Source organism: Ptychodera flava, chromosome 2, assembly GCF_041260155.1.
Source record: "Ptychodera flava strain L36383 chromosome 2, AS_Pfla_20210202, whole genome shotgun sequence".
Taxonomy (NCBI): domain Eukaryota; kingdom Metazoa; phylum Hemichordata; class Enteropneusta; family Ptychoderidae; genus Ptychodera; species Ptychodera flava.
This window is the reverse complement of record NC_091929.1, coordinates 18275453-18347541: the sequence shown is the minus strand read 5'-3', so window position 1 is coordinate 18347541 and position 72089 is coordinate 18275453. Positions and strand designations below refer to the sequence as shown.

Here is a 72089-nt window from a genome sequence, read left to right as displayed (position 1 = left end):
TATGCAAGCAACAGGCATTTCGTTATTTTTTTCAAGTCAAATTACACACCCACCCTTGCAAGAAATTTCCTGCAACTCTGAGCCATGTCCGTTGCAAGAAATTTCTTGCATGGATGGGTGTGTCAATTGCAAGAAATTTCTTGCATGGGTGGGTGTGCCATCGCAAGAAATTTCTTGCAAAGGACACACCTATCCTATGCAAAAAATTTCTTACAAGGGACACACCCATCAAGCAAGAAATTTCTAGCAAAGGACACACCTATCCATGCAAGAAATTTCTTACAAGGGACACACCCACCCATGCAAGAATTTTCTCACAAGGGACACATCCACCCATGCAAGAAATTTCGTGCAAGGGACACACCCACCCATGCAAGAAATTTCTTAAAAGGGACACATCCACCCATGCAAGAAATTTCTAGCAAGGGACACACCCACCCATGCAAGAAATTTCTTACAAGGGACACACCCACTCATGCAAGAAATTTCTTGCAAGGAACACACCCATCAATGCAAGAAATTTCTTGCAGGGGACACACCCACCATGCAAGAAATTTCTAGCAAGGGACACACCCACCCATGTACGAATTTCTTACAAGGGACACACCCACCCATGCAAGAAATTTCTTGCAAGGAACACACCCATCTAGCAAGAAATTTCTTGCAGGGGACACACCTATCCATGCAAGAAATTTCCTGCAAGAGACACACCCACCTGTGCAAGAAATTTCTTGCAAGGGACACACCCATCCATGCAAGAAATTTCTTGCAAAGGACACACCTATCCATGCAAGAAATTTCTTGCAAGGGACACACCCACCCATTCAGGAAGTTTCTTGCATGGATGGGTATGTCCCTCCATAGCAGGAAATGTTTTGTCCATGTCTGAAGGCAAAAGCGGTTTTCCTAATTGTACGTTCACTTCATATTCACGAACTGTGAAGAATATTAATAAGTACAAACATCAATCAAATTGTTAGTATACAGAGTAATTAACAGAAGTGACACAAACATGTAATTTGTTAACAGCAATTATTTCAAATGTTTATTCATAAAAATTTACTGAAGTTTAAAAATACCGTCAATATTATTCACAAAAATTACGTGTCTAAAATTGTAACAATAACAGTGTGTCACTCTCATTTTTAAGATGGGTTGAAATACTATATCTGTACCTTGAAAGCTTCATATGCACATATTTAATGAGTAAACTAAAAAATACCGCAATTATACGGTGTCGCTCACATTTTATCAGAACTGGTACATACCAAAGATCAACCAGAAAAATAAGAATGACAAAAGCAAGTAAGGACTGCAACTTAGGTACTGGAGGTCATCTTTAGGAACATGCATATCAACTTCTATAGCAATAGGACAAGCAGATCCTACATACATAAGCAAATGTTAAGAAAAAATTAGCCAGAGCAGCTTGACAAAAAGAAAAGGTGGGAGAGGGGGGGAAAAAGAGTAGGAAAAAATATAAAAGGGATCTTTTAAAAAGGAATGCTACCTCATCAATCTTCTATCCCCTACCCCCTCCTGTATATCAAATGTTCCACCCCTTGGTTGACCATGTTTACATAAGACCAGCTGGCAGTATATTTACAACTTTGGGGATGTTTTAATTAATGCTATGAGTGCTATTATTCAAATGTAAACAGCACTTAAATCAGTTACAGATAGTGAAATTCCTTCCACTGTGGGGGGATTATGACATCTAGAATTATCCTGGATCCAAATTTCTCATCAGTTCTTAAGTTTCTTACATGCAAAAGTTGCAAAAATTGGTTCGCAATGAAAAAATTTACCTCAGCTCTGTTTTCAGGATCAAATTTTACTACAAATTGATATTAAACATGACAAAATTATGTTCACAGCCTTCGAAACTGTCTCACAACAAATCCTTGGTTGGTGTAGGTCATTTAAGGTCACAAAAGAAAATTACCTAAAATATAAATATTTGGGGTTTCCCAACACTTTGAGCAGAAAATTTATCTAATAACATCCCTCGGGACTTTTGTACCAAATTACAAAGCTATCAGACAAGTAATTTTGAGAACAAGTTTTCTTGACCAAATATGACAAAATTGTCTTAAAAATACAAATTTGTATATTTCAGGACAATTTCCATATATCTTACTATTGTCATCCCTGGACATCTGTACACCAAATGTAAAAGCCGTCTGTCCAGGGGCTTTAAAATGAAAATATTTTTACGATTTTTTGACCAAAAATAACAAAAATTGCCCCAAAACAGTAATATTTCCAATTTTGTCGTAATTTCAACAATAAGAAGGGTAACACCCTTGCAAACATCCAATCCAAATTTGAGAGCAATTGGGCTAGCGGTTTCAGAGAAGAAGAAATTTTACTTAAAATGAGAAAAATAACCAAAAATTCAGCAACAAGTCATCGTTGATGACACAGTCCCCACTTGTTAATGGGTGCTTTGATTACAGGTCCTCAGAGAGGATAGAGTCCTCTTCATTAGGTCTGTGATAAAAATACTTTTGAATAAATTCGCTTGATACATGTCTGAGTTGTAGTTCAGGAGATGAAAAAATCGTAATAAAATGGCCACATGGTGGCCATATTGGATCGAATCACAAAACAAATCAATGTGCATATGTATGACATAGGTCAATGTCCTTGTACCAATTTTGAATGAAATTGGTTGAGATATGCCTGAGTTATGGCTCTGTACATGAAACAATCGTAACAAAATGGCCGCCTGGCGGCCATATTGGATCGTATCACAAAACAAATTGATGTGCATAGCTATGACATTGGTCAATATCCTTGTACCAACTTTGAATAAAATCTGTAGAAACATGCCTGAGTTATGGCTCTGTACATGAAAAAATCGTAATAAAATGGCCGCCTGGCAGCCATATTGGATCGTATCACAAAACAAATTCATGTGCATATGTATGACATAGGTCAATGTCCTTGTACCAATTTTGAATGAAATTGGTTGAGATATGCCTGAGTTATGGCTCTGTACATGAAAAACTCGTAACAAAATGGCCGCACGGCGGCCATATTGGATCGTATCACAAAAAGAATCGACGTGCATATCTATGACACTGGTCAATGTCCTTGTACCAACTTTGAATAAAATCAGTTGAAACATGCCTGAATTATGGCTCTGTACATGAAAAAATCGTAATAAAATGGCCGCCTGGCAGCCATATTGGATCGTATCACAAAACAAATCAATGTGCATCTGTATGACATATGAAGTAATCCTTGTACCAAGTTTGAATGAAATCGCTTCAGGCATCTCTGAGATATCTGCGTGAACGGACGGACGGACGCACGCACACACACGCACGGACATGACCAAACCTATAAGTCCCCCCGGACGGTGTCCGTGGGGACTAAAAATATAAAATTCAAGATATCTTCACGATATTCATCAAACTGATTTGGATCAACCTTAGTAACCTGTATACCAAATATTGAAGCTATCAGATTAGTTATTCTTGAATAAAAAAAATTGACCAAAAATTCGGAAATTGCCCCAAAATTACAAATATAAAAATTTCAATTCAATTTGTATACACTTGACTGATGTCATCCTGAGGAACATGTATACCAACTTTCAGAGCAATCAGATGAGTGGTTTCAGAGTTCAAAATTTTTTGACTAAAAACTGAAAAAATTACCTGAAAAATAGAAACATGCAAATTTCATCCTAAATTTTACACATCTGCTTTAGAATACCTAAAGGAACGTGCACAACAAGTTTCAACCCTATCTGACCAACGGTTTCCAGTTGATTTGGTTTGACTACCACCAAAGTAGAAGTAAATTTTATGTGCAGTCATCAGAGTCTGACCTGTAAAATAAAACACAAAACACATTTGTTAAATAATGAGTTACAATGTAACAGCACTAGCCAGTAGGTTTGATTATGGCACTGAGTGGATAATTGAATTTTTTTTATGGAAAGGCGTCTTGAAGGGGGGAGGTTACCCAGCAATCTTTGGTTCATCAATTGCTTGGAAATCTCCTCTCTCAAACTTGCATGATTTTCAAAAAAATTTCATATGTTAATTGACAATGAGAGTATCCTACAAAGTATGTTTTCAAAATTTACATTAGTAGTCTACAGTTGTCTCTACACATGTGAGCTACGTCTGGCTTGGCTGGGGAATCTCTGATTGTACAAATCAGAATGAATCATGGGATATTTCTAGTACTGTGGACTGCATAACACCAGACACCGAGCACAAAGGTCTTCTTTTCTGACAGCAGTTTCAGTGTAGCTCAAATTAGAAATATTGGCTGCTATGTCAAATAATCCTCAAATACAGCTAATGAATTCCGTTTCACAGAATATAATCCAACTTTTGAAGACAGTTTTGCATTCATGTCAATAAGTCATATTATACCTAACATTTTACTTTATCATTCCTTTGCAACAGATTTGGTCTGTAAAATTCAAGTGCATAATTATGTGTTCTCACTGACGGCAGCCATATTTGGCTTACAAGTCAAAAAGTATTTTGTTGTCAAAAACCCAAATTGTGTGTTCTTTACCAACATTTGAAAATTTTCTGTGGCCACACTTTTGAAGAACTTTGGCTTCAGTTACCTTTGATCTGAAATCATGTTAAAACAACTGTAAAAGGAAAGAGCTAAGGGCTGGATCATTTGACATTCAGGGGGGTCTGGACCGGTTGTTGTACAGCACTGTGTCAGTGTTGAATTTACAGGGCCTGATACAGGTCTGAAAATTCGCATGATTTCAGGGTGTTAATTTTTGTAAGAGGGTCAATTTTGATCACAGAAGCAAACAGAAGCATTACTGTGTGAACTTCGAAAAAATTCAGAACCTGCCACAGGCCTGTGTTCACAGCACTGTGTACAGTCCTGAAATACAGGTGCTGTGACAGGCAGAAATTTCAGACCCTGTCACAGGTCTGTGTGTACAGCACTGTGGAAGTCATGTTCTCACAGCACTGGCCACAGACCTGTAATTCAGCCCCTGGCACAGCAATGGGACGTCTTTGCTGACACAGACCTGTGCCACAGGGTTGTGTCAGGAGCTGTGCAGGGCCTGTTACAGGTGCGAAATTTTTTTTGCTGTGTTCCAAAATGCCCTTTTTCATCTATTGTGCTATTCACAAATTTTTGTTGCACTCTTTATTAGCAATTTAAAATCAGGTGTTTTCAAATAATATGCAAAATTAAAATAACTGTTTAAACAAAAAAACCCTCACCTGGAAGCATCAAGTTCTGAGTACTTTTTCTTCAGTTCATCAGCTGTTGCTTTTTTCAGACATCTTCTCGACATCCCTTCTTTGTAAGGGTGAAATCCCAAAGTATACACGACTCAACTGGAATAGTGTCCGTCCATGGCGTTCTGTAGGTTGCAATGCCATGATAGGCCTCCTTCCAAGTACCATTGTAACTGCCAACTAACCAGTGGATGTTGAGCTCACTGTTGTTTCTCTCTATAACCTTTGCTATCTGTGGCCTGGCATCATTGTCTGGAGCCCAGACTGCAATCAGCATTCCCTGGTCCACACTCTCAAAACTGTTCATTTCTTGTACTGCTGGGGCTTCCTGGGATTTGTTTGATTACCAATTGTCACCTATTCATCAAGAAGAGAGAAGTGCCACTTTTCATCATTTTTAGTTCATGAAGAAATTCAGTTATGCATGACAGCTGTTATGTGTTGTATGTTTAAGAAAAAAGGTAGGTATGATAGCATGGAAGTATCTTCTTCAGATAAGCATTCATTTTGAATGGGTGACTGATAAAATACAGTTAGATCTAATGATGGCATAGACTCCATAAGTGTACAAAGCACTTTTTATCATAAATTTCACGCTTTTGTAGCCAAAACTGTAACAACTCTTTATTTATGGATAGATTATGTTACAAATAATACTGCAATACTGTGTGAACCCATTTTGAGCAGAAGCTTTGCAAAACACAATCCAGACAATACTACCATATAGCACATTTTTTAACTATATTTCAAATATACTTTTTCTGTAACAGATCAGTAAAATACTTACTGGAGGACATGGAGCTGTTAGTTTCTCTTGGATACTCCTCAGTTCCTCTGGCATATCTGTAGTATTTTCATTTCGAGCATGGCGTTTTCTAAGTGCTGCTTCTTTTAGTATATGGATCTGCCATCTTTTGGGTACACTCTCAGGAACCTGAAATTCATATTTTCAACATTATTGCAATTTGGTATAAGACACATGAAGAACCGTAGTAGAGACCTATAAACAGTAAATCTGCAATCTTAATTCATGCAACATTGCCTTTTGTTAATGATGATACCCCATAAATTTTATCCACTACTACACTACTACTACTACTACTACTACTTATAATAGTAATGACTTCAGTCATTTTAAGGGAACAAGGCTGGAGTTGCGTATAAATTTTAGCAATTGGGATGATTTTTCTGTGTATCAAATGCAAATTTTGGTTTTCTAGTATGCTAAAATGTCTCCCTTGCTTCATGTAACTGTAGTCAAAATGCATTGAACAAGTCATTAGTCAATAACACAGTACCCGCCAGTTCAATGTTATTTAAATCTTTGGAACTTTGATAATATTATTTTTGACATAGGGCTTTCAACCTGGAGGTCATTTTCTACTGTATCACAAAAAAATTAATGACAACATGCATGTCATGATCATTAGCTCTGCCAATTTTGAAGCAAATTGGCTGAGGCATGTCTGAGTTGGGGTTCAAAATATGACAATTAACAATAAAATGGCTGTCATGCAACCATACTTTATTCATTTGGCTGGATGCACTGAACTCTATATTTCACATTTGTCCATTACAGATGCCCTCTGGCCTGGTAGATCATGCATTTCATGTTTTTGGACTGTAGTCCAAACAAAATCAGTTCAGGGGTGTCTAAGAAATGGCTCCGGATCGACTGCGTCTGTGGGGACTGAAAATGTACATGAATGTAACTGTAGGTACACCAACCTTCTCCAAGTCTGTTATTTGTTCCATGAAGGTTTTCCAGGTTTGGACAGCTTGGCTGGTCATTCTGTGGGCGAAACCATCTGGAATGCTCCTAACAATCCATCCACATCTAGTTTCACTAGACTTGGTACAACCCATTCAGGTGGTTTATCAATGTTTGGGATAGTCTATATAAATCAAAATACATAAATTTAAAATTAATTGATTATCATTAAACAACTGTTTTAGGAAAATATACAGAGAAGAAATGCAGACAAGACATGAGTACTGATGTGAACACCACAATTCAATAGGTATTCCCAGAAACATCACAATCCCGTAACTTGCTATTGTAAGAGGGTTACCCATGTATGGAATTTGTCTCTTCCCATATAATTACATTGAGAATTGCTGGAAAAGTAACTTCTTCAATTGTCATTTTCAGGAAAATTCACACCAAAGCTCAGTTAAAAGAAGTAAATAACAGTGATGAAATACAATTGTAAGGTCACCGTACTTTATTTTCAGATAAACTGCATTGAATTATTTTGTCAACAGAAAGTGCATCATTGATGACAAAATGCTGCCTTTTTTCTCATGATGAAAAAAATCATGGTCTTGCATCTCACAAACAGGCACCATGATCCATACAATTCATTACACATTTTCATAATACTTACAGAAGAGAATCCAAAAATCAACACTTTAGAAAAAATACTGCCAATGATATGGCATAAGCTCACATTTGCATAACTAGAAAGTAAATACTTAATCTGTAATTTAACAAGTCTTCAGTCGATGACACAGTCCCCACCAGTTCAATGTTGTTGAAATCTTTGGAACTTTGATATTATTATTTTTGACATAAATTGAGGGCTGTCGACCTGGCGGTCATTTTCTACTGTATCACAAAAAAATTCATGAGAACATATGTGTCATGATCACACATTTTGTCACATTTTGCTCTCATTTTTTCACAGCACAAAGCATGAATTAATTGGACAAAAACTTCTTAAGTGCAGTGGACATACATACATGTATACAGACAGACAGACAGACAGACATATATACAGACGACAGACGCCGACTTATGCTATAAGCTCACATTGGTATGTATACCAAATGTTAGTCAAAAATGACAATACTTTCATTTTTATTGCTTGTACATCCTTAATGCTTACAGTCTGAACATGTCATCAAAAGTTATAAACTTACCATCAAACACAGAAGACCTGGAGTCTCAACACCATCCCTTGGCAACGGATGCCATGGATCTGTACACCATTCTCTGTACTGCATATAGGCTTTACCATCCACTTTCCGAAAGCGGAAATTGTGTGGACGGGAATGACCTTTAAAATTTCTGTGCATGTGAGGAATAAGCCATTCCTTGATATTCAGCATTTTTGTAGATAATGCTACCTTGATGGCTGGTGTGTAGCTGCTTTCGATGATTGAGATTAAATCTGAGAGAGAAAAATGATAAGAATGAGCAAATGAGTGTATTTAACATGTCTATGATGTTGTCTTTCATAACTAGCATGATGTATGTACTAGTGCATGCACTTTTATCACTCTGAGAGAACAGACCGTTAATCAGAGTATGCTTACCGAAGTTTCATTTACTGAAAAATAGTGACAATATGTCATGTTAGCTCCCATATAATTATAGAAAGGAGTTAATGTATTGGAAATTATTGTGGAAGTAACAATTACTATGAATTGATTGGCCTGTGCAGATTGTGCTTTTATGTACGCAGAGTTAGTGGACGGGTAATCGTACATACATACATACATTTGTATACATACATTGTACACATTCATACATGCATGTATACCAGTATATACATAATACGCATATTGTTTCAACTGCATATACATGTCAACATTTCAAAAAACTGGATAAGTTCACCAGACAAATATGTTTTTGATATATGCCAAACAAATGAAATAAGATAAAACCCGGAGGGATCATAGCCTAGCCCTAGACCGGTACTTGCTCCCGGTATGCTCCCAATCACAAACAATCTAGTACCCCGCGCTACAGTTTGGCCAATGCTATAAACATGGCTATTTGCACGTCAAAGGACTCCAACAGAGAAAAGTGGTGATACACCATCGTCACGTGATCATGATTTTGACATCATGGAAGCCAATAACGACAATAAGTTCACCAGACAAATATGTTTTTGATATATGCCAAACAAATGAATAAGATAAACCCGGAGGGATCATAGCCTAGCCCTAGACCGGTACTTGCTCCCGGTATGCTCCCAATCACAAACAATCTGGTACCCTGCGCTACAGTTTGGCCAATGCTATAAACATGGCTATTTGCACATCAAAGGACTCCAACAGAGAAATTAAGTGGTGATACACCATCGTCACGTGATCATGATTTTGACATCATGGAAGTCAATAACGACTCACGACCAAATACTGATTGGCCATTGCAAATAAGGCATGGGCTACCAGCTGTGAAAATCAGTAGCCTCCAGGCAAGAGCTGGTAGCCCCACATGGAGTGAAATCATTGCTCAAAACTGCAGGCCGAAATAGCTATTTCACTACTAAATTGAACCCCTCAAATCACTGCTTACATACATGTGTTTTGGAGTCAAGTCACCTTCCCTCATGGACTTGTATCATTGTTTGATTTTCCTGGCTCGTTTGGACGCTTTTGGGACCAACAGCTCCATTTTAACAAAATCACAACTACAGCATTGAATGCATCTACACACCAAATACCAAGCTTAAATGCGCAACAGTGTTCATGTTTTTTATGTTAACGGACACACACACACACACACACACACACACACACACACACACACACGGACACACACATACATACATACAGGCAATTTTTCCAACTATAAGAATAGCTTCCATACATGTATATGGATATATAGTTTCCATATATGGGAGCTAAAAACTGCTAAATTTACACTTCCAGTTAATACATTTTTCCCAACAAGCACATTTTCTGTTGAAAATTTTTGCACTGTTGGTTCCTGTTCAATTTCTTGGAACTGACATCTATTGAAATTGTCACTGATCTCAGGTGTACTTATCAACTTACCTTCAACTGTATAGGCATTTGCTCTTTTTAATCCCACTGAGATCTTTGAAAACATCTGGTCTACATTCTCATGTGTATGTCCCACAGGCAGAAAATTCACATAAATCTGTAATGGTAATAATATGTATATCATTAAACTATACAATCGCTGCTTTGAGCATATACGCTAGGAAATCTTAATTTTTGACGACTCATACTCAATATGATGTCATTTCTATTCAATGTTACATACACTGCAGTGATTGCCACTTGGCAACTGGTGTGCCAGATGGTCATTCATGCATGAGTTTGCAAGGAACCTTGCTTCAGTAGAAACTTCTACATTCAACTTGTAATATACCGTTTTGAGGACCACTACCATAAATTTTGTTTTCACTGTGTACAAGGTTGTTACGGATACCTCCAGCCCTGTTGTCCCTCCGACTGTATATCTGCATGTCTATTTGCACTGAACGTCGAAGGGACAACAGGGCTGGACGTATCCGTGACAACAATGGGCTGCTCTGATCATGTGACACAAAGCGCCAGTACGCCTTTGGAGCTTTTCTCCATACCACTTTGAAGCCCTACAGAAGCAGTATTTTCTTCATGGATTTTTCAAAAATCGCGTAACTTATGGTTGGCCAAGTTGGTTTGTATTTTATAGACGCCCCTTTAGGAGACACATATGTTGAAATCAGCCTTGCCCACGCTTCCCTTTAACAGACACATTAGTACAATTTACATACATTTCCCCTGTCACTTTTGCAGCAAGGACAGCAATTAAAAACAGAGACAATTGTCTCTGTATACCAAATATCAAAGCTGTCTGATAAGCAGTTTGGAAGAAAAACATTTTTAAAGATTTCTTGACCAAAAATTACAAAAATTCCTTAAAAATACAATTTTGCATAGTTCATCACAGTTTCAACAAAACTGAATGAGGTCACCCCTAGGCACATGTAAACTTGATACTAAAGCTGTCTGGCTGCTGGTTATGAAGACTTTTTACTGAAAACAGAATTTTTGATCTAATTTGCATATTTTTGACACAAACACAAAAATGAAAAAAAAAAACGTCTGGAGATATTCGAATTATGCATTTACACACCAAACATCAAGTCCATAGGTGCTACGGTTCTCAAAATATTTGAGTTGACGGACATCCTCACATACATACATACATACATACATACATACATACATACATACATACATACATACATACAGACGACGGACGGTGGACGCCGGAAGATCCCATAAGCTTCTATAGACTATAGTAGTCTATAGTAGCTAAAAATGCAAGCAGACCTGACAAAGACTTGATTGGCAGTCTGTGCACTTTGATAGTAAATGTATACCTTTGAACAGACACACCAATTCAAACTTCAAACTCTACAAAATTCAATATTCAATATTTTGGTTCAAGAAACATGTCAAATCTTGATGGGGAAAGGTGTCACCATCGAACATTCAGTAAATAATTAACTGATTATAACTGCAATTGTAATTTTCCACCAAACTGATTGACTCATATCTTCAGAAGTACAAGGAAGAAAGATCATGTAGATGTCATGAAAATGACCCATCTTGTATGCTAACCCAATACACAGAAGTTTTTATTTTTTGTAAACTTAAAATGAAGATTTGGTCTTCATGAAAGGTATTCATTTTGGATTGATAACTTCTGTCCCTAGCATTTACCATAGGTTTAACAATGGAGCACTTACTTCCTCAAATATATCCAGTTGTATCAGCAATGCCATGAGACTCAACAAGAATCGGTTCTTGTTCTCCCGGAAACAATTGTCAAGTTGCAGATACAAGGCTTTGGCTAGATGATCTTTTGATTCTACCAGTACTTCTAGTAGGATATTCATGGTTAAGTTGCTGTCGTGTGGGAACTGATTCATGTCTAATATAACATACGGTATTTTCCCAGATGACACTCCAGTGTGAAGTATATTGCCTGTTTGAAGAAAATGATATTTTAATCAGTGATGACAAAAAAGTGTGGTTTGTGAATAAAAAAGATTGCGTATCAATTGAAGATGAAAAATAAAACTGGCAAAGGACACTGTACCCAAACTGATAACAATTGTGATATTCAAGTAAGACATGTATATGGTTACACACATTTCAATTTCCTATAAAACAAACCTACTCCACCAGGGAGTACTAAAAATGAAATGAGTTAAATTATTGGCAGAACTTCCTTCGGATTAAAATTCACATATTTTCAACATAAATATACAAAATGGAAGCTTAACATAAAACAAGTCATCAATGATGACACAGGCCCCGCTAGTTCAATGTTGGTTAAATCTTTGGTACTTTGTTATTATCATTTTTGACAAAAAATGATGAATTTGTACATGGAATAGTAAAACTGCCAAGTTTGCTTGCAGCCATTTTGGATCAAATGGCATCTAGAATTAATAGATGGAACTCTGAAATATTGCTCATTGGGTGCAGGTTAACTGACATGTCTGACATGTCTTCACTGGTCTTTAACTTCAGGCCATTGTACACGGTGTACCGCTTCCAGTCAAAGGCTCAGTGATTTTCCCCGTTTTTACTGTGAATAAGGCTTGCAACACTTTTGAAAACATGTTGTGAGTAACCCTTTCAGCAGGATTCCTTGAAGCTTTTACATATGCATCCCATACATCTACTTTTTCACTTTACTTGACTCACTTATTAAAAGATTGTTAGTGCACCTAAAATGAAGAGGAAATTAGATGAGTAAATTTCATGAATATTCCTTAATAAAATAGACTTGACTAGTCTTCCAAGACATAGAAAATATACAATAAATCATGTAGATATTAATTCGTGATCACAATATTGTCTGAAAAACGGACAAAACTTATAGATACTGTCCCTTAAAATATGTTAGATATTAGTTTTATAACAGTTTTTGAGGTGCATTTCTAATAAAATATTTCACATACTTATTAACATTATGGTTTTTTTTATACAGGGTCAATACAAAACTACAAAGCTATTGATAGTGGTGATACCAGATATTTAAAGGCTTTTGCAGCACCTCAAAACCTGTATCTCAAGAGGGATGCTCCCGTTATGCTGACTGTCAATTTATCTGAAGAACTGGTGAATGGTCTAATTGGTAAAGTGGTCGATTTTGCTGAGAATGGGCCTAGGGTGCATTTTGAGTCAATCAGTATGACAACATTAATAACACCATACACATTTTCAAAATATGACCCTGAAATGAAGAAAAATGTAACCACACGTCGGCAAATCCCATTGACCTTGGCATTTTCACTCACAGTACACAAGGCGCAAGGTTTGTCTTTAGACCGATTACAAATTGACTGCCGTCATATGACTCAACCTGGCCAACTTGGTGTTGCAATAGGTCGTGCCACACGCAAGGCAGGCCTCAGAGTTTTAAACTTCAAAAAGTCTCTTCTCCGGCCCAACCAGACAAGGTGACAGAATTTTACAATTCAGCAACCTCAATATTCAAGAAAGACAACAGTTGCTGTATTTTCAATGACTTGACAGAACTTCCTGAAAAAAAAGTAAATACAGAAGAGAACATTCGCATTACTATGTTTGAAGGAGTGAATGATGAAATGGGCGACGAAGAGGAGGAGACAATTATGTTACAAGTGTTAGATGAAGTATTAAACAAACTTGACAATGCAACACAAGCCACTCCACCTGATTGTACTAATGGCCTTCACTGTGACAATGACATACCGGACTACATGCAGATTCATACATCCCTAAACAGCTAAAATTCAAAGAAACATGTACACAAAGTCAGCAAGACTTAAATGCTGCTTTTGATGAGCTGGAAGGTTGCAGACATTTCATGTCATTTTGTTATAAAATATGGTCAAAATATAACAATATATTAACAAGTACAGTACTCAGTCATGACCATCCAAAAAACAAAGATATGACTGAACTATATGCACAAATTGCTCAATACATGACCAGTGATGAATATCTATCAGAAGTTGCTCGTCTCTTTGGTAGACGCAAACCAAGTAAACATGAATACAGTGCAGCATTTAGAGTTGCTGTTGTCATCAGAGAGAGACTCATCAAGGAGGCAGCTAGGCCATACAAAGAACAGACTTGCCAAAATGATGAGAAACATTTTGAGAACTCTGAGGCTGGAAAAGGCAAGATAAGATATATTGGTGGATGGTGTGTAGCCAGCACAAAACACTTAAAGAAACAAGAAGTCAAGAGGAACTTATTTTCACCCTCTGGCAAGAAAAAGGCTCATATTGCTGACATGTATGTTCAATACTTAGAACAACTGGAAGAGGATGAACACACATTGCTTCAAGAATCGAAAGAAAAAGCTTCACTAGAAGAAGTTAGTAGGAAGCAAAATGTCAGAAGAAGTTTAACAAATATTTCTGATGAGACATTCTATTTTTTCATAAAATTGGACAAAGAAGTAAGAATCCTTGAATCAGAAAAAACTTCCATGTACATGGAGCAAATTTCTTTAGTCACATTCAGACAGTGGTATTAAATCATGAACAATTGTATTACTCTTGGACAAAGTTGTTCAAACCTGTAAATCCTGAATGCAAGCAGCAGACAGAGAACACTGTTCATAACATTGTTGATAACCTTTGTGATAGTGCAGAAATTATATGCAGTTTATTTTCCATGGTTATTGAGCGGTATATCAGAATGGCCTCTTCACAATTTCGGAAAGATTATCTGAGAACAGTGAATATCTCAAAGAAAGAAGCCCACAGAAAGCAAGTGATGATGAAATCCATGAACACAAGCTGCATGTCCACATTCACTTTCAAAGCAGTGAAGGAGGACAAAACAGATAAAAAACAACTGACTCACTTGAGACTAAAGGCAGAGCTCACTGCCAACGTGAAATTTCTAGATTCAGTGAAAATGACAAAAGCTGAGATGAGCCAGCTCTGTGAGGCCTACAACGTACCCAGGTCAAACCAAAAGACAAAATCACAAATGATCAGTACTTTACCAGAAACAATTTTAAACAGTAATCAAATGCCCTGTCCAAATAAAATTCAGGCATCCCCACCATTGTCAATACACTACAGACAGGCAACTGAACACGTTCAACCTGTGGAACAACAACCAGGACCAAGTGGTATCACAATGGCTGAAAACATTACAGGGACTGATGAATTATCCTGTAATAAAAACCCACAAAGTTCTAATAACAAAGTAAAAAAATAAATGACAGACAACAAGAGGCTGTGACACCAAAAAGAAAACAGCTTCCAAATAACACTGAGACTGATGAATCCTGTAATAAAGACCTGCAAAATTCTGATAACAAAGAAAAAACATCAACCAACAACTAGAGGCGTTGACACAAAAAAGAACACAGCCTCCAAATTACAAAACAAAAGCCAAGAGACAGAAAGCTGTCAAATGGCCTTGTGGCATTTGTAATAAAAGCTGTCATTCAGAATGTATATGCTGTGATATTTGCCAAGTTTGGCATCATTTTAATTGCGTTAACATTACAGGTGAGGACATGAGTGATGATGAACAGTGGAGTTGCCACAGATGTCTGGAAAAGCTTTAAATCAATGTTTAAGAGAGTATATAAACAACAGTTGATGAAATTTAAACAATTTTTTTATTAAGCTATTCATTATAAAATTTTGTTCAGTTATTTTCATGACTACTGTATGTCTTTTGATGTCATATCTTGCATTATTTTTATATCATAAATGAAATTGTAAAAAATATATTGTGGTTAAAATCTGAAATATGTATTATGAGTTACATGACAAGACTGACTTGAAAGTCACTAAATGTGTTTCAAATAACATGTGCTAATTCAGAAAGTATCCACAAGGTATTTCAGCCTGATATGATGTAAATAAAAAAGATGGCGTTTGTTACTTTCAATACTATAGTTGTGTTGAAATTACTCCCAAAAATAGTGTTTTCATTGTTATAAAATCAAGTCACATTTTTATATTTCATAAGCTGTTTGGATTCTATTCATTGGGCAGAGGCTGAACAAGAAACTGGCATTTATACGGAGAGCAAATTTCCTGAAAAAATGTCATTAAAATTACCAGTAACCCTTACACCCCGTACCCGTATTTTCCTCTGTAGAAGTCAAACTATCATACAAAACAATGGATTTGGACTACACCGTTGAAGGTAAAGGGATATGTTCTGATGAATTAATTCCTGATATTTTAGTAAAACTCTCTATTATTTTTTTACCAAGTAATGTTTTGCTCAAATATACTTTAACAAGTCAACTGTTTGGTTCTAAAAGTTTCATTTTGACCAGATATTGTCTAATTTAGAACACTTTCATCAATATTTTCCACACTTTTAAAGTTTATAAATTATCTACCAACAGTTTATTGGAATTATTATTTATCTATATAAGAGAAAACGTATCTTGTGACAATGACATTTTATTTTTCTGTACCAAAAAGTCAACCATATTTATTTCTTCTCAATGAAGAATCATGAATAATATTACTTCCAAAGCCTACATTGATTACGCATTGAAATTGTGAGAAGATCAAGTTCATTCACTATAGATTATAAAAAAAAATGTCAACTAATCTTACAACGGACTTACCAGGTTGCAGCCATTGTTCTGAAGTGTAACGCACGGTGGCACTATGTACAAAGCGTAAACAAATATCATGAGACAGAAAAAAGTGACGGATTAGTAGGTCACGGTAACTTGACCTGTAGTCTGTGTAGTCTTTCAAATAACGGAGGGACAATTTATTGCACATGCGCAGTTTGAACACAATGACGTAATGTATATGTAATAGGTCGAGTTGAATAGCCTTCAAAATGGCGGTGTCACGGGAGTTGTCCGGAGGTAGGACTTAGCGACTTATCAGTAATAACATGGCCCGGTGCAGTTTTTGTGGTTGAATAACCCAGTCAATCAATTTAGTACCACGCATGCGACAACACAGGGAAGTTTGAATCTCCAGGGTTGCCAACAACCTTTTATTTTACAGATTTTAGTTTAAATATTATCCCAATGCTTTCTTACCTTTAGTGTAAGGTGTACATGATGTACATCAAGTCCATAGGTGCTACGGTTCTCAAAATATTTGAGTTGACGGACATCCTCACATATATACATACATACATACATACATACATACATACATACATACAGACGACGGACGGTGGACGCCGGAAGATCCCATAAGCTTCTATAGACTATAGTAGTCTATAGTAGCTAAAAATGCAAGCAGACCTGACAAAGACTTGATTGGCAGTCTGTGCACTTTGATAGTAAATGTATACCTTTGAACAGACACACCAATTCAAACTTCAAACTCTACAAAATTCAATATTCAATATTTTGGTTCAAGAAACATGTCAAATCTTGATGGGGAAAGGTGTCACCATCGAACATTCAGTAAATAATTAACTGATTATAACTGCAATTGTAATTTTCCACCAAACTGATTGACTCATATCTTCAGAAGTACAAGGAAGAAAGATCATGTAGATGTCATGAAAATGACCCATCTTGTATGCTAACCCAATACACAGAAGTTTTTATTTTTTTGTAAACTTAAAATGAAGATTTGGTCTTCATGAAAGGTATTCATTTTGGATTGATAACTTCTGTCCCTAGCATTTACCATAGGTTTAACAATGGAGCACTTACTTCCTCAAATATATCCAGTTGTATCAGCAATGCCATGAGACTCAACAAGAATCGGTTCTTGTTCTCCCGGAAACAATTGTCAAGTTGCAGATACAAGGCTTTGGCTAGATGATCTTTTGATTCTACCAGTACTTCTAGTAGGATATTCATGGTTAAGTTGCTGTCGTGTGGGAACTGATTCATGTCTATATAAACATACGGTATTTTCCCAGATGACACTCCAGTGTGAAGTATATTGCCTGTTTGAAGAAAATGATATTTTAATCAGTGATGACAAAAAAGTGTAGTTTGTGAATAAAAAGATTGCGTATCAATTGAAGATGAAAATAAAACTGGCAAAGGACACTGTACCCAAACTGATAACAATTGTGATATTCAAGTAAGACATGTATATGGTTACACACATTTCAATTTCCTATAAAACAAACCTACTCCACCAGGGAGTACTAAAAATGAAATGAGTTAAATTATTGGCAGAACTTCCTTCGGATTAAAATTCACATATTTTCAACATAAATATACAAAATGGAAGCTTAACATAAAACAAGTCATCAATGATGACACAGGCCCCGCTAGTTCAATGTTGGTTAAATCTTTGGTACTTTGTTATTATCATTTTTGACAAAAAATGATGAATTTGTACATGGAATAGTAAAACTGCCAAGTTTGCTTGCAGCCATTTTGGATCAAATGGCATCTAGAATTAATGTCAATGTACACTGGTCTTGTATCAAGTTTGAATAAAAACAGTTCAGGATATCTAAATATAGACAATCAACAAGAAATATTGTAATAATACTGCTACCTGACAGCCATTTTATACTGTATCATGACAATAATTAACATCCTTGTAACTGTAATATCACATACATGGTCCTTGGGCCAAATTTGAACCAAATCAGTCCAAGCATGTCTTAGAAATGGTGACAGATATGTATGAAACTAGTGCAATAAAGAAGTTGCCTGGCAGCTATTATGGATCACATTTAAAGAAAAGTATGAAAATTACATAATAAAATGGCTGTTGGGTGGCCATTTTGAATTGTATTGCAACAATTGTGTGAATATGTCATCGTACATAAGCCTTGTGCCAAGTTTGAACAAATTTGGCTGAAGCATAAATGAGTTAGGGCCCCATATATTAGAATTATGTTAAGTGGGCCCTGGCGGCCATCTTGGATTGCATCGCAACATAAAGTGACGCAAATATGTACATTAGGCACATTAACCTTGTGGCAATTTTCCAGGCCTCGACCGTGCTAGTTTCGTACTCCGAACCCATGCTTACCCATAGGCGCTCGACTAATTTCAAACCACTTGTCTATAATTTTAATGTCGAAACATGCATTTTATGAATAAATGTGCAAACAGAAATCACGCGGACGGCTTTTGAGACATAATGTGAGCAGCGCCCATAGTAAGGCTGTGGCGGCTCGGCCGTCATGTACACCTTACACTAAAGGTAAGAAAGCATTGGGATAATATTTAAACTAAAATCTGTAAAATAAAAGGTTGTTGGCAACCCTGGAGATTCAAACTTCCCTGTGTTGTCGCATGCGTGGTACCAAATTGATTGACTGGGTTATTCAACCACAAAAACTGCACCGGGCCATGTTATTACTGATAAGTCGCTAATTCCTACCTCCGGACAACTCCCGTGACACCGCCATTTTGAAGGCTATTCAACTCGACCTATTACATATACATTACGTCATTGTGTTCAAACTGCGCATGTGCAATAAATTGTCCCTCCGTTATTTGAAAGACTACACAGACTACAGGTCAAGTTACCGTGACCTACTAATCCGTCACTTTTTTCTGTCTCATGAGATTTGTTTACGCTTTGTACATAGTGCCACCGTGCGTTACACTTCAGAACAATGGCTGCAACCTGGTAAGTCCGTTGTAAGATTAGTTGACATTTTTTTATAATCTATAGTGAATGAACTTGATCTTCTCACAATTTCAATGCGTAATCAATGTAGGCTTTGGAAGTAATATTATTCATGATTCTTCATTGAGAAGAAATAAATATGGTTGACTTTTTGGTACAGAAAAATAAAAATGTCATTGTCACAAGATACGTTTTCTCTTATATAGATAAATAATAATTCCAATAAACTGTTGGTAGATAATTTATAAAGTGTGGAAAACTATTGATGAAAGTGTTCTAAATTAGACAATATCTGGTCAAAATGAAACTTTTAGAACCAAACAGTTGACTTGTAAAAGTATATTTGAGCAAAACATTACTTGGTAAAAAAATAATAGAGAGTTTTACTAAAATATCAGGAATTAATTCATCAGAACATATCCCTTTACCTTCAACGGTGTAGTCCAAATCCATTGTTTTGTATGATAGTTTGACTTCTACAGAGGAAAATACGGGTACGGGGTGTAAGGGTTACTGGTAATTTTAATGACATTTTTTCAGGAAATTTGCTCTCCGTATAAATGCCAGTTTCTTGTTCAGCCTCTGCCCAATGAATAGAATCCAAACAAGCTTATGAAATATAAAAATGTGACTTGATTTTATAACAATGAAAAACACTATTTTTGGGAGTAATTTCAACACAACTATAGTATTGAAAGTAACAAACGCCATCTTTTTTATTTACATCATATCAGGCTGAAATACTTTGTGGATACTTTCTGAATTAGCACATGTTATTGAAACACATTTAGTGACTTTCAAGTCAGTCTTGTCATGTAACTCATAATACATATTTCAGATTTTAACCACAATATATTTTTTACAATTTCATTTATGATATAAAAATAATGCAAGATATGACATCAAAAGACATACAGTAGTCATGAAAATAACTGAACAAAATTTTAATGATAGCTTAATAAAAAATTGTTTAAATTTCATCAACTGTTGTTTATATACTCTCTTAAACATTGATTTAAAGCTTTTCCAGACATCTGTGGCAACTCCACTGTTCATCATCACTCATGTCCTCACCTGTAATGTTAACGCAATTAAAATGATGCCAAACTTGGCAAATATCACAGCATATACATTCTGAATGACAGCTTTTATTACAAATGCCACAAGGCCATTTGACAGCTTTCTGTCTCTTGGCTTTTGTTTTGTAATTTGGAGGCTGTGTTCTTTTTTGTGTCAACGCCTCTGGTTGTTTGTTTATGTTTTTTTCTTTGTTATCAGAATTTTGTGGGTCTTTATTACATGATTCATCAGTCTCAGTGTTATTTGGAAGCTGTTTTCTTTTTGGTGTCACAGCCTCTTGTTGTCTGTCATTTAGTTTTTTTACTTTGTTATTAGAACTTTGTGGGTTTTTATTACAGGATAATTCATCAGTCCCTGTAATGTTTTCAGCCATTGTGATACCACTTGGTCCTGGTTGTTGTTCCACAGGTTGAACGTGTTCAGTTGCCTGTCTGTAGTGTATTGACAATGGTGGGGATGCCTGAATTTTATTTGGACAGGGCATTTGATTACTGTTTAAAATTGTTTCTGGTAAAGTACTGATCATTTGTGATTTTGTCTTTTGGTTTGACCTGGGTACGTTGTAGGCCTCACAGAGCTGGCTCATCTCAGCTTTTGTCATTTTCACTGAATCTAGAAATTCATGTTGGCAGTGAGCTCTGCCTTTAGTCTCAAGTGAGTCAGTTGATCTGTTTTGTCCTCCTTCACTGCTTTGAAAGTGAATGTGGACATGCAGCTTGTGTTCATGGATTTCATCATCACTTGCTTTCTGTGGGCTTCTTTCTTTGAGATATTCACTGTTCTCAGATAATCTTTCCGAAATTGTGAAGAGGCCATTCTGATATACCGCTCAATAACCATGGAAAATAAACTGCATATAATTTCTGCACTATCACAAAGGTTATCAACAATGTTATGAACAGTGTTCTCTGTCTGCTGCTTGCATTCAGGATTTACAGGTTTGAACAACTTTGTCCAAGAGTAATACAATTGTTCATGATTTAATACCACTGTCTGAATGTGACTAAAGAAATTTGCTCCATGTACATGGAAGTTTTTTTCTGATTCAAGGATTCTTACTTCTTTGTCCAATTTTATGAAAAAATAGAATGTCTCATCAGAAATATTTGTTAAACTTCTTCTGACATTTTGCTTCCTACTAACTTCTTCTAGTGAAGCTTTTCTTTCGATTCTTGAAGCAATGTGTGTTCATCCTCTTCCAGTTGTTCTAAGTATTGAACATACATGTCAGCAATATGAGCCTTTTTCTTGCCAGAGGGTGAAAATAAGTTCCTCTTGACTTCTTGTTTCTTTAAGTGTTTTGTGCTGGCTACACACCATCCACCAATATATCTTATCTTGCCTTTTCCAGCCTCAGAGTTCTCAAAATGTTTCTCATCATTTTGGCAAGTCTGTTCTTTGTATGGCCTAGCTGCCTCCTTGATGAGTCTCTCTCTGATGACAACAGCAACTCTAAATGCTGCACTGTATTCATGTTTACTTGGTTTGCGTCTACCAAAGAGACGAGCAACTTCTGATAGATATTCATCACTGGTCATGTATTGAGCAATTTGTGCATATAGTTCAGTCATATCTTTGTTTTTTGGATGGTCATGACTGAGTACTGTACTTGTTAATATATTGTTATATTTTGACCATATTTTATAACAAAATGACATGAAATGTCTGCTACCTTCCAGCTCATCAAAAGCAGCATTTAAGTCTTGCTGACTTTGTGTACATGTTTCTTTGAATTTTAGCTGTTTAGGGATGTTATGAATCTGCATGTAGTCCGGTATGTCATTGTCACAGTGAAGGCCATCAGTACAATCAGGTGGAGTGGCTTGTGTTGCATTGTCAAGTTTGTTTAATACTTCATCTAACACTTGTAACATAATTGTCTCCTCCTCTTCGTCGCCCATTTCATCATTCACTCCTTCAAACATAGTAATGCGAATGTTCTCTTCTGTATTTACTTTTTTTTCAGGAAGTTCTGTCAAGTCATTGAAAATACAGCAACTGTTGTCTTTCTTGAATATTGAGGTTGCTGAATTGTAAAATTCTGTCACCTTGTCTGGTTGGGGCCGGAGAAGAGATTTTTTGAAGTTTAAAACTCTGAGGCCTGCCTTGCGTGTGGCACGACCTATTGCAACACCAAGTTGGCCAGGTTGAGTCATATGACGGCAGTCAATTTGTAATCGGTCTAAAGACAAACCTTGCGCCTTGTGTACTGTGAGTGAAAATGCCAAGGTCAATGGGATTTGCCGACGTGTGGTTACATTTTTCTTCATTTCAGGGTCATATTTTGAAAATGTGTATGGTGTTATTAATGTTGTCATACTGATTGACTCAAAATGCACCCTAGGCCCATTCTCAGCAAAATCGACCACTTTACCAATTAGACCATTCACCAGTTCTTCAGATAAATTGACAGTCAGCATAACGGGAGCATCCCTCTTGAGATACAGGTTTTGAGGTGCTGCAAAAGCCTTTAAATATCTGGTATCACCACTATCAATAGCTTTGTAGTTTTGTATTGACCCTGTATAAAAAAAACCATAATGTTAATAAGTATGTGAAATATTTTATTAGAAATGCACCTCAAAAACTGTTATAAAACTAATATCTAACATATTTTAAGGGACAGTATCTATAAGTTTTGTCCGTTTTTCAGACAATATTGTGATCACGAATTAATATCTACATGATTTATTGTATATTTTCTATGTCTTGGAAGACTAGTCAAGTCTATTTTATTAAGGAATATTCATGAAATTTACTCATCTAATTTCCTCTTCAATTTTAGGTGCACTAACAATCTTTTAATAAGTGAGTCAAGTAAAGTGAAAAAGGTAGATGTATGGGATGCATATGTAAAAGCTTCAAGGAATCCTGCTGAAAGGGTTACTCACAACATGTTTTCAAAAGTGTTGCAAGCCTTATTCACAGTAAAAACGGGGAAATCACTGAGCCTTTGACTGGAAAGCGGTACACCGTGTACAATGGCCTGAAGTTAAAGACCAGGAAGACATGTCAGTTAACCTGCACCCAATGAGCAATATTTCAGAGTTCCTCCCAGCAAGTGTGCTTCAACTGTCCTCTGATTTAAACAATGAATTACAAGTTGGGGTCCTGTCAAATAAACTGTGCAATGGTAACCAGGTTTTCAAGACAGTAACATTTTTTCAAACTGAATGGAAACTGCAAGTGCGTAATGTTGAAGTGGATTTGAAGAGACTGTCTATTTCAAACAGTTTTAAACCTACTAAGGATGAGGTTCATGGTGTAATGAATATAGTTGACAAATTAAAAATCTGCATTGGCATTGCTGTCTCAAAATCCAAGACAACAGTCCCACCAGGATCTATGATAAAAGAATTATACACCACGACCAACAGTGAGAATCCTGATGAGTACCGACTGCGTGACACAAAGTGCCAACAAGTGTTAAACTGGACAGCAGTTTCTGATGCTTGTCGCACTTGTCAGAAAGCACTGCATGAGAGATTGTCAAATTTGCCAGAAACTTTTACAAGAGAGACCTCTAACTCTACAGATAGTCAGATTAACTCAGGAAACGACAGTACACCTGTAGAAAATGATGCAAATGGTGATGGTAAAATTTTCTTATCACAAGAGGATCACCAGGATATCAAAGCTGTTCTAGATAGGGTTTTCCCTTCTGCATCAGAAGAGATGAAAGCTCTTCTGAAAAGCCAGCATGAGGCACTGACATGTAAAAGCCCAAAATCCAGGAGATGGGACCCCAAAATTATCAGACACTGTCTAACGTTATGGATCAGAAGCCCCAAAGCATACCAAGACTTAATAAACAGTAGAATGCTCATTTTACCATCTGGTAGATTGTTACAGTATTACAAAAATTGTGCACCACAGGCAAGTGGAATCCATGATACAATATTTGAATGGATGTACAAAGCAGCAAAAGAAGCAAATATTCCTGAGCCAGGGATGCATGGTGGTATAATTCATGATGAGTGTAAAATTCAGGATGAACTTGTACTTGAAAGGAAGGGAAATGAAATGAAAATTTTAGGCCTGATAGATCTAGGTGAAGAAGCGTTTAATTTATCTGTAATAGGTAACAAACAAGTTAGACGTCAGTTGGCCACTGATGCATGGCAGCTTATATTTCTTGGGCATACAGGATTTCGTTTCCCTATAGCACACAGTAAAGCATCAGAGATTTTTATAAATATCTGGAATGTGATTGGTAAGCTCCAAGAATGGGATTTTATTGTTGATTATATCTGCCAAGATGGGGGAGAACAAAACAGGTGCTTCACACATATGCATTTCAGTAGGCCACCTGCTGATGCAAAATTCTTGAGTTCAAATTTCTTTGACCCAGACAGGTATGTTGCTCATTGTCAAGACATTTCACATGTTTTGAAAAAAATAAGAAATGCTGTTCTGTCAAGTGGGGATGGGGATCATCATACAAGGAAACTGCAGAATAAGGAGGGGTATATTGTTTGGAAAAGTTGGGTGGAAGCAGTTAATTGGGATTGGAAAACAAATTCCAGACCAATTCATTATAAAGTAACCAACAGCCACCTATATCCTACTCAGACTGAAAAGATGAGAAACCATCTTGCAGAGGAAATGCTGGATGAAAAATGTTGCACTTGATGAAATGTTATCAGGCAAGCCTATCAAATGGTGTTCACCTAAATGGAGCAATATCTTTCCTAGAACAAACTTCATCCCTTGTACAAATATTCAGAGACAATAGACCTATCACATCCAATGATAGTGATCGTTTGACCAATTAGAAATATCTGCTCTTGGTTTGAAAATTGGGAAATTGATGTTCATAAATCTGAGGCTATAAATGTTGCAAAGAATAAAATGTTAATGTCTGCACAATGCAGGGAGGACCTTAAATCCTGCATTTTTGGATTTGTGTCTGTTTCCAGGTCATTCACCCAAGAATTTCCTGGCTGGGGCTTGGTGCCAGCACTATTCAACAGTGATATCGTAGAAAACCATTTTTGTCAGGAGAGGGGTTTGTACAATGGAAATACAACAAATCCAACATACTCAGCATATGCCAAGACAGTCACAAGCACTATCCTTGGACAGACAATCAATTCCAGAAAGTCCAATACAGGGGGCATGAAGGCACCACTATATTCACAATGTACAAATGAACCCCTAAAAAAAAGAAGGAAAAAACCACTACATGATGTAAATTGAAGACACACTCTTTGTATTTTTCAGCTATTTTTTCAGTGTTTTTGTCCTGTATATTTAACTGCAGTTTCTTTTCCAATGCAACCCTAAAATATCAAATACCCTGGATATTATTTGTAAATATAGCCTTTGTATATGTGTTATGACCAATTTTACTGTTATTCCATTGATTAAAATGTGGCCTTGAATTCTGTTTTAGACATTTTAGACACCGGAAAAAAGACTGTACACATACCAACCATGTATGTTGAGAAAGTAAATAACTGAAATTACCTCAATGCTATGGATACAACAAACAAAATGGTGAAAAATACCCAAAGGTACAGATATTTGCAACAAGATAACAATTTGTGCTTGACAAACACATGCAACAACATTTGTGAACCTTCAGGTACTGTGTCTCCCATGTTCTCTATTAGTATGTTATTAAAGTTTTATTACCATCATGCAACCTAAATTTGTATGTATGTTACTTAATTTGCAAAATAATAATAATAATAATAATTTATTCTCATACATAATATAATTATTATCATTACCTCTAAAATACAGCATAGATGACATTAAAAATAATAATTTGTAATGAGAAAGATACTGAAAAATAGAAGCAAACCAACTGATCAAGTCCAGCCTCATTATTATGATTTGAAATGTTAGCTATTAATTCAATGGATGTAGGAGTCACAATTTGACACATTTACATACTATGCACATGTGGAGAAAAAACATGATGTCAAAAAAAGTACCATTCATGGTATCAACATTATAAATGTGGCAAATTACAAGCCAAATAGGTAATTTTTAAATTTCTTTTTAAAGTTTATCTTGAATGATGATTTTTTATATGATCATACATAAGCTTACATGCACTATCAACTATTATTACCAGTGATGAAGTTCCTCAAAACATCATTATGCACCAATCACAAATACTTACCAGGCATATCAAGTAGTCGATCAGAATTGGTCTTGTTAACGTCATAATTAAGCCCATACAGTAAAGTTGGAGGATTCCTGGAGGCAATGGCCGAGAAAGTCTGTTCATCAGATTAAATGTACATTCTGATGCAGTCCCATTTGATAATTCATGGACAGCTTGAATCAAATCTTCATCTCTCTGCCGATGTATTGTTGACAAAGTTATAACATGGGGTATGGCGTCTTTAAAGAGTCCTGTCTCAAAGACATAATGACCATAATCCTTGTAAGGCGTATTTGGTACCGGCGGAAGTTGTCGGAAGTCACCACAAACGATACATTGCACTCCACCAAATGGCTTGGTACTTTTCCGAACCGTTCTGATAACAAGATCAACTTGTAGAAATATGGCAGCAGATACCATTGACACCTCGTCAATGACTAGCGTATCCATATTTCTTATTTTCTCCCAAACTGCTGCCATGGAAGTTGAACTGCAGTTGTTGACATGTGATATTAACTCTGCATCATTAAAACGGCCATCAAGTAAGCCAGCGAACTTATGTAGGGTTGTGGCTCTAAATTCTGCTAACTGAGTTGCAGCCATACCTGTGCTTGCTGTAACTTGCACTTTCTTCTTTACTCTCCTTAACGCTCTCACGATTTCTATGAGTGTTTTTGTCTTTCCAGAACCTGCTTGGCCAGTCAAGAAAAAGCTATGGCCAAGAAGGGCAGCACTCATCGCTTTTTGCTGCAGCGGATCCATCGCCACGGACTGAGCCATTGTTGTAATATGTGCTGGCCTCGTGCTTTCAGTACAGTAACCCGATGACATGATTTTGTTGCTCAACATTGGAGGGAAGTTTTTCACGCGCAAGCGCACTTAGAATCATAATGACGCAATGGTTTAAAAGGAAAGTATGCGCATGCGTCAACTTTCAAGCTCGACACTTTCAAAATGGTGGTGGCACGGGACTTGTCTGTAGAAGAACATTTCGCGATTTATCAGCAGTAGCTAGGTTTAATGTTGACTTTACAAGTTAGGAAGCCAATCGATCGATTTTTGTAAGTATTCCCTTGATTACATTAAAGTTTGAATCTCGAGGATGGCCAAAAACCGTTTATTTTGTCAAATTTAAAAATTATCTTCCCAATTAGTTTCGTACCTTTAAGTAAACATGTGTAGGGATGTAAGTGTGTATGAGTAACAGTAGCGCTGGGCGCCCGGCCACAGCCGTGCACTGGGCGCCGTTCTCTGTATGTCTCAAAAGCAGTCCGCATGATTTCCGTTTGCATATTTATTTAATGAAATGCATGTTTCAACATTAAAATTACAGACAAGTGATTTTAAAATTAGTCGAGCGCCTGTGTGCTTACCTTCGGCAAAGAAGCAAACGTAGTATTGTAATTGAGTAGTATTACAAGCCACTTGTATACAATAATCCGTGAAAATCTTCAATGCGTTGGTGCATGGAAGTGACCAACAACGGAAACATGCTGCACGTCAGTTTGCCGGCGCGATAGGAACACAGACGCAGCATGAAAAGTCATGGACAAAACAAAATGGCGTACTGGTCTGCGTCACCTTTGGACGATGCAATTATTTCTAGGGGTGGCCAAGGAGGTGTGAGGGTGATCGGTCCAGTGATAATTGGTTGGAAATAAGTGTGTAAACGCATCGGTGCGTACGTAAACGACAAAAGAGGAATTGTTGTGATGTTTTTCTTTTTCCGTTTATTCTTTTCCGATTATTGTCAAACTATGTCTGCCAATAAACGCAGTGCACGGCCGCGAGGCCGACTTCATACTACCGAATGCCACGGCAGGCCATCCGCATCCCCATGTGCTTTTTTCCACCGACTTTCACACCTTTAGACAATGTACAATAGTCGATTTTTTATTGATGTTCATTGGTTTCTTGGGCCAGGGAGTACATTTGTACACGCTTATAGCTCATATGCTGGTCTTTGCATCTTTATAAATATAATAGATTTCAAACCGCGCAACTAAATCGGTCCCATACAATTTTCTGCTAAAATCTCAACATCCATGCACACAAATTGGCAGGTTCCCGGACCCCAGTACGAATTTTTTTAAGTGGGTCCCGCTCAGGGCTGGCAGAGGCCTCGAGGAAGTCATTTGAATAACACTTAGTGATTGCTCTAATGATTTTCCTATTGTCCGACAAGCTTTACAAATTACGTGAGAAGAATTTGGCACAGTGTCACTGTAAAATCTTACCTTTCCGATAACGAATTCCTGGAGGTGGATCTTCCATACTCTGCAAAAATAATCATAGCAGATCATATCTCTGGAACTGGCCCCTCGTGAAATGAACTCGTCTCGCATTCGTTGGTAAACCATGAGCTTGGTCCACGAACAGGGGAGGATCACCCTGTTTGCATCATTGGGCATGTAGTCGCCCATTCTTTCGAAATAGAAACGCATCCAGGCAATCGCATCTGTAGTTTTGTCCATCATGTGACTTTTACCGGAATTGCCGTGACGAACAGTTACAATGTCTTGCAGAAATAACTTTTCACATTCTGCATAACGATAATCGGAAATGTTGTATGCCATTTGCCAAGCCTGTCGACACACTGGTCTCCCGGCTATTCTCAAATTTGTTTCAGCCACAGGTTTTGATTTTATGAACCTCTTGTAAGAATTCTCGCGAAAGCATCTTACTATGAACTGCTTCTGTCTAGACTCACTCTCTAGGTTCTTCATATGTCGATCACATTCAAGCATTTCGTTTATAGTCAGATTTCTGAGGCACCGATCTTCGCAACAGGGTTGACGTAAAACATCAAGCGGGTCCCTTACCGGTTCACTGATGCGCCTCTTCTTCGGTGTGGACGTTGGTACGCGTTTAGTGCGTGGGTAAGCACGTCCATCAACTGAGTCGATGGCGGTATTTTGTGAACTAGTGCATGCTGAGTCAGAATCATCATCAGTGCATGAGCTGTCATATATTACAATTACTTCGTTCGATCTCGTGATCGTTGTATCATCGAACAATGTTTCTTCTGAGGACGAGGACGAATCAAAAAGTATTTCTTCTGATGAAGTAGACGAATCAAAAAGTATTTCTAGAGAGGCCATGTCATACTGTAAACATTAGAGCGACAATGAATATTTGAGGTGTATAGCTGTTGATGTTCCTCCTTCCGGTTGGCCAGCCGCACCGCATATACATCATGCATTTGATCACGTGATTCGCGTGATCACCGCTTGGCATGAATGTTCAGCGTCGCGACCAACTTGGAGAATCACCCTGGACCAGAAAAGTTACATCACGGGGGTGTCCTCCATCTTTTCTTTAGGTGGATGACGGCATGGTAAAAATCATTTCCTTGGCTCTACTTATTGAACCAACCATTGGAAATGAATTCACACCTACGAAATATAAACTGTATAATCTGTCAGTTGACAAATAAACAACACTCCTTCCCTGACAATATTTTAAATTTGTTGTTTATACATTCAATCCACATGGATATAACAATATCGCGATGCCAGTGCTATTCAGTTTTGTCCAATGTATGCAACCTTTCTGTTTTCTTGACCTACTGGGTTGAAAACTCGCGATCGGCATAAAACGCCGAAGTTGTTAAATTCTAGAATTTATTTCTGCTCGAATCCATCATCAAAATTGATCATAATCAGCAGTTAAGTCTTTCGAACACTCCAGAGTTTTCAGCGCGCAAGGAGAACATGCAGCCAGTGATTTTTCGCAAAGTCTCCCCTATCGACAAATATTTCAATTGTAGTACTTTGTGGCGTCGGGCGCCGACTTCCAACAATCACGAAGTTGAAAAGTCATTGCTATTAAAAAAAGTCGCATTTTACGGTCCAGATTGATCTTATTTTTCAGATTCTGCTAAGTTTTGAATACATTCTTTTACATGTAAGTTTGAACAGAAAAGGTTGAAAATAGACACCAAAACATGATTGTCCAATTATTTGCGACCAGGTCGGATACTCGCTTTATTTTCTCGACCACACCGAGAACTTAATAGTACTTTCTAGGTTCTACAAAAAATCATCCACTGTTTAGCTGAATAGCGGGCTGATATCTAGCTAATAACAGCTATAGCTTGAATAGTTGAATAGCTGGTCCTTCTACGAACTCGTCACTGGTCAGCTGGTAGTCAAGTAGGCCCTAAAAGCTCGCTAAGAACAGCGGCCATTAGCGGCATAATCAGCTAATAGCTTGAATAGCTGAACAGCCGGGCCTTCATTTGTCTTTTCTCAGGATTTTTATTCCATTTTTATCGAATTCACAAATATGTCATATTGTAATTAAGCTCGGTAGTCATATATCACTAGCACACAATTACCATTTCGTGACCAACATAGCAGTTGACATAGCGGGCTATTTGTTGGCGGCCTGTTTCGTGTGTGAAGGCCTGGACGTGATATAGACATGTTACTCTCATCTGGAGGATGATAAAATAACAATCTCGATGGGCTCGAGTTCAGAAATGATTTTCCCAGGTACAAGAGTCTAGCATTTGCCACACACTCACAGCCATATAAGCAAACACTCAATTGATACACAACATTACGCACACAATTCAGGAAATTGAAAAGTGTGCTGCCCATTGCCTTGATGAAATTTTCACCTTTTACCCAGTAACTTCAAAAGAGAAAGCTGACTATAATATGTAAGATAATATTGAGAGTTGTAATGTCCACGTCTTTATTTTCAAAAAGTATTTGCTCCTAAATGCTGCGAAAAATCTGAAATACTTCCGCCGTGTGTTGATTAGGGCACTCCGTTTTTAGGATCCATGATTATGCATAGTCCCTTCACTCACAGTCCCTCTGCTTCACTGTAGATTATGGTATCAATAAAATTGACAAAAGCATGGAGTCAGTTGTACCTCCATGGCAAGACCGGAACGAGTGCGCTATATCATGGAACGAGATGGAAAACACTTTTCGATACGTCTGGTGCCGGCTGTCTTGGTTTAGCCTCACAAAAATGTCATATCATTATCAATTTTAAGTTTAGAAAAAAAAGATGTTGCGCAAATCGAAGGCGCGGTCCCTCGGGGGACCGTGTCGAAGGGAAGTGAAAAAATGACGTTGAAAACTATCACCGTCCACAGTACCTCTATCAGTGTCAGAGAGACTGTGCACCGTTCAACTGTGGTATAACGCAAACTCTAACCTTATTTTTCAAAAGCCTACTAGTACTACATATTTTTTTAATGCCCGCAACTCACAACCCATAGCTGCATTAATTATAGCCTTCACGGCTGGTCGCTCGGCTTGCGCGGGAGTTCCCTACTTGCAATGACTGTAGTGGGGGTCACTCGTACTCCGGGACCAACCCCCGCCACAGCCATTGCATGTATGCAGCTGCCTGACGATCAAGCTGTTACGCAGTCCGCGAAGGTCAAAAGCCAGGTGCAGCCAACGAGCAGTTCACTTTTAAAAAGTTCACATTTCATGTCAGAATGTGTTTTTAGGATTATAGATGTAAATTTACTAATTTTAAGTCTGAAGGGTAATTAATTAGCTGTTCATAGGGTGGCCTCATTACAAAAAAAATTTTGTCTCTCCTCACCTACTAAAATGCTATTTTAATCCCCTTCCCCGCATATTTTATCGGCTTCTTCTCCCCACTGAATTTTTTTGAAACTCCCCTGCCCAGTGAAAACACATTGATTTTCCCCTGCCCCGAAAAAAACTTTCGATTCCGAAGCTAATTACCCTCCCCCGTCACGGTCATTTCAAGCCCGGCCCCAAGGCCAATCACAAAAATATTTGCTACCAATTCAGCTAAAATGTTACCCTGCCATTACAAATAAAAGTTCCCCCTCAGCTAAAAAGTGGTTACCCTATGTAAAAAGTTCCCCATTAGCTAAAATGTTGTTATCCTTCCCTAAAAAAAAAAAAAATAAAGTCCCCCCCCCCTTCAAATAATTTAAAGTTCCCCTGCCCTCACAAAATTGCTCTTGGAACAGCTTTTTCGATGAACAGCTCCGTTACCTGCACGTGAAAAGCACAGGCCTTCGTGACCAAAGCAATCGAACCAAAGTCGGACCTGTATTCTTTTGAAATACAATTACTGTTCCGATGAAGCTTACACAGGTGCAACAATCGGTTCAAATGCACACACTGCGTGCGACTATTCCCGTTTAAAAATGTAAACCATGCCCAGTATTTTTAGCCTACCCAAAGTCTGAATCTCTTGTACGGCACAGGCCAATAAAGTTTACTCTGTTGGAGAGCAAAATCTAACATTCCCTCATAGAAGAAATTAATCACACAAACAAATACGAGATGTATTGCCACCTTTTAATGTCCATAAATTTTCATTATTACTTGTAGATTTTATTCCTTCCTTATTTCACTGTTTCGCTATTTGTCTTCCAGTTAGTGCATATGGGCCGCGTACTCCATTGTAACAGGAAGCTCAACAGCATAACAATTAGCACATTTATGGGTAGACCTTATCACTGGAAACGCGTCAATAGGTTGATTAACTTGACCAACGCAGCGCACACAGCACACCAAAAATTTAGGGCCTAATTACCATGTAAATAAAACGTGTCGTCATTGACGATCCTACAAACGTACAATAGGCAATTAGTCCAAACAAACAACAAAATATTGCCACCTAACCAAAGGTACATACATTGCCAATATTACTCACAGAATTCCCCATCTTCATTGTTATGTATGTACGAGCGGAAAAAAATTGAAAGTAATGTCATTTCTCTAAATTGTTGATTTTTGAATTCTTCTTTGTAGGCCTTAGTATAATCAAAATGTGTAATAAAATATGGGGGTCACCGCGCTCGTTTATGAGATCTCCTCTTATACCTCCATGGTGAGATACAAGACCCTCATGAATTTTGATATTTAGGCCTATAAGAAAATTGCTCTCGGAACAGCTTTTTCGATGAATAGTTCCGTTGGCTGCACCTGAAAAGCACAGTCCCTCGGTGTCAAAAGCCATCGAACCAAATCTTGCAACAAAGTGATTACTTATCACCAGAAATCTTGAATTTTTTACTTATTTGTGTTGTTTTTCTTGTCCTTCGCCAAACATAAAAAGGTCAAGGGGTCAATTAAATGTCAATATGTGTGTGTGTGTGTGTTTATTACATATGGACAACATAATAACTGCAATGGTGTATTTCAGGCAATAGACGTAAACAAGGCTTCTTTTTGTACTTCTGTTGACGTGTAGTTTTGAAATAATCTAGGTTCGAATCTAAGTTAGTTACAAAATTATACTTATTTGTGGATCGAAAGTCTGACCTGTATCCTTTTTTGAAATACAATTACTGTTCCGATGCACAGGCGCACGGAACGTTGTGTAGATCGTCGTCGGATGGGAAGTGACTGACTGTGTGGCCGAAGGCCGAACATCGGTACTGTACTACAGTACCGAGGTTCGGCCTTCGGCCTCACAGTGTCAGTCACTTCCCATCCGACGACGATCTACACAACGTTCCGTGCGCCTGTGTTCCGATGAAGCTTAGACAGGTGCAAAAATCGGTTCAAATGCACACACTGCGTGCGACTATTCCCGTTTAAAAATGTAAACCATGCCCAGCCCCGGGGTGCCCAGCACTTTATAGCCTTCCAAAAGTCTGAATCTCTTGTACGGCACAGGCCAACAAAGTTTAACTCTGTTGGAAAGCAAAATCTAACATTCCCTCATAGAAGAAATTAACCAAACAAACAAATACGAGATGTATTGCCACCTTTTAATGTCCATAAATTTTCATTATTACTTGTAGATTTTATTCCTTCCTTATTTCACTGTTTCGCTATTTGTCTTCCAGTTAGTGCATATGGGCCGCGTACTCCATTGTAACAGGAAGCTCAACAGCATAACAATTAGCACATTTATGGGTAGACCTTAGGCCAAAAAAAAAATTGTGTGTTTCCTGTAACATGCTCTTCAGAAATAGGGTAGGTAGGTAGGAAAAAAATTTTTTTTTGGTATTTTTTTTTTCTCTGCAAAAAAGAAAATGTGAAAATTTTAATACCCTTCGACAAGGGTCAAGGCATCGTCATTGTCAACACAAAAGATTACATACACGAATGCAAAAGACAATTACGCAACGCTCAGTATTATACACAACTAGACAGTGACGACACAGAACAAACAGTAAACAAAGTACACGAACTATTAAACAAAATGTACGAGAACAAACACATCGACCATGATACTTATAAGTATCTCGATCCAAAAAACATAAAAATCCGTACCCCGCATTGGTACTTATTGCCTAAAATTCACAAACCGCCGCCTGAAAACGCAACGTTTGCAGGGAGACCAATATTTCAGTGGCTGCTCCAGTCCCACTAACAGAATTTCAGAATTCCTGGATTACTTCATAAAACCACTGGTCCAGCAACAACCGTCAAATATAAAAGACACAACAAACTTCATACATGAAATAGAAAAAACAAATTTCCCCCAACATGCATTTCTTGTAACACTCGACGTGGTGTCGATGTACACAAACACAATTCACGACGAAGCGATTCGGCTAGTCAGTGAAACATTAAACTCACAAACCTCGCTTCAAACAAATTACGGCATCAAAAAACCACCCACGGAAGACTTAATAGAAATGCTTTCACTTATTCTAAAACACAACAGTTTTGAATTTAACAAGCAATATTTCCGCCAAACCCGCGGCTGCAGCATGGGATCGAATGCCTCGCCAGAGATAGCAGACATTGCTTTTCATGAACTTGAAAAGAAAATAATCGTAAACAACCACAACAACATTCACTTCTGGAAAAGATTCAGAGATGATGTCTTTGCAATCTTTCTAGGAACACAAACCGAACTCACTAACTTCATTCAAAAAATCCACACAATGCACCCAACGTTTAAGTTTTCATAGGAAAACTCAACACAAGAAATTACATTCCTAGATGTAGTAGTTTTCAAAGGTGCAAGATACCACAAAGAAAATATCCTCGACATCAAAACACATACTAAACAAACAAACACATTCCAATTTCTACATAGAGAATCGTGTCACCCGACAGCAACATTTAATGGCTTTATCAAAGGTGAAATCCTTAGATACGCTCGCACTTGAAACAACAATGACGACTTTACTAAAAAAGTCGCTTTCTTTAGAAACAAACTACTCGACAGAGAATACAAAAACAATGAAATCACGAATATAACAGAAAAAATTAACCACAGTATTCGTAATACACTAACAAACTGTACAAGTACACGTAAAGAAGCAACAAACAAACTCATCTTCAGTACAACATACAGCCCTTACATAAAAACAAAAGATCTTAAGGGAAGTCTTTTGAAACATTTGGCTGAACTGGAGAAGGACTCAACACTAAGGAATCTATTCCCAGAATCACCAATCATTGCTTACAAGAGAAACAAAAACCTAAAAGACACACTAGTCAAAACAAAATTTGCAGAAGTAAAGAAACAAAAAACAAACAAACCAGACCACCAATGTGTCCGACAACGAGACCCAAACATTGATATTCTTGCCTCGCTATTCGAAGAGCAAGACCACTCTAATACATTAAAATAAATTTTCACAAACACAAACTAACGAAAGAATCTACATTGCGACTGATGAGAAACCACACCCGGGTTTCGAAACGCAAGCGTCAAAGGGCCACTCATCAACTTTGTAACACCATAGGTCCGGCTGCGTCTCGCCATAAGCTTTCCCCACACAAACAAAACATTACCGTACACACTAATCAAAACTTCCCGACAAATATCCGAGGCGAAACAAACATTTTCATTAACACAAAAAATCGGATAAAAATGTAGGAACACATTTTTGAAACGAATCAAACACAAACTCGACACAAAAACATTTTGGATAGTTAGGTGGGGAGCCTCTTTCACACTTTTTACAATCGCCATAAGCTTTCCCCACACAAACAAAACATTACCGTACACACTAATCAAAACTTCCCTACAAATATCCGAGGTGAAACAAACATTTTCGTTAACACAAAAAATCGGATAAGAATATAGGAACACATTTTTGAAACGAATTAAACACAAACTCGACACAAAAACATTTTTGATAGTTAAGTGGGGAGCCTCTCACACTTTTTACATTTTTTCTTGAATGTGATCGCATTTCTCACATGTTACGGAAAACACGCTTGCACAAGCAGTCGCTATTGTTGTTTAATGACGTCATGAAATCACGCGTGATTTAAAACTTTTCCCAGCCAAGCTCGCGGGATTTGTTTTCAAGGTCCAAAAAAAAGTTTAGGGTCGGGGGGTTTGAACTAGGGTAGGTCGGGTTACCGGAAACACACAATTTTTTTTTTTTAGGCCTTATCACTGGAAACGCGTTAATAGGTTGATTAACTTGACCAACGCAGCGCACACAGCACACCAAAAATTTAGGGCCTAATTACCATGTAAATAAAACGTGTCGTCATTGACGATCCTACAAACGTACAATAGGCAATTAGTCCAAACAAACAACAAAATATTGCCACCTAACCAAAGGTACATACATTGCCAATATTACTCACAGAATTCCCCATCTTCATTGTTATGTATGTACGAGCGGAAAAAAAATTGAAAGTAATGTCATTTCTCTAGATTGTTGATTTTTGAATTCTTCTTTGTAGGCCTAAGTATAATCAAAATGTGTAATAAAATATGGGGGTCACCGCGCTCGTTTGATACCTCCATGGTGAGATACAAGACCATACATTTTGATATTTAGGCCTATAAGAAAAAAATGCCGAGTCAGCATTTTCACAAATGCATTTTCTGTGGGTGAAATTCTTCAATGCAGTTTAACTCAAAATTTAGTGCGGTGACCATATAATTTTATTTGATTGGTATTTTTAATTTGTTTTGATTGAGCTATGTGCAAATTTTCATGGAAAAGACAATAGTATAAGTTGCTTTTCCAGCAATTCTCAATGTAATCCTATGGGATGTGACAAATTCCACGCTCGCGATCCGCTTGTACATTTTAACATATGAAAGGTCAAATGGCATTGCAAGTCGACCCTGGGGCAGGTGTTCGAAATCATGCGTACCGCGTATCGTGTGCGCTTTTCAGTATTCCCCACTCTCAGATTTGTGGGCGGCCGGAAGATAGCCCACAACAAGTGCAGTCTGGGAAAACCGAGACCATGTGTCTGTACGTACTGCTGTACTGAGCTCTGCAGACTGTAGATAGCGTGGACTACTGCTGCTGTACTGTTGGCCCAGGGCCCGGCCGGGGCCGGTCCGACATTGGCCCCGTGATATTTTTTTTTCCAAAATATCCGTACCTACGGATAGATTTTTCAACTTTTGCTGTGTGTGCGTTGGCCGAACGTCTTGAATTTTGATTAGTGACATGACAGGAAGTTCGCCAGCAACGAATAGCACATTTAATGGTGTGACACCACGCATGTGCATTGTTCATGAGAAAGGTGTAAGAAACGCGCCATTTAGTCTGTGCACATATGGCCAAACCCAGAAAAGGGCTCTAGAAGTTGACTTTTTGAAAGAGGAAATTTGAGCAAGTTGTCATGTGGTAGAATTGATACCTTACACATACTTGTATAGGAAATTTATTGTTCTACCGCAGTTAGACCTGTACTTTTCAGATTTTTGACCAAATCAGTGCAGATTTGCAAATTTTTGATAAAAACGACTAAGTCAAGGTTGCTTTACTTTGCATTGCATTTATTGAAATGATTACCACTTAAAATCGTACTTATCAGCAAAATGGCAATTAACTTAATGAAATTACAGTAAAAAGGGGCCTTTTTCACCAAAAACGTGCATTTTTTCGATTTTTTCACCAAAATGTTGACATGCATACAAGTTTAGTTTCTTTCATGAAAAGTACACCATTTTCCTTTCTCATTTCACATTTACTGACATAAAATGAACACTAAGTTTGATCAAAACGTCAAATAAACCTTTTTTTGACCAAATTCGAGGTTTTTTTTCAATTTTTCATTAAATTTGAAAGGCCCTAAAATTGAATTGTAAATGATTTCATTTTACTAGTATATGATTCTCAGAGAAAATATTTGATTAGTTATGTCCTTCTTATTGGAAAATGATAGTTATAACTAATTTTTGACCAAAAATTATTCTTTTAACTCTATTTTAACCAAATACTGACTGACAAAACACTATTGCCACGCATTCTTTATGACTGTGTACTAATTTTTCTGTTGCTATATATCTGAAATACAGAGATGTCCCGGTACTTCTCTATCATCACTGAGTAATATCCATCTTGGTCTCAGGCAATTCTTTTTGTTTATTCAGCATCACTATCAATGTCTGAGGAATAGTCATTCTCTTCATCTCTGAGTTTGCTTTCATCATCTATAGAATTGTTTGTGCAGGAAACACATTGACACAACTCAGTGCAAAGCAATTCTACTTCTCTACACGAACATCTTGACGAGCATCCAGACTTCTTGCATTTACAGCTTACAAAATTGACGACAGAATCTGGTGCAGGGGAAGTGTCATCCACTGGATTGATAACTCTGAGTCTTGTACTATCCATCCATGTCCATGTGGGCTTGGTGCATCCATTTTGGCTTGCAAACATCGCCTGTAGATTGCTGTTTGGTAGTTTGCACGCTGTGTATGCAATTTCAGACTATCTTTGTTTGGAGGGAGGGCACCATCACTTTGTAGGCCAAGACGAAAGCAATTGTATCTTGCTTCATTCACATTACTACACCCACTTTGCCCATACAAATCACATACAAAGGACTGTATTTGTGTTATCAGTGTATCGGGCAATGTCCATGACATTCCCAGGTCATGGAATGTACCAGTGTAGGTATCACTTCCAAGCAGCATTTTTATCATCTTCTTCTTGCCTTTGCCTTTGAAAGCACTCACGCTATCACAGCCAGAGAATACATGAAGGCCAAGTAGAGCTAGGGCAATAAAGGGAAAGTGGCTTCACACATCAGCCATCTCGTCTTGTATGTGCTTTGGTGTGTTTAGTGTCTGAGTTGTATTTTGGCTGTTGGTGTGGAAATTAACAAGCGAGTCGTTAATTTTCAAATTAGCCATGGCGAGACGTGGGCGTAGTCAGATGTGTCCTTGACAGCGGTGACTCTTTTTTTATCCCCACGTTTCGAAACCAGAGCGGTCTCTTCCTCAGTCGCCTAAGATATGTGCATATCTTTTTTGTTTTATGTCATGTCGATATTGTTGATCTCCTGTGCTTCTAGCAGTGAAGCCAGAATGCTTATGTTTGGATCGTAGTGTGTTCGTTCGTTCATTGACTTGTTTCTAATGCAATGGACTTTAGCCTTAATCAGTGTGTCGCTGATGTTCGTATTTCTTTTGTAAGCGATGATCGGTTGTTTAGGAAATAAATTCCTTAATGTTTCGTCCTTTTCTATGTGATCCCAGTTTTCACACAGAGCTAGTTTGATAGCTTGTGTCTTTATATATGGGCTATATCTTGTTGTGAACACAAGTGTGTTTTTCGTTCTGTTTTTTGTTCGCTGGTGTTGTAATTGCGTAATTCTGGTGGCGAACTTTGTTTGTGATGTGATTCTAGAGATTTCATCCTGTTTGTAGCCACGTTCAACTAATCTTGCATTGAATGAATTGACTTTAGCACTAAAGTCATTCTCATTGTTGCAAGTTCTGATGTACCTTAGTGTTTCGCCTTTGATCAGGCCTTTAAAGGTAGATTTTGGATGGCATGATGTTCTATGTAGGAATTGAAACGTATCTGTGGTTTTCGTGTGCGTTCTTATGTCCAGTATTTTCTCACTGTGATGTCGTTGACCTTTGTATACCACAAGATCGAGGTATGTTATCTCATGTGTCGAGCTTTCAAACGAAAATTTGAAAGTAGGGTGCATTTTGTTGATGCCTGATGTGAATTCGTTCAGTTCGTGTTCTGTTCCTATAAAGATCATGAAAACATCGTCTCTGAATCTAAGCCAGAGTAATATTTTCGATTTGATTCACGTATTATTTTCATTTCCGTTTGATGAAATGTGATATCAGCGATATTCGGTGACGACGGAGAACCCATTGATACACCCAGGGTCTGTTTATAGAATTCGTTATCGAATTCGAATGTGTTGTTTTTGAGAATAAGTGTTAGCATGGCTAACATTATTCTGTTGGTGGCATTTTCATTGTTCCCTGGTTGCTGTTTTGGGATCGTTCTGCGTCTAATGCTTCGCCTATAAGTTGAGTGGCTTCGTCGTGTTGTGTGTTGGTGTACATAGACACCACATCTAATGTGACTAATATTGCATTATCCGGAATTTTGATAGTTTCAATTTTCCGGATAAATTCAGTGGTGTCTTTGATGTATGTTGACTGTTTTAGCACGACTTGTTTAAGGAAATGATCGACGAATTCTGACATGTGGAATGTTGGGCTTGAGCACCCGCTTATGATAGGGCGACCTGCGAATTTCGTCTTTGGTGGCGACGGTTTGTGTATCTTAGGTAATAGATACCATCGTGGTGTCCGTATTTTGAAGTTAGACGGATCAAGATATTTGAATGTATGATAATCTATATGTTTTTTATCATACATTTCTGCTGTCAGACTGTGTACTTGTTCGATAGTTCGTGGTGTGTCGTCTGCTAGCAGTTTTGTATAATATTGTGTGTCGCTGAGTTGCCGTTCACACTCATTGATGTAATCTATTGTGTCAATAATTGCTGTACCTCGACCTTTGTCAAAGGGCTTAATTGTAACATTCCTGTTCCGTGATAGCGTTCTAATCGCTATTTTTTCTGCTCTTGTCATATTTTGCCCAGTTTTGTGGAAGGAGATATTACTAGAGCTAATTTTGTAGCTTCTAGGTAATTCTCTAGATTTGTGTTTTCACTTGTGTGTGGAGTCCACGTGGACTTAATTTTAAATTCGTGATTTTCAGTTTTTTTGTGTCGCATTATGTATTGGAGTCTGATTCTCCTAATGAATTTGTTTGCGTCTTGTGCGAGATGAATTCTATGAGGACGGTTTGGTGTTGGGATGAATTTCAACCCTTTGCCAAGTGCATTGATTTCTGCGGTTGTTAACTTGTGTGATGATAGATTCTTGATGAATCTAAGATTCGTGTTGTTATTTATGTTTCTCTGTTCGGCTTTTGTACGGCGTTTAATTGTGTTTGAGATCTTATTGTGTCTCCTGTTGTACCGTGTTTTTCTGGCTTTTTTCTTTTTGTGGTATTTTCTGTTTCTGTGTTTGACACTGTTTTGTGAATGTTTGTGTTTTGCCATGATGATTATGTTACGGTAGTTCTCTTTTTGGAGAATGTGGTGGCCTTGAAAAAGGCCGTTTGGTATGGGTTTTAAAAGACGGGACCGATTATGTTCGTTTCCTGGAACGTTTGTGTTTCGGGTTTTGTTTTGCCTTCTTTTTTGCCAATTCAATATATTGGCTTAAAAGGCTCTTGGCTGTCTTTTGTGTTGCTGGATCTTGACTACTGTTGATTTCGGTTCGCAGTTCGGCGATGAGGTCTCAATGGACTGGTTGTGCTGTGTCTGATGTTGTTGAATGTACTCTAAGTACAAGGTGACAAATAAATTACCACACTTGCGCTCGAGATGTTGCCACTTTTTAATGAAGTCAGCACTGGGTTTTGGTCCTGGCAAGTACGCTTTAAGGCGTACTTGTAGGCTCCTTGGTGTAGTTTTCGTGTTAGAGAAGCGTTCGAAAACTTCTCTTTGCCTGCTTATCGCTCTCTGCGTTGAGTAGAGTGAATCGAGCTTCTGTCGAGACTTCTTGATTTTCAGTATTACGTCTGGCTTTGCTGTGCTGGTCAATGGGCTGAGTGGACTCGACGGGGGTGTCAGGTCGATGTTGTCCAGCTGTTCTGGTTGTGCCGATGGAATACTGTCATCCATGAAGAAAGCCTCTAAGTCAAAGTCGTTCATCGTGAGATATTCTGATCGCTTGTGTTTTACGGCTATTTATCTGGTGTTGAGTCGATTGTGATTGATATCGCATGGCTTATTTTAAAATTAACGATTCGTTTGTTAATTTTCACACTAACAGCCAAAACATTTCAGACAATAAACACACCAAAGCACATACAAGACGAGATGAGTGATGTGTGAAGCCACTTTCCCTTTATTACAATGCAACTCTGCTGTGAAAAACCAAAATATGAGTTAACTTACCACTTAGAGTCTCTTCACCAAAGTCATTATTATCCCAAACTAAAGTGGTAAACACTTCTTTACAAAAACCTGGTGGCAAGCCATCACTGCGCAGTTGTTGAAGAGCCAGTGCTGTATCATGCTCTAAAACCGATGAATGTGAAACACAGTGCCCCAAACCATTCAGCAATCCTATCAAAGATGAAGACCCTGTCAAGTGGCGCACTGCCATACCAAGGGACCGGTGTTTTGGGGTGACTTTTCGGCCTTGAGATGACAAGAATATTAAGTCCTGACAGATTGATAACAGTTTGAGTTCTACATCTTCTGGTACATCAACACGTTCACTGTTAAGAAAGTCCTGTGATGTGCCGGTAGACCAGGCTAGGAAATTGAACAGCTTTGTTGGCACAATACTTCTACTTTGTTGGATTGACAGGTCTTCTGCCCTTGGAGGCCAGTTATTAACACCTTCAGTTTCTTCAAGAATATTGTGAATATTCATTGCAGTGTGAACCATCTCAAGCCTTTCATCTTGGCTGTTATCATAGCTTGTTGTCATCGACTGTGATTCCATTTCATTTTCACTCCCTTCACTCTCAGAATCTGTATTGGTAATATTCAAGATATGACTATCTGAACCGGTGTCTTCTCTGCTAGCCATAAGAATTTCGCAATGCCGATACTCAGGTCGAATAAACACAAGTTTGTCACCAAACCTTGCTTGCAGTCTTCTTTTTAGTGACGCATTTTGATATGTGGATGCATCAATGCCTTCATTGTCATTGATCATTTTAATAAAGATATTTCTCATCACATCCATTGCAATGCACTCCCGTCCCTCTATGACTCTCTTCTGTACAACTTCATCACAAAATTTCTTGAAGGAGGGAGCATACATGATACCGCTGTCTTCTTCTTCTTTTTTCTGATACGTGTAAGTTACGCATCTGGTATAATTTAAGTAACATGATCTGTGATACTTCACTTCAATACTGACCAAGTCTTGACCTCTAAGTTGAAGTAAAACTTTCTCGTCTTTCTTAATTTCGGCAGCTTTAATCAATGTTCGTCCGTCAGTTTCACAGGCAGTAAGTCTTTCGTATGACCTCTTCTTTGTAATAGGATCAAGTCGTTGTTTCTGACGTCTGCATATTATACATATCGGTGGTAGTACATATGCACTTTTGCGTTTTGCTGCAGAAATGGAACTAGAGGCTGGGTCAGACCGTAGGTGTCGTTTTTTAGGAGACACGTGTTGTTTGTCGTCATTATCAAAGTCTGATAGCTCATTTGATGTACTTGTTAACAGCGTTTTCCGCAGATTACCTTTCTCTTTGCGCTTCTGTGCTTGAGTAAGGCGGCGTTTATCCGTGAAACGTTGATAACATACACGATGGTAGCCGACCGAGGCTTGATCTCGGCATTCACCGAGTAATTGTTGAGCGACCTCCTTCTCCACGCCATCGGAATTTATCCATACTTCACTACACTCAAGCAACTTTGCCCGTGATTTTTCTGTAAAGGAGCAAATTGGCTCCTTTCTTTTTGTCTCGACGACATGGCAAGCACACTGCGTAGCAGTAGAGGCAGCCATTTTAATTACTAAGTAACGTAACATCTGATTGGCGAACTTGATTGCCCTCCTGCATTTGCAGCCAATGAAAATGTTTGTTACATTACATGACGGTATAATGACCTTTACCCTTGTCCGCCGTCTACCTTTTTTTTTTAATTTTCGCCTGAAATTCTCGCCAAGGTTATTCAAGATTCGGCAGTAGAACATGGATATTTCTATATAGTGTATGCAAGGAACCTTCATTGGTACTGATGAAAAATCATCCTCAGGACCATCTGGCATTTTTGACACGATAGACGAGGTCGGCCCACGGACTAATTACCAACTTGTCGTCGACGACCCACTCCAACAAGCGTGTCTGACACCAAAATTTGGAGGCTGTGGCGAATCATGGGGTTCCTAAGTGTATATATACGGCGAACACAAGTTCGTGTGCCACAGTCTACATATCCGACATGGGGCGCAGAAAGTGGTGGTTGGAAGCAGAGACCGGCAGCAAGGTGCACTTGTATTCGATTGAAAATGGTAAGAAGTGTAGGATGAGAAATAAGAAGACTGGGGTAGAGTTTGGAGAGGTGATTTCGATGTCTGTTTTCAAAGACAAGCCGGACGCGTTGAAGGTAAGGCTGTAGACGTTGCACTGTCTGTTTTAAACCGAAGAGTACCATGTGTACGATTCATTCATCACATTGCTGCCTTCACACTGATTGCAGTACATGTACATGTACCGTAGATCGGGGTAGACATTATCTACAGAGTAAACAGCAGTTCGATCTACGCCTGTGGGCCCAGCCATGCGCCATGTTTAATGATTTTGGACAACAACAACATAAACAACATGATTTAAACGCGATGTCCTAAATACGGCGGCACACACGTCCACACGCATTATTTATTGATCTACTGTTTACTTTTTATACACACGTACAACTAATCCTGCGTATGAAGTGACTGTTTCATGGCGAAACTTTAGATAACGACCCTGTTTTCAGCGCAGTCTATTTCAAAATTCAAGCACTTGTTGTACTGAACACAGTCCGTACGCACGTACAACCTCGAACACGGTTACTCCACATGTGGAGTGACCGAACCTCGAACGACCGTGGTTCCAAGTGTGGATAGTACTTAGTAGCACGTTTTCGCTGCGGTCCAAATATTGGCACCCAGGACATTTTGTCTCACTGCCACGGGCGTGTAAACCCTGGCCGGCTTTGCATAACGATGGTGTACGCGCTTGTGACCACTGCCGCTATGCACACATGCCATTTCACATGACGTCCCTGGTAAGCTAAGAATGATGGAATTCCTACCAATAACATATTGAGAACCTTGTTCTTTATTACCATTACAATTTCTTTTCAAATGCTTTTACTTTACAGTTTGACTTTCTGCAATCATCTGGACAGAATTTTGTTTTTGTGTTGGAGAGGAAATACTTTGAATGGAATAGGTCCACATTCAGCAGAAAGTTCAAGGAGGCAAGCACCCCGGGAGAAATGGTAGCTGTCTTTACTGACTGGCGAGCTCAATTTAATGGTAGTCAAAGGTCTACAGATTCTGATGACGAGGACGAGGAGGATCAAGATGATGGTGAAATTATTTCAGACACAAGTTCTCCAAACTGTAGTGACAGATCTGCAAGTTCACCTGGCAGTCCACCTGCGGACCCCAGTGGTGGCCCTCCAGCGTTGGGTAGAATGTAAGTCAGTTTTTTTTTATGCACTGTGCAGGCACATTTTCTAGACTGCAAAGGCAAAACTACAAGGCAAGGAGAGCAATAATTTATTAGTTGAGTGGAAACCGTCTTTTGTTCTCATGACATGTTTGGAACTCACAGTGGTAACAGCACATGCATAGATACTTTTTTGGATGGAATTCTGAAGTTATAGGACATAAGCATGGGATCAACTTTGTTTGACTATGAATGTATATGAAGTACTGGTTAAAATTCTGAAATATCAATCTAATATTGGCATTTCTGTGCTTTTTAGTGACCTTTATTTTCATATTTTGTAATTCCTGTGTAGCGGCTGTGTTTGAACCATGTAATGACTTTTTTCAGGCCTGTTCTCTATTGTTATGAAGCTGATTTCCTCTAAAATCTTAATCAGTTTGATAGTTTTTGTACTATTTTATTGCTTGCTGTATGGTGTGGGTGCATAGAGAAAGTCTAGATATTGTTGTTCTGTGTCATTTAAAATGCACTTACAAATGGTTCAGCTTTCAATGTTATGAACACTAACAAAGAATAAGTGAAATAATCAAGGTAGAAAATTTCTCTTTTTTCTTACTTTAGGATACGTCCTAAGAAGCGGAAATTGACATCAGCAACTGATTCAGTTAGTGCTGTGACATTGAAAAGGCAGTATGTAGAGGAACCTAAAAGTGATGTTCAGACCCGTGTACAACAGGCATTTTGTGGTAAGTTTGTTAGTTCTTACATGGATATATGGGAGAAAAGGACCAAAAACTTCCTGAATCCTGTTTGTGTCCTGTAAACATTTTTCTAAGTCAGTACTGTCTATTTTAGTAATTTCATGGATCTCAAAAACCATTTTGAATAGGTTTTTAGCTCACATTTTGTGTACATACCAATGTGGGCTTATAGCATAAGTCGCGGTATCTGTTGTCTGTGTTTATGTATGTATGTCAGTATGTATTTCTGTCCAATGCAAAAACTTGAGAACCACTGCACATTTCACTTGGTATTAGGTGATTAAATGCACCATGGGCTGTTGATGGGATTTTTGTTCAAATGAAGTTAATTTTGCTTAAAGTTAAATCATGCAAATGAGCTTTAAAAAATTTGAAAGTGGTAAAAAATCAATGTGTCGAGAACCGCAGTTTAGATTGCTTTGAAAATTGGTATGCGAGTAGTGGACCTCATATAGGACTATGTAATTGATATCTTGAATTTTCTAGTTTTGCTGATTTTTTGGGTGATTTTCCTCATTTTGGGGGGAAAATTCTTTTATTCAGAAACAGCCTACCCAGTAGCTTTCGAATTTGGGTTAGATGTTTGCAAGGGTGTTACCTTTGTAAATTGTTGACATTATGAAAAATTTCTTTTTGGGACATTTTTTGTCATTTTTGGTCAAAAATTTGTTTCTCCGAAAGTACAAGTCCAAATGCTTTGAAATTTAATTCATAGGGCGTTGGAGTTATCCTTAATGTAATTAATTAATATCATGTCAAAAATACTAATGTTGTATTTTTGAGGCATTTTTTCATATTTTTTTTAAAATTGATTAAATAATATACTGATCCAATTACTCTGAAAAATTTAGTTTTTAGGTTTCTTAGAGTATTATAATAATGTGTGAAAACTATGTAAAAATACCGAAAGTGTAGTTATTGGGTGATTTTTTTATCCTTGATTTTTTTTAGTTTATGAAAATATTGTTATGCAACTTAAAAACAATAGTATTTAATCAGGTGGCAACTGTAAGCAATGATTACATAGAAACTCTCTGGCACAGACTACTGTGCTGGGTTTCCTCTGGGTTTTAAAAAATCTTAGTAAATTTACTAATCTCAGTTTTGAATTATTTGTAAATTTGATAAAATATTAGTAAATGCTATTTCGGTGGTTTACCAGTCTTTTGGCAGTGTCAATGAGCTTCTCCAATACGGTGCAAAGACTGGATGTGCTACTACTGGACATACCAATACATGTAGATTTTGAGCCAATAATTCTCCTTTGTTTCAGTGAACACCACACTGCAAATACCTTCTTGAAGTCAAATTTATTAATATTCCTGAGAGATGGTGCCTATATTGCAATTGTCATAATGGAACTAACTGTGCTAACTTTCAGCCTAGCCCTAGATTTCGTTTTTATTCCGTTATACCTTGAAAAGCTCCTTTCACAAGCAGCAGTGTTTATTGGCAATATCAGACCAATTTTGACTAATGTACACAGGTTTGGATAGATTTCATCAACTTTCTGATCCAAAAGTATGCCCCATGCATCTTGAAATGAAACCCCCTGTAATTTTCACACAGAATTTCTTTGGTTATACTCCACTCATATTTTAGTCTTTCAGAATTCACAATTGGGTCACTATGCTCACCCTTTAGCAGGGTTTTCCCCAGAGTTCCAAGAGTACTGGATGGCTCATTAATATTCATGACAAACTGTAACATTTTATACGCTTGCTTGTATGTTTACTTTCTTAGGGGCGACGTCAAAAGTTCAATGTAGGATAAAAAACTTAATTCCCTTAGTTTCTCCCCAAACCCCCCCACCCCCCCCCCCCTAGAAACTTAATTGACTTATATTGAACCTGTTGCCAGGCTCTTTCTATGTAAAGCAAAGCTAAGGATCAGTCAATTTAGGGGTGAAATAAAGTAATGCATCGTTAAAGCCCCACTAGCTGTAACTCTGTAACTGAAATTTGTTGACCTCAAATTATCTACCTATTCTCTCCTTTCTGAAATCTACCCTCTGAAGAGATATGAACTTTCACTGCATTAGAAAACCATTCCTTTCAGAAACATTTCACACATGTAAATTAAAATTTTAACGGTCATTTTGATTTCCTGGCATTTTCAAAAATTGGTAATATTAAAAAGGATCAAAACATACAGTGTCACAGTTGAAAACATTCACCCCTATGCATTACAATTTGGACTACTCTGTGCAGTTTATATGAAGATTTCAGTGCAGATATGCATAGTATCAAGGTTTTAGCTTTTCTGCATGGGGCTAGAGCTGTGATTTAATGTTTGGGCGAACATTTAATCGCAGTGTAATCTTTATCTTGTTCAAAATTGCATATATAGCCCCGGCAGGTAGTTATAAGTGTGTACACAGACCTAAATGACTACATTGTCACCAACTTATTTTAGTTTGAAAGTAAAATCATAAAAATAATGCTAAAAGATAAAGCACACTTTGTGTTTCATCAAATATAAATACAACATACTAACAATGAATGAACAAGAACAACAACAATAAAGTCCAGGTTTCTCCTTCCAGAGGTATAAAAACTATCTCAACTGTCCTGGTGGTTGTAACAACTCAGTTCACACTACTCCATTCAGGCAGACTACACGTGCACCAGAAATGTAGCAAAATACAATTATAAATTCTGAGTGCAACCATATAGACAGTAGAGAAACTACCGTCAATGGTGGAACAGAGGCCAACAGCCTGCATTGTTTACACTAACTAGGCCAGGTGCAGCTCTGCACTGTGTTAAAACAACTCCCTCCGCTGGCTTCAACACGAAAGTATGCATTTCTGCTCTATTTTTCAAATATTCATTCCCCTGGCAATTTTTACCTTAAATCGATTTGTAGGATAGAAACTTTTTAGGTCAAAACCCCCCCACCCCCAAACTAAAAGAATTAAGTTTTTTATCCTTCATTGACTTTTGACGTCGCCCCTTAGGGCTTGATGTACAAATTATAACAGCCATTTCCACTGTGCCTTCAAGGTATTTTTTTCAGTTTTAACTGAACAATACAGAAAGAAAAAAAATCTTTAAGTAGTTATAAAGGAATGTTTTGAAGCTTCTGAAAAATAATGTACCATTTCGTCATCATTTTCCTGTGCTTATATCATCGCTCACTACTTTGAAGTTGGATATCATTGCACTGTACCAGTATCCTATGTTTTTCAAATTACCTAAGTGGTCTTGTTAAGGTGGTTGGAAAGGCTATTTTTGCACCAATTCTTTTCTCAGAGTTAATGTCAAGTTTCAAGTGTTAGAATCAAGATATTTAGTTCAAATTTTCAGGATAACTCCCTTTGTTAATATTTTCTCCAAAGAATATAAAAATTGTATATTTGCAGCCATGATTTTGAAATATGACACCAGTAAATATTAAAATTTAATTTTTCATATTTTTTTACATATTTGAATTTAATAATAATTGGATAGTATTAATATTACCAAATTAGTTATAAATATGTTGACACTATTTATTGTAAGATTTGTACGGCAGGATTTGTAAATAAAATTTGTTTTTATGATTTTACATGGGTTTATATATCAAAAATTTATTAAAAATTCTTTCAAATTTCAAAATGTGATTTTTCAAAAAGTACTTCAAATACAGGAAAATTGTGCCGTACAAATCTTATCTGTACCCTTGTTAATAGGCTGTAAAATTTCATGTCCATATCTCATTTCAAAGTTGGATTAAATTGGTATACAATTATGTAGGAGAACTGTTTATTCTGTCAAAAATGTTGAAAACAAGCCATATTTGCACCCCTCTTTTGAAGTCATAGAGCAGTTTTTTTTGGTTAATCTCACTTTTGACACTCAAAGAATCTAAAAATGCATTTACAATAGCAGTCACTCACTCTGAATGCCAGCACCGCCTTGTCAAACTTTCCTGAAAAACAGCAAATAATGACTTTCCCTTTTCAAACATTTTATTAAAAGCTAGGGGACCTCTACCATAGTTAATACACTAAGGACTCCCCAACTTCTTCTTATTTGGTCAGTTTTTCAGAAGTTTTAACAGGCTATAACTCTTCAATGCCTTTGTGCCCAAATGTCTAGTTTTTTTTATTCCACAGAGAATGTTGACTCCTTTTATATTTTAATAGTTTTGTTGAAATTTATAACTGACGCTCTAGCCTTTCCAACCACCTTAATGCACATGCGCAAACTCTGTAGAGTTTAAACCAACAACTTAAGGGGTTGACTAACCCGGGTATGCATGCAGTTCAAAGTTTCCCGATGTGAAATACGCTTCAATCGCTTCTTGATAGTCATTGTAGAATGGGAAAATTCACAAATAGAGAGGCTTGTTGCCACGGAGGAGCAACTTTTGGCCTATTGACCTGAAAAACAAGTGAGTGTTCATTTATAATTCAAAGACTGAATCCGTTGACACCAAAGTTTGCTTGTGACTTTCATTGCATGCAATCTTTAGCTTTCCACAATGCCATCCCGCCACTCACTGAGTCTGAACTGAACATTGAACGGCTGAAGAGTACGTTTTTAGTAAAAGTCTCATTTTTTGTGCTGATTTTCGCCACCGTACTTTCTCTTTATAGTGATATAAATGTTCATGATACAAATCAAAAACCTTCAGTCTGTCCCGTTCTTTTGATCGTACAGAGATTGTGTGATAGGAAAACCTTGTCATTGGGCAATGATCTTTAGCTTTGTGAACGTACGCTCAACCAGCTAAAATAGCTATATACAACACTTCGAAGGGATTTATTACCTTTTCATTTACATGACAATCCGACTAGAGAAAAAGTTGTATCTTTACTTTCAACGGAGAATCCTAACATTGTATTTAAGAGTACGGGGGAGAAGACATGGATGGTACAAAGACACGTATGCTTGTCCAAGCCAAAACACATGGCTGTGCGTTGACAGCGGAAGGAGCATGTCTCAGATGATATGATTGGCTGATAATGTGAATAGTCTACATTCACTACCAGTCAAATTACTTGTTATAAAGACTCTTATTTTGAATGACGTCATTCTCATATGTAGACTGTCTCAATGGCCTCCTTCGAGAACATTGCTGTACGTTATGACGCGATGCCCCATATGTCCTAAGCCTGTATTTTTTTCTCGTAAAAATACGAATGCGGTGTGACAATATTTCGTAAATGGCAGATTTTTTTCTCAATTTACTAATTTGCGGAAGCCCAGACTGTGACAGTTATGTAAACATGGATAAATTCTCCATTTTAAACATAAAAATCAGAAAATTACAGATTAAGCATTTATTATTTTTTCAAATATGAGCTAATATCAGGTCATTGACTGCATTTTTAATAGTTAATTGTAAAGCAAACACATTGATAGCCTGTTTCTTATGACAGCTGTCATTGCCATAATATTGCAAGGGAAATTTCCTATGCAATTATTTACAATGCCAATTTTCACTTTCAGGGCATTTTACTATAAGTGTGAGAACATTGGAATGTGGAAACCAGCAAATCCGAAAAAGAGATGATCAATTTCTTAAGCAACTAGTCAAGTCTATGGAGGACTACAGAGACGAAGCATATCAACCATTGTGTTTATCTGTGAGAGATTTACTAGACACCTCCCAGTTTGATGGAACAAAGGCAAGTATATTTATTTAAATAGTCACAATGACATTCATGTCTTGTCTGAGCTTCGATGCTCAAATCATACGTATTTGATGCGAAAAAATTCATTTGGCACGAAAATAGAAGTTGACGCATCAAACTTACAAAAGAGAACTGAAAAAATAATATAAAGCATTGAAGTTGCCTTTGCTCTTTTAGGGTAAGATGAATCAAACCGAAATAAAATAGCTCATGAATATTAATTAGCTCATATAGCTCACGAATGTAAATTAGCATGGGCAAGCTCTTTTGCTTTCTACGTCAATCAGACAGCTTGATATTTTTTGTTTCGACGCCAAATTTTCGATAGATGCATCATAAAAATATGCGCAGCAAACAATCCTTGCGCAACCTCTGTCTTATGTATACTGAGTATGACTGTTATCAAATATCACATGAGAGACCAGTTATCATTTTGGAATGGCTGTTATACTATTATCACTTCATCTAATGTCATGTTCTTTCATTAATTCGGGTGTTTTCACCTTGGCTGAAGGTCAAGTACGCTTAATTCTGCTGCACATATGCAGGTTGTTTGCAGCCCTGTAGCCACCTACGTTTTATTTGTTTTGGTGTGACCCATTGGCTATCACCTGTTGTTCACAACTTTCCATTATATTTTTGTCAAGTTTTATTCTCTACACAATAAACACAGCAAATGGTGGAAGGTTTCTTTCAAAAGCAGAGTTTCTCTATATCTAAAAACAGCAGAATATTTCTGATTTGAGTAGAGCAATGACTAGCACTGTGTACAGGTTTGTGTGTTCCCAGCATTAGCTGGCCTCCACCACAACCCTGCTTCAGTCCATAGACTAAAATGGTGAGTGTGTGGTCCTAATTAGGACTGCACCGTTAAAACGTCTTTTTGGCCGAAAATATGAAAGACTAGGAGTAAATCCTTCAAAGTCACCTCTCAGTCTGCTTAATTGTTTTACTCAGAAATAATGCCATTAATTTCTCCTGGCAAGCAAAATTGTCCATTTTTTAGAAGATAATTGTATTTTTTACACATTCTTGGCATTCTTGGCAGGTCTCTTTCTTGATCAAAAACACAGTAGCCAATGGTAGCTTATGGTAGACAGATTTTCACCTGGTGAGTCCAATTCAAGGCATGTTTCCATGGAAACAATCCCAGTGACACTCCTCCTTTATATTTCAGTTTTCAAGTACTCGCAAAACTCATCATTGTAAATGTTCATGTAATAAAATGACATGTATTTGGAAATAGGCCTAAAAGGAGATAGGAAATCCTAAGTCAACTGTTCTTGCCAATACTGATCAGTCGCCGTGTATATCTTTTCAGGTAAATGGTTATGCCTATGATGTCATTGGTGGCCAACACACCCTACTTGCCACAAGAGAACTTGCAAAGCGTCATCAAGGTGATAATCGATTCAAGACTCTAAACTGTGTAGTGTATGCGGGGCTTCAAGATGAAGATAAGAAATGGTTAGGCGTTCGGCACAATAAAACTGGTGAATTCCGTCATGCAATGACATTCAGAGACAAGGTAATTTCATTAGAATAAACTTTTGAAGGGAGTTGTGTGGTGTTTACAACATACTAGTACCATATTTTCTTTCATATAAGTGCCACTTTGTACCAGTTTTACATTTTGATGCTGCCTGAAATAGGTAATATGTTGCCAAATCCCTATGTGGTGGTGCTTGATCACAGGTCATCAAACTTTTCTGGGATTTCTATTACATACATTCATATGCAAATAGTATACACTCTTTTCCTAATCACTCTTGAGTATACAATCAGAAAAAATTATATATGATTTTCAAAAAGTCAAATATGTGGAGGAAAACTAAAGTTATATATTCCAGGAAGGTTGAACCCAACATTGAATGTGTATCCATGCCCTCGGGGCCCATAAACCCATGTATTAGGGCAATAATATATGATATGATATGTACCTCACTGATACTAAAACTAAGTGGTTTGTTTATTTGGTAGGTTGCTATCTGCCGTGCGAGTCGAAGTGAAATGCCAGTGGATATACAACCCAATGAGTTTAAGAATTCATGTCGAATTATTCTCAATGAGGTAGGTTGTTTTTCCATGTGTAGAAATCCATGTTATGTATTTTTTAAAGAATGGTCACCATTGAAATGTGGCAAAACTTATTTTTCCAAAATATTTTTTTTTTGTAGTTTTTGGCTCACATTTGGTATACCAATGTGAGCTTATAGCATAAGTCAGCATCCGTCGTCTGTATGTATGTATGTCCGTCCACTGCAAAAACTTGAGAATCACTGCACATTTCAGCTTGGTATTTGGTGTGTAGATGGGATTTTCTTCAAATGAAGCTGACACTGCCTAAATTATGCAAATGAGCTTAAAAATGTGAAAATGGTCAAAAATTAATAACTCAAGAACTGCTGTTTGGATTTCTTTCAAAACTGGTATGCAAGTACCTTAGGTGGACCTCATACAGTATTATGTATTTTTTGAAGTTATCTTGAATTTTCTATTTTTCCTGATTTTTTTTGTGATTTTCCTCACTTATGGTTAAAATTATTCTTCTCTGAAACTGCTCGCCCAATTGTTTTCAAATTTGGTTTGGATGTTTGTAAGGGTGTTACCTTTGTAATCTGTGGAAATTATGACAAAATTAGCAAAATTACCTTTTCGGGGCAATTTTTTGTCCTTTTTGGTCAAGAAAACTTGTTCTCAAAAACTTCTTATTTTATAGCTTTATCTGATTTTTGGTAATGTGTTCATGTACAATATGCTGTCATCAGCTGGAACAGGTCAGTTGACACCAAGCAAAATGTAGCATAACTTCGAATTACTGTAATACAGCTTTCTATCTTTTAAAGTACTGATGAAATTTGTCACATAGAAGTATCTGGATTTTGTGTCTACAAGTTGTTGTGTGATGTATAATAGTATTAAAACCCTTTTTTGCAAAAAAAGTGAGCGTCTCCATCTCATTGACGCTATTTTTACATCTCCCTTTTTTGATATTTACAAAAAATACTGGTACAACAGTACCAGCATAAATTAATCAAAGTTCATGAGACACCATGTAAAGTTCTAAATAATATTCATTTGTAGTACTTGCCTGTCTTTTATATTTTATACTGCACCTTTAAAGAGCAGCCACCTGCCTATAGTGGCCACTTCATGGTAATCCCATGAGATCTTATGTGTAAATGAACCTCTGTAGAAGGGCCACCTCTCTAATGTGGTCAGTGGCCACCTAATTTTAGTCCATATTTGTCAGAGAAACTGTGTATAATAAATGTTTGGGTTTTTTTTTCAATTTTGAATGATTGGCATCAAAAGAGCCTGAAAGACCCCTATAATTTTATCATTTACCACATCAGAGTAAGAAAATTTACAAATTTTGTTGTAAACTAAAGTAATATGCTATATTAAAATGAAAATGTTATTTCTAAATTGATTTTTCATATTAATTGGATGAATGAGCCCTCCCACCATCTTTCATTCCAAAGATAATGCTACGGCCACCATCTCCCCTTCCAAAGATAAAGACACACCCACCCTCTATAGAATGGCCACCTCCATACAGTGGTCACATTTCCACAGTCCCTTTGGTGACCACTATACCTGGTTTGACTGTAATAATTGGTTTATTACCCGATTTGAAAAAGTCAATTACATGACACATGAACTCGAGAGGGAGAAAATAACAATGTAGAGGGTAAATGGGAGTCGGGAAATAGCTTACAGCTAGTCTAGCCCAAACCCCGTCATGGTAGCTTGTCTGAAAAAAACAGTTAGCAAAGGGGGCTCATGATAACAATAACAAATAGTTCTTTAAGTAAATAAAAGAAAAGTGCTGAAATAATTACAATATCGTAGAAGATCACTAAATTACTACATGGCAAAAGTGAAATCTGTTACTGATTGATCAAATATTGTCTAAAAGTGTGTTTGAAGTTATGGAGAGAGTTTGTGGACTTTATATGGAAAGGTATGTCATTCCAAACTCTTGCTCCAGAAAAAGAAACAGCAAACTGGCCTGAATTTGTCATTGCATGATATGGACGTAGGTTTTGAAGTTGACAATTTCTAGTATTATAGTCATGGCAACTGACACTGAAGTAATCTGATAATATATGTGGTGAATGCTTGTGAATCAAGCTGTACACGAAGGTACCTAGAAGGAATTTATGGAGTTTAAAAACATCAAGAATATTAAGTTGAGTGAAACAAGGAGCTGAGTGGTCTGTGGTTGATTTGAACATCATCGTGCGAACAATCATTTTCTGGGCTGCTAAGATACAGTTTAAGCGTGTAGAGTACGTACTTCCCCAGACTTCTAGGCCGTAGCTGATGTGGGGAAGTATAAATGCATTGTACAAAAGTAACAAAATATGTAAAGGTAAAATGGTCTGAGTCTGTACAAAATTCCACATTTCTTCCGAATAATCTTATTTATCTTATCAATATGTTCAGACCAAGAGAGATGCTTATCCAACAAAATACCCACAAAAGGGGCAACATCAACCTCTCTGATTTGCTCGTCACGGATGTAAACAGAACCCGAGACATTCAGTTTCTTACGTCGGCCTCTAAATATAATAAAATTTGTCTTACTCCTATTTATTGTCAGTTTGTTGGAATCACACCACAATTGTATATCGTTTAAGTAAGATGATACAACAGTAAGGTCTATAAAATCTGAACCAGAGTAAGTATGGAAAAGATTGGAGTCATCAGCAAATAAACGGAAATCAAAAAAAGGACAAGCATTTGGAAGATCATTTATATATATTAAAAATAAAGTCGGACCCAACACTGATCCTTGGGGTACACCATGATGAATGCTAAATTTCTCTGACACATTGTCATTTAATTGAACAAATTGAGAACGGTTTGATAAATAACTTTGTATCCAGTGTAGGCAGGGGCCCCTAAGCCATAATGCTCAAGTTTTGACAACAAAATGTCATGGTTTATGGTGTCGAAAGCTTTACTAAAGTCGATAAATACCCCTAAAGTAGAATTTCCTTCGTCAATTTCATGCAACAAATAATTTACTAAGTTAATCAAAGATAACTTTGTGCTGTGCTTCTTTCTAAAACCATACTGATGTTTGTACAGTATGTTAAACTTATTAAGGTATGAGGTAAGCTGCTTGTTAACTACTTTTTCGATGACTTTACTGAACAATGATAGAATAGACACTGGTCTGTAATTCCCAACAAGTTCTCGTTCTCCCTTTTTAAAGATGGGCGTAACTTTGGCAATTTTCAAAGCGGTGGGGAACACACCTGTTGAAAGGGAATCATTTATAATATGGGCCAGAGGTTTTGAAATGACAATGGCTGCATCAATGAGAAGTCTCGGGGGCAAATTGTCCCATCCACTCGCTTTTTTGCCATCTAAATTTACTAAAAGTTGGTGAACCTCATACTGTGTTACTGTTTGAGAAAAAAAGAGTGTGTCATTGGCTTACTTAGGTAATTCCTAAAATCGTTTGCAGAATGTGGAATATTTTTTGCCAAATTTTCACCAACATTTACAAAAAAGTGGTTAAAACCCCGTACAATATCAGCTGGGTCAGTCAAAATGTGTTCAACACCATTTGCCTCAACCTGTAGGTGGTCTGGTATTTTATCAGGGCTGGTTTCTTTCCAAGCAATTCATTAACAACACTCCACATATTGTTACCATTATTTACGCTGAATAAATTAGCATAGTAATTCTTTTTTGCATTCCTTAGAACGCTTGTGAGAATATTTCTGTACGATTTAAAACGGAGAAACTGCCCTGGGATCATGGTGACTGGAGATAACTTGGGCGTACAATTTACGCTTGGTGTTAATAGATTTCTTTATAGCCTTAGTGATCCAAGGATTATTTTTCTTTTTTGTTTTAACAGTTCTGACTTTCAAGGGAGCATGGCGATCGCATACCTGAGTAAAAAGATTGTTAAACAAATCAAAAGAAATGTCGACACTGCTATCACTGGTGTTAAAAACGCTATCCCAGTCAACATTACGTAGGTCAGAAACAAAACTGTCACGATTATAACGCCTGAAATCTCTCTTATAAAATGACTTTACAATTGGTGAATGAATGTGAAAATTATCAAAAATACAGAATACTGGGAGATGGTCTGAGATATCTGCAATAATTGTACCAGCATTTATCTGACAAGAGCTAATATTTGTATAGATGTGGTCAATTGTTGACCTAGATGTACTTGTAAGCCGAGTAGGTAGTGAAATTAACTGCTCAAGGTGAAAACATTGCATTCTAGATATGAAGCTTCTAACATTGTGGTCTGATTTTGTAACATCGAGATTAAAATCGCCCATAAGGATACAATACTTTTTGTCTAATTTAACAGTACAAAGAACATCAGAAAGGCTGTTTTCAAATTCCTCAATATTAGTACCTGGTTTGCGATACAGTACACCAACAATGATACGATTTTTAGTACCACAGATTTCAAGCCATACTGATTCCGAATGCATTACATTGTAATTCAACAATTTATAATCGAGGGAGGAGTGCACATACGCACCTACTCCACCGCCCCGACCTGTGTTTCTACACTTAAGCTCAAGAGAATAATTTGGCATATGAAATAAACTTGGGTTATCAATTCTCCAAGTTTCTGACACACCAATAACATCGAACGTACCAGAAATACAGTGATTATACAACAGACGTACATCATCTATGCTATTACCAAGAGATCGAGCATTTACATGCGATACAGAAAAGGAGCGGCCCAATGTAGAGCTGAATTTATCATTTAAGGCGGAGGGTTCTAAAGCATAATTATTAATTGCGAATATATCATCTGCATCATTTTCGTCACGGTCAAAGATCATTAAAATAGAAAAGCTTACTGTTATGAACTGGACTGGTTTCGAATGTGGCAGATAAAGGGGTACAGAAGGAAAAAGAAGGCAATTCATAAATAATGTTCACTACACAATTTTCTGCAAGTCGTCTTCATTATTGATGACAACAGGAGACGATCCTTCTTGCTTCCGCACATATATTCGTCCGTTAAATGTCCACAGGAATCTGTACTTCAGTGACTTTCGTTTTTCGTTAGCTTTCCCCATCAGGTTGCGTTTGAACGGCGTTAAATTCTCATTGATATAAATAAAGTTACTGTTCTTGTATCCGAGCGCGTCTGTTTTAGTTGAGTGGATCTTCTTTCTGTCCCGATAGACCGTGTCACGTTTCTTTCTGCCGCTAAATTTGACGATAATTGGTCTGTTTGTCTTCGAAGGATTCCCTATTCTGTGTGTCACTTCAATGTCGTCAGCTTTTATGTCCGCATTGACTATCTTTATCACTTTTACTGCTATTTCGTCCGTCTTTTCGTTTGCCATCTCCGGAATACCATGTATCTCAATATTTTCTCGTCGACTATACTGGTTCTGTTCTTCCTGCTCTCTTTCTACCTGGGTTAGTCTCTTCAGCAGCATGCTGTTTTCTGCTTTCAGTTCTTTGTTCTCACGTTCGATAACATCTATACGGGTACGCATTTCTTCAAACATGGAATTGAAGTATTCCAGCGACTTGGTGACGTTATCTTGAGATGCCTTGACTTCATGCATGGTTTCTGAGAGCTTTGGTAAACATTTGACTTGCGAGGCGATTTTCTGGAGCTGCTCCTCTACACTCGAATCATCAACTGGTGATGAGACCTCCTTTCGCGTTGCTCTGCATTTCCTGCATAATGGCGATTCGTCAGGTGTGGAGGTCACATTTTTATTGGACCCACACTCACTACATTTACCAGGCATGGTTAACACTGAATATATTACTGAGAAGTATGTGATGGAAGCTGGACTTCACAATTAAATGCGATGGTAGTGAGTGAAGCAAACAAAGGCCATGAAAAGTTCGTAGGCAGAGCTCTTCAACATAAACTGAAATTGATCGGGTTTTCTGCCAACGTATGAAAAAGACGAGCAAAAATCACCTGAGCGGCACCTAGGGATCTTCATAAAGCTGTTTGCAAAGTTTCAGTCTAAATGAAAACGGAAACTGGGTGAATGACAGCATTTTTCTTCCAGTCGTCGTGATCAGCAGTTTTTATGGCGCCCTCTAACTGGCTTGACTGTATATGCATATATCAATTTTTGTCACAAAACAATTTTCAAATGGCCGCCTGGCACTCATTTTTGAGCTTTGAGCTGCAGCCAATTTAATTAAAACTTGCCATGTCATTGCTAATATTATGGCATATATCTGTACATGAATTTACATTGCATTATGATTCAGAATGGCCGCCTGGTAGCCAATTTATTATGTAATATTCATATTTTGAGCCCTTACCCAGACATGCTTCAGCCAATTTAGTTCAAACTTTGCACAGAGCTAATGATCATGACATACACATTCACATAAATTTTTGTCGTGATACAATAGAAAATGACTTCCAGGTTGAAAGTCCTCAGTGTTTTGATTTAACAGTAAACTGGTGGGGACTTTGTCATCTATTGATGACTTGTTTTCATGGTAATCAGTGGGTCAATACTAACCAAATTAAGAGGGTATAAAGCCGTGTAAGGATGCTTAACTTTTTCACCCCAAGTTGCCTGTGTACAGGTCCAGCTTTACCATTGAAAACAAGGGATTTGGGACAAACCATGGTTGCGAATGGGTTAAAAAAGTTATCTAGTTTGCTGGCTTTGCAAAATAATTGTCATGTATTTTTTGTCTTCTTTAGGAAAAAATCAACCAGACTGTTGACATAGCATGTATGTTGGCTTCATATGATGATGCCACATACTCACTGATCATACAGTTCCTTGAAATGTTTGAAGATGGGTGTCTCAAAGACCAGAAGCTGAAGTCAGCGGACCGCATTTCAAGACCCGACTTCAAACCATACAAGTTCAAGCAATTCAAAGTTTTGGATGCCCAGACAATACAGGCTCTCCTTCAGGATGCAATAGACCATAACATATCGCTTGAACAATTTACACAGGAAAGTACAATCCTTTCAAAACTTAGACGTGTTCAACGGGCCTTCATCCATGAGACAGGAGTTCGGGATTGGGAAGAGGCAGTAAAGACATATCCTCACGAAACAACACGCGAACGACTTCTCAGATTTACGAACTTAAAATTCAAGGCACTACATATACCAGAGACCTTCGTGCAGTATTGCCAAAGAGTGAAAAGAGAGAATTCTGAAGGGTTTAATCACAGACCAGCAGATGTTTACTCTGGTAATGGAGCTAACCGTGGATTCATCTTTCGCGCGGATGTGCTCAAGTTGAATCCAACTGTCATCAAGGAAAACGGTGTGACCTGTGATGGATTTGACCTGGTTGTTGTTGATGTTCCTAATGTGAGTAATTACATTTTTTTTATTGCAGGGTAATAATATTGCTTTAAGCATTTGAAAAGGCTATGTTTGTACTAAAACATTTCTCAGACTTAGAATCAATTGTTCAGTGAGAATGGAGACATTGGCTATATTTTCCCCTTTGTATCCTTTTGAAATTAGGACAAAATAAGCTCAGTCACCTTTTTTAGGCAAATTTTGTCATTTTTGTTCAAAAATTTGTTTCTCCGAAAGTACAAGTCCAAATGCCTTGAAGTTTAATTTATTTGACGTTGGAGTTATCCTTATTGAATCTAACCAATATCATGTTGAAATACTAATGTATATTTGAGGCAATTTTTCTCATTTTTAGCTACTATAGACTACTGTAGTCTATAGAAGCTTATGGGATCGTCTGGCGTCTGTCGTCAGTATGTACATGTATGTATGTATGTATGTATGTATGTATGTATGTATGTATGTATGTATGTATGTATGTATGTATGTATGAACCAACTCAATTCACATGGAGCAAAATTAAGCATGTTTAGGAATACCTTACAGTACATCTTTGAAAGGGTATCCAGACTTAAAAAATTACAAGAAATTTTCAAATTACTGATAAAATATTTAATCTTTAATTATTTAAATGTGAGCTAACACCATGTCATTTGCGATATTTTTGTAGCTGTTGCTATAGCCTTTTTCCATTAACTTAAAGTTAATTAACTCATCACTTGGTGGACATGAAGCTATGAATTCCTTCCAGTGCAATGCTTTTTAGCTTACATTTGGTATACATACCAGTGTGAGCTTAAAGCCTCAGTTTGCATCCCACGTCTGTATGTACAATATGTATGTCTGCATTATGTTTGTCTGTATGTCCGTGTCTGTGTCATTGACAGTATTTTTGTTACAAGGTGTCAGCGTACTTTCAGCACATTACACCTTTAATGAAATTGATAGTGACAGTTTTGTAAATATTAAATATTATGTAAATGTTATTTTAAATATTATTTTTTTTAGGACTGGTCAACAGATGATATAAGGGAATTGGTAGTTGTGATAAAAAATCTAAATACAAATACCAGCAGTTACAGAGTAATTCTACTTTGTGAAGTTGACAGCCTTATGAAGTTCAAACAAGAACTGAAAGCCACAGACTGTTTCAAGAGAGTGGAAGATGGTTTCTACTATGTGGAAAACACAAAAAAAGGTGAGTATACGTATATAGTACGTACTTGGAGTGAAACTCGTGACTTCTGACATCATACCACCTGACAAGGAAATCTCCTAACTCAGAATGACTGAATCTATCTCGTGTGGTATCAGCTTTACAGAGCAGTCAAAAATTGTATCATGTGCACACATGTATGCACTAGCATCCCTTTCACCTGCCATTAACTCAGTCCAGCCATTTCCTTCCCCCTATGTAGAGCAATGGATCTGGACCAAACATTGGTGGTGAAAGTAGCATTGTTCATGTTACATGCACATATTTTTTTCAAAACCATATTCCTAATAATAGACAATCTTGAAATCCTCGCATGTATTTCCATAAGATTGGTTGTCTAAAATTTACTTTGATGAGGTTTATTGGTCCCTGCAGACAAAGTCTTGGGGACTTATGATTTAGGCTCCATCAGTACCCCAATGTATGTTTGCACGTCACTTTTTTTCACGATATAGTGATACAAGATGTTTGTCAGGGGCCATATATACATAAGTTTCATATATGGGGCCCTAACTCAGACATGCCTCGGTCAGTATGGTTCAAATTTGGACCAAGGTTAACGTTTCATGACATACATAGGTATACATGAATTTTTATTGTCATACAAAAATAACTGAAACCAAAGTTCTTCTCAGAGTGTGCCCACAGAAAATTTTCAAATGTTGGTAAAGAACACACAATGATATAATTTTTGCCTTGCAAGCCAAATGTGGCTGCCATCAGTGAGAGCACATAATTATGCACTTCAATTTGATAGACCAAGTCTGTTGCCAAGGAATGATAAAGTAACATGTTAGGTATAATATGACTTATTGACATGAATGCAAAACTGTCTTCAAAAGTTGGATGATATACTATAAAACGGAATACATTAGCTGTAATTGAGGTTTCTTTGACATAGCAGACCATTTTCAGCCAATATTTCTAATATGAGCCACACTGAAACTGCTGTCATAAAAGAAGACCTTTGTGCTTGGTGTCTGGTGTTGTGTGCTGTGTACCTCTTCCAGACGTCTTCATGTCTATAGTAGCTTCAGAGACAATTGTCTCTATTTTTTCATGTTTAGCACTGTGACACACACGTGTGTGAATTTCTTTCATATTGGGTACAAGGGCAATGATTATATATGCATGTTGATTTTGTTGTGATATGATCCAATGTGGGCACCTGGCAGCTATTTTGGTACAATGTTTTGTGTTTTATGGCATAATACAGATATGTCTCAACTGATTTTTTTCAAATTTGGCAAAGGGGCATTGATTTATGCCATACATATACAACTACCACATACACACATTTCTCTGCTCAATTACAACTGATATCCCAAGTACAAGTTGGGACTGTCATTGACAGTGACTTGTTTTAATCAAATCTCCGCTGTGCATCATCTAAGCCAATAGGTCAAAATGTCACTTAAGCAGATGTCAAAGATATTTGAAAACAACCACTTAAGCAGATGTCAAAGATATTTGAAAACAACGTATTCATACTGCTTTTTTAGACCGTACTAAAAGATTCATTAGCAACAATTTAATTTTGATTTGTCTTCTATGTTTCTTTCAGAGACAAAGGTGACATTGACACGTGCTGTCAAGAGTGTAATTGTCGCTTATGCGTCAACTTCAGCCCAGATTTCAGCTGACCAGGTATCCTGTGCTGGGAGACACAATTTTTGGAGTGTCAAACAAGAAGTGCTGGAGAAGGATGGGGAGGGAGATGTGATTTGTACAAGGCAGAAACCACTTCAACTGTATGAGCATCTGATCAAAGAGTTTACACCACCAGGATCATGGATGCTTGATGGATCTGTGGTGCAGGTGAGATACAAAACAAAATACATCACACCACAGTCCACCCAAATGTTGTCACAATCAGGTTACTGACTAATTGACATCATCATTGTTTTCACCATAGCAATTAAAGAGTGGTAGCCAATACCACCTTAATGAACATTTAGCACTGCTGTCGTTTTTTCCAGCAGTATATTTTATATTATATCAAGTCATGGGAATGACAGATAGAGACACATTGTTTTGAACTATGTACACTAATTCAAAGACCACATTGTTTGCAATGATATACATATTTTCATTTGCTACTTACTCTTTTGTTTGGAACACATACCTGACTGCAGACAGGAAAGAGTTGCATACATAAGGATACAATTCAAACAAAAGTGATCAAAATGATGTATTGCTGCAAGGCAAATCAATGTATTAACATGTACAAAAAAAATTCGTATTTTTCAGGCACTGCTGTAATCGCTGGCCTGTTGAATGATGTCAGTGTAGTGGGAATTGATACCGATGAAAGATGTATCTCTCACTGCAAAGTGAGATGTGAATCTCTTCTTGGACTTGTAGACTCAGAAGATATGTCTGATATGGAGTAGTCGTATTAGCTCACATTTGGTAGGTGTAGGTGCATCCTGGGCTGTAGATGGAATTTTGTTCAAATTGTAGTGTCTACGCCAAGCCTTATACACTCAATCTTGTTGAAACTGATGAAGTTGTATTTTTAAGAAATTTTTGTCATTTCTTATAAGAAAATCATAAAAAAATCCTTTACTTCAAAACCCCTCATCAGACAGTTTTGATATTTTGTATACAGATGCCCAGGGATGGCAGTAGTTGGACTTTTTCAAATTGTGCTGAAATATGCACATTTGTATTTTTTTAGACATTTTTGGTCTTTTTCTGTTATGTAACTTGTTCTCAAAAACTGCCAGTCTAATAGTTTTGTAATTTTGCATAAAAGTCCCTGAGGGTATTATGAGATAAATCTTTGGCTCAAAGTGTTGGGAAACCCTCAAATTTGTATTTTTTAGGCATTTTCTTAGTTTATGACCTAAACCTATCTGGGATGAATTGTGAGACAGTATGTTATTTTATTTTATTAAACCTTGTTTAACAAGGGTAGCCTGGTAAGCTTCAGTAGGAAGCCTATCTTCCCCAGGGCCCCATTGTGAACAGAATGTTGTATATTTCATATCAATTTGTAGTGAAATTTGATCAAGAGAATAAATCTGAGGTTAAATTTTTTCATTGGGGACCAATTCTAGCAACCTTTCTGATAAAAAATGTATCAAGCATAATTCCAGACCCCACAGTGCAACTATATACTTCTGTTTACATTCAACTTGTGAAGGATATTGTTTCATTATAAACAAGACAATAAAAGATTTTTTTTTAATATTTTGCTTATGAAGTGTATCTTTTTGTGTCCCTTGCAAGAAATTTCTTGCATGGATGGGTGTGTCTGTTGCAAGAAATTTCTTGCATGGATGGGTGTGTCCCTTGCAAGAAATTTCTTGCATGGGTGGGTGTGTCCCCTGCAAGACATTTCTTGCGTGGATGGGTGTGTCCCTTGCAAGTAATTTCTTGCATGGGTGGGTGTGTCCCTTGCAAGAAATTTCTTGCATGGGTGGGTGTGTCCTTTGCAAGAAATTTCTTGCATGGATGGGTGTGTCTGTTGCAAGAAATGTCTTGCATGGATGGGTGTGTCCCTTGCAAGAAATTTCTTGCATGGATGGGTGTGTCCCTTGCAAGAAATTTCTTGCATGGGTGGGTGTGTCCAAGAAATGTCTTGCAGGGGACACACCCACCCATGCAAGAAATTTCTTGCATGGATGGGTGTGTCTCTTGTAAGAAATTTCTTTCATGGATGGGTGTGTCCCTTGTAAGAAATTTCTTGCATGGGTGGGTGTGTTCCTTGCAAGAAATTTCTTGCATGGATGGGTGTGTCCCTTGCAAGAAATTTCTTGCATGGATGGGTGTGTCCCTTGCAAGAAATTTCTTGCATGGGTGGGTGTGTCCAAGAAATGTCTTGCAGGGGACACACCCACCCATGCAAGAAATTTCTTGCAAGGGACACACCCATCCATGCAAGAAATTTCTTGCAAGGGACACACCCATCCATGCAAGAAATTTCTTGCATGGATGGGTGTGTCCCTTGTAAGAAATTTCTTGCATGGGTGGGTGTGTCCCCTGCAAGAAATTTCTTGATTTGTATGAGAACTAACTTTGAATGACCACATAAACGAAAGAAGTCCCATGTGTTTTAGTGGAAATTCCTGTAAATCTATTTCATAATTGCCATCGATGCTTTTTATGCAACAATTATAGGCTTCACAGTACAAAACCCATTAAGTGTAAGATAACCACAGGGGGTTGTCTACATGTCCGTCCCCACGGGTGGGTAGGTGTTTCGTTGTATCGCTAATAAAGATATATTCTACCAACCTTTGGTGTTTCGGTCTTAACTTAGCACTGCCCTTGACAATCTTGCGTATACGTTTTATCAACATGCTGCGCCTATTGAGTTTGAGTGCCTAATTTGCCAAAGTAATCAAGGGTAAATTACTAATCTGTGGACGCTCTCACCGGATTATCACCGGATTATTGACAAATTTGAAAGTCAACAACGAACGCACCAGCAAGGTATAACTGAAGAAAGGGCTGAAACTCTCAAAAGCCGTGTCCAGAGGTGGTCCGTAAAACTAGTGGACACTTTATATTCATGTATTCAGAAACAAACAGAAGGCAAAACAAACTTGAATATTCATTTGTAAACGAACAGGTCGGAAAAGAGGACCTCCCAGGAATGCGTGGTATGTGTTGAACACACCTTGGTAACGTATCGGAGATGTGTTTATACTCTTCCTGCTGGCCCGGCAAAAACCACGTTGGTCGACGTGCCTAACACCGCATCGAACTGAATCAGATTTCACGGGTATATTGAAAAATTCCGTGTTAGTCGAGAACAAGAACGGAAAAGACTTTATTAACTCGACGTTCGAGCTCGCCTTCAACTTGTCCAGTTTATCAACTGCCTTCTTGCAATACGTACTCTTTTGTATTAGTCTTCTTTTTCAAATAAACTAAAGACATGTTTTACATACGACCGATTGTGTGCTCTGCAGTACAAGCAGTGTTGTGGGTTGGTGACTACGTGCCTGCAGATTTTATACACCGCGGTATTTTGCTTTGAATTTTTCAATTGACCCCATGTGCTAAGTTAAAACACAAACAAGAAGGTCGAGTGTTCTCTCTGCAAATCAAGAAGCATTTCGAACACGAACGATTCGGATATCTTGACCTCAACATTACTAGCTACGCAGCTCGAAAGTTATGCTCGGAAACAGGACGGGAACATTAGTCAAAGCCGGATTTTGCATGGAAAGCATGCAATGTACTGCATACTGCTTATGCTCCCTTGGGTCTGAGACTCCCGCCCTCTCGGCCATAAACGTCATTGAGCTGCCAAGAATATGATAGTGCAGTCGCGTGAATCTGTGTATATTTTGATACATTATTTTATCAATCCTTATACTCAACTACCTAACGCATCAAACAAGGGTCATGTCAGGTTCTTAGGACGTTCTCCAAAAGACATATAATCGATTAGTGTCGCGGAATGATTTTCACCAGGTTTGAGAACTAATAAATAACTGCTCGTCGGTGTGTCTTCGCATATCAAATCAACAAGTGTATTAGTAACTTCGAGGGATCACATCCTTCACTGTAAAGTTGTTTTTATACAAAACACATTTTCGAGAAAGCTGACGTGCAAGGGAAAGACACAGCAACTGAGTCCGACGGAGGCGCAAAAAACAGTGCATTCGCATTTGTGTCCGATGTACACATCTCTGTTATTCCATTCTATCAGTCGACGAAGCCTACGTCAAATTGTAGTGAACTCCGAGCAAAGTCCCACTTTAACATGTAAAGGCGAGCCAGTGGCCATATGACGATGGATTGCATAAACTGCAAAGTCTAACATCCTTAACTGTAAAGCTGCGGTTTTTATACAAAAAAACACATTTTTGGTAAAGCGAATGTGCGAGGGAAAGACGGGGAAAGACACCGCGATCGCGCGACTGAGTCCGACAGCGGCGCAAGACGTGTTTCCCCGACAGTCAGACATGTACACAGTACAGTACAGTATGCTATATCATGCATTTCTAAAGCGTGTCCAAACGTTGACATAAAAAGATATGTCCAAAAGGTTTTGATTATATATAGTTATTACATTGTTACGCAGGGTTTCACGCGGGTTAAAAAACTGACATAAAAAGATATGGTGTCCGAAAAAATTCGTTTTATTCAGCTGACTGATTTATCGTCTTTGCTATGGCCTAAACATCCCCGTTTTCGTTCGACAAGACCGTGACATCAATATCTCCCCAACGTATAGATCAACCTGGTTGAGTATTACTATGCTTCCAATGTGTCTTCGCAGCTTTCATCTCATCTCGTCTTGAAACGAATAAGCTTAAAGGTATGGAAATCGATCCCAGGGCCTAGGAGTGGCACATGTAAAACAGTGTGTATCTTTGCGTCAGAGGCGGAATAAATCTATTTATCCAGGAAATCTTAATCCCGACTGCTATGTTTGTACGCACATAGAGCCAGTCGACGTTAGGGACACAAAAAACAACACGAGGAACAAACAGGCAGTGGTTTTGAACAAAATCAATGTACCCGGTACTTCACCGATGTCTGTAACTCAGTACATGAAAATATTCGTAGCTTGACGCACTTTGAACATAGCTCGTAACATTAGGGACAGTGGAAAGCCCATAGAACTACGTGTACAACTATAACAGCCACTCATGTAGTTGGCGCTCAGTGAAGATTTTTCCGATCAACAACTTTGACGGATGATGGACTGACCTTTTCTTTCGCAGTTGTTATCTCCCTCGATTCAGCACAAACTTTTCGTATGGACTGTTGATGCGGTGTTTACAGTTGTTACGTGGTGGTAAATCCTAGTCGTATTTACGACTGCTGCGTAAACAGTCACTGAATAAATTTTGCACGCATTTACGAGCACTGGATATTACTACAGTTTTTAATCGAAAACCGTCCGTATACGCGTATGACGGTTGTGACAAAAACAACACAAAGAATCTGGCGTACATTGTTACTGCATTACTTTGACCAAAAAATCACCCAAATGCCGAACGGTGATCATACAGAACTCTGCTGCAGGTTTCTGGACTAAACGACCCCAAACCGACCGGGTCCCAGTCAACTGTGCCGGGCTCGACGTCTACTCTATCAGCGTCAACTCAAACTTTCACTCCAGAAAACTTTACCCCACAAACTGGGAATATACTAAATTTACCTTGAAAAAATTTCAAACTGTGTATCGTATTGAAAAAATCTTACCGGGGCCACGGAGCAAATTAAAAAACCAACAAACCCCAACAGAAACAGTGGAATGATCATTAGTGTGCAAGGTCGCTGTATTATATGTCAGGGTGAAAAATCTAGCTTTGAAATTTCTGGATGGTACAAACGGCGGGGCAGAATTAGACAAGATTACGACCAATGTGTTACCGCCGATGGTACATAACGTACTGTTGATAGCAGGTAGTTCGGTGTCCAGTGAGAACACGATTCCGAATATATCACGGCTGTTGATTTGAGCTGCCTCCGATCGAAAATTTTCAACACAAAGACATGATATCAATAATTTTGCGAGATTATAAGTACCCGCTGTCTTCTCGCCAAATAGCTGCGATCAAGATTATTATGATAGAAGCAATTGACCGCCGAACACCTGCTTGCTGTTCTTATACACAACGTGTAAAAATGGGTTATTCCTGCTGAGAAATACGACAGCAAATATTGCAATGTGAATTTCTTACTATCTTCCTCGCAATGGTTTTGCATCTGTGTTTATTTTATCACGGTCACTGGACCATTTCTGACGATTTTTACTAACAAAGAATCAGTTCACACTCATCGTGGGAACACATTGCAAAGACGTTCACAAAATTTTCATCACATTCATCACATTACCGTAATCCCCGTTTCAAAGACGTAGGAAATGTATAATGATTTGTTTATCTTGAAAAATCCCGAACTGAAGCCTCTAAATACAAAATGATTTTTTTTCTGAACAACTTCCCGACAACTTTACAATCACACTCTGGTCATCACATGACGGTTGTAACCGTACATGTGCTGCTGCCAATGGAGAATCAAAAGACTTCAAATCAACAGTCAAAACGTACGGAAAAAAATGTCAATATCCAAGCAATGTAAAACAGAGTAATTTTGATAAGGTCAATTTATTGTATATTATAAAAAATCTCCAGACCACTCGGAACAGCGTAAGATTATGATCTCACTCATTCGAATACTACACTCGCACGGTAGGGTAAAAATATGGGAACTCAGATCGTTATATACTGTTTCCGTCAAACGAGTCCGCTTATCTAAAGACGGCAAAAATGGTAAAAAAGACGGTAAAATGACCATAATTATTATTGCTTGTCTCTGTAAATTTTGCCGACTATTCGTTAGTAGTTGTCGAATTTCTTGAGTTTGTCCGAAAACTATTTCAGTGAATGACGTAAGTTTCAAGACACCCGAGTGCGAACGCAATATCGATATTGCGATAGCAAAATCAGCCACAGACAATCGAGGAAGAACATAAGAGTATATTAATCTGCGATTTAATTCATCCTAGGTTACCATGAAAGTAAAAAACGTAATGTTGTGCTCTGGTTGGGAAAGAAAAGTTGATTAAGTTTTCAAAAAAACGTCAGCTAATACTCGAACAATTTAGTAAAAAACTAGCTCAGAAAAACGTATAGAGAAGAACGACATCACCGATCACGGTGATCTTCAGACCTTTTATCATGTTTCAGTCTGAACGGTCAACATTTGATGCTATAATCTATGTCAAGTGTCTCTTTTTGGTCAAATCCGACAGAGATGAATCAATCACGATTTAGTTTCATCGACCCGACAGGAATAATGAAGCTCATGGGCACCTGTATACATGTGATCGTGGCATGAACGTCTCCAATTCCCGTCCACTGCATGAGCCATTGACCGTGCATCGCGAGCAAACAACGGTTTTGGACGTCACGAGAGCATTTTTTTCGCAGTCTGTGAGCGGTTGAGTGGTTTGGGTAGGCTGCATACATGTAGATCGGAATCGAGTTGATTTCGGCCGAAAACAGTTAGAAAGTAGTTTTTCGTGCTCCGTCCAAATTGGATCCGCATGTTGCC

The 72089-nt window shown here is 37.7% G+C and overlaps 4 protein-coding genes across 4 annotated transcripts; 1 reads left to right on the top strand and 3 right to left on the bottom strand.

Annotated features, from left to right (window-relative positions):
- Positions 1-5305: 5305 nt before the first annotated feature.
- Positions 5306-17951, bottom strand: LOC139115941 (uncharacterized). The gene is made up of 7 exons (XM_070678389.1): positions 17674-17951; positions 11744-11982; positions 10035-10140; positions 8169-8419; positions 6975-7141; positions 6034-6180; positions 5306-5603 (listed from the first exon to the last, which is right to left on the bottom strand). Exons 2-5 carry the CDS (start codon positions 11924-11926, stop codon positions 7034-7036), a joined length of 648 nt encoding a protein of 215 aa, XP_070534490.1. The 5' UTR covers positions 11927-11982; positions 17674-17951; the 3' UTR covers positions 5306-5603; positions 6034-6180; positions 6975-7033.
- Positions 17952-21325: 3374 nt separating this feature from the next.
- On the bottom strand, positions 21326-26850 carry LOC139115935 (uncharacterized). The gene is made up of 2 exons (XM_070678373.1): positions 26781-26850; positions 21326-23168 (listed from the first exon to the last, which is right to left on the bottom strand). Exons 1-2 carry the CDS (start codon positions 26785-26787, stop codon positions 21796-21798), a joined length of 1380 nt encoding a protein of 459 aa, XP_070534474.1. The 5' UTR covers positions 26788-26850; the 3' UTR covers positions 21326-21795.
- A 12224-nt stretch (positions 26851-39074) lies between these two features.
- On the bottom strand, positions 39075-44752 carry LOC139115919 (uncharacterized). The gene is made up of 2 exons (XM_070678348.1): positions 42905-44752; positions 39075-39673 (listed from the first exon to the last, which is right to left on the bottom strand). The coding sequence occupies exons 1-2, from the start codon at positions 44742-44744 to the stop codon at positions 39213-39215; spliced, it is 2301 nt and encodes a 766-aa protein (XP_070534449.1). The 5' UTR covers positions 44745-44752; the 3' UTR covers positions 39075-39212.
- Positions 44753-44777: 25 nt separating this feature from the next.
- Positions 44778-66252, top strand: LOC139115929 (uncharacterized). The gene is made up of 10 exons (XM_070678361.1): positions 44778-45082; positions 45842-46161; positions 46759-46883; positions 52337-52515; positions 53843-54049; positions 54502-54591; positions 61223-61849; positions 62852-63041; positions 64624-64877; positions 65310-66252. Exons 1-10 carry the CDS (start codon positions 44918-44920, stop codon positions 65319-65321), a joined length of 2169 nt encoding a protein of 722 aa, XP_070534462.1. The 5' UTR covers positions 44778-44917; the 3' UTR covers positions 65322-66252.
- Positions 66253-72089: the final 5837 nt, after the last annotated feature.

Coding starts and splice junctions, on each gene's coding strand:
- LOC139115941 (XM_070678389.1), bottom strand. CDS start 11,926: ATGAATCAGTTCCCACACGACAGCAACTTAACCATGAATATCCTACTA. Junction 10,141..11,743: donor AACTGGATATATTTGAGGAA/GTAAGTGCTCCA, acceptor TTACCATTACAG/ATTTATGTGAATTTTCTGCC. Junction 8,420..10,034: donor AAATGCCTATACAGTTGAAG/GTAAGTTGATAA, acceptor TTTCTCTCTCAG/ATTTAATCTCAATCATCGAA.
- LOC139115919 (XM_070678348.1), bottom strand. CDS start 44,744: ATGCCAGATGGTCCTGAGGATGATTTTTCATCAGTACCAATGAAGGTT. Junction 39,674..42,904: donor TGGTGAAGAGACTCTAAGTG/GTAAGTTAACTC, acceptor TTATTGCCCTAG/CTCTACTTGGCCTTCATGTA.
- LOC139115929 (XM_070678361.1), top strand. CDS start 44,918: ATGGGGCGCAGAAAGTGGTGGTTGGAAGCAGAGACCGGCAGCAAGGTG. Junction 46,884..52,336: donor TGTACAACAGGCATTTTGTG/GTAAGTTTGTTA, acceptor TTTCACTTTCAG/GGCATTTTACTATAAGTGTG. Junction 61,850..62,851: donor TTGTTGTTGATGTTCCTAAT/GTGAGTAATTAC, acceptor TATTTTTTTTAG/GACTGGTCAACAGATGATAT.